This window comes from Helianthus annuus, chromosome 3, assembly GCF_002127325.2.
Source record: "Helianthus annuus cultivar XRQ/B chromosome 3, HanXRQr2.0-SUNRISE, whole genome shotgun sequence".
In the NCBI taxonomy this organism is placed as follows: domain Eukaryota; kingdom Viridiplantae; phylum Streptophyta; class Magnoliopsida; order Asterales; family Asteraceae; genus Helianthus; species Helianthus annuus.
The window spans coordinates 29,866,698-29,938,786 of record NC_035435.2 but is presented as its reverse complement, the minus strand read 5'-3'; positions in this window follow the sequence as shown (position 1 = coordinate 29,938,786).

The following is a 72,089-nucleotide window of genomic DNA, read 5'->3' as shown; positions in this document are numbered from 1 at the left end:
TTCATCCAAATCCAACCTATCTAACATGGACTCCCTAGTCCAGTTTTCGACTAACTCCCCATCTTCCTCTGTATGATTCAAATAAATAACTTTAGGAAGATTAAGGAATACCTAGTGAATATCAGCATGTTTGGTACCAGACGATGACTCCCCCTGATGTTGATCTTCTTCATGTTGCTCGTTCAGCTCACCATTCAAGAAATCTTCAATAGAACTCGGACCTGATGGCTTTGCGATCAATAAACCACTTGCACCGTTTTGATCATCATCATCCTTATCATTTTTATCATTTTTGTCGTCTTTGTTGTCTTTATCAACTTTGTCATCATCTTCATCTTCATCTCCAAACATTTCATTCAATTCTTTATCATCATCAACAACTTTATACTTATTTAACTTCTCCTTCAATTGACGACGTTCGACCTCGATTCGTCTAAGACTAGCAAATTCACTATGAATCACATCCTTCACTTCTCCAACAGGAATAATATCAAGGTTTACCTCAATATCTTCATTCACTTCAACCTCTACTTCTTTCATTTTAACATCATTAACATTAACTTCAATGTTAGAAACATTTACCTCATCAGCTTGTGAAGGTTCAGGTTGACTTGTCGATCCATGAATTTCTTCTTTATCAATAAAAAGACCCTTTCTTTTATTTTTCAGTGCTTCAGCAGCCTCTACAACAATTCTTTTCTCTCTTTCCATCCTCCGAGCCTCGACTCTTTGGATCTCTATCTCGTCATAAGCTGCTTGAACATTAATACCAAGTTTGTTTTCTATCACAGTATACAACATGTTGAGTTGTTCATCTTTGATTTCCTTATCTGCTCTTAACGCTTCTAATTCTTTCTTCAGAACTTCATTTTCACTTGTAGTAGATGTGTGCAGATCACCGACCAACTCTGTCAATGTCTTGTTAGAATCATCCATTGCTTTGTATTGCACATTAACCTCAATAATCTTTTCTACTAGCTCTTCAACTACATCTGTAAGCTCTTCAACTTCATTTTTCAAAGCAACATTCTCAGCTTCAACATCTTTAAGCTTTTCTTTAGTTGCTTTGAGCTCTGCTTCAGCTTCGGCTTTCCCTTTCTCCAACAAGCTTACTTTCCTCGTCAACGCATTGATCTTGCCATCATTAAACATGTCACCAAAATCAGAAGGAAGATCATAAGGAACCTTTGGAAAACTATGGCTTGAGCTTTGAGGTGTTGGAAGTTTCTTTGATGCCGAGCTTGGTTCTTTCACAGTCTTTGGTGGTTTTTCTGGAGTCTTTTCACGTTAAACTTCAGGGATAGGAATAGGAATAGATTGTTGAACCGGTGAAGGTGGAAGTGTTGCAATTTGTAACATCTGTGCTTGAAATCATTATGAACAGTTCAGTTATCAATAAAACAAAGTTATTTGATCCCAATGTTTGTTTGGTTATGTTTTACATTCTTCATGTTTTGACTTTTGTTCGATTTTTAACTCTACATCACTTTCTGGAGAATTATACGCAAACTGGTGCGTAAACGTACTCAGTTTAATGCGACAAATACTCCGGAACATCAACATATATGCAACATACCTTAAATAACCTTTACATAACTTAGAAATAAGTTTTGAAGGCTTTGGTATGGCAAAAACAAGTTAATTCGCTTACAGGGACTAAACTTGACAAACTGCGAAAGTATGACGATTCGTACTAAAACAGACATTCTGGAACATGTCCATAAGTTAAACATACCATAAATATCCTTTAAATAGCTTAGAAATAGGCTTTGAGGGGTTCGGTATGCTAAAATAAACTTTTGGATCATTCAGGGACTAAAAGTGTCAAAAAGTGCATAAGTTTGCACTTTCGCGCATAACTTACGTTCTGAATACATCCGAACATCCAAAAATTTATGTAAGCATCATAATATTATGCCTTAGTGTTTGGCATGAGAAAAATCCATTCGTCGCGCAATTTGGATCGTTTTTTCGCGCTTATGCGCATTCCGTCGTAATTATGCGAACATCGCGATCGTACGGCCAAACGAACCAACATCCGACAGATTTTTGAGCATGTTTCATGTTCTCAATGATTAAGCATCATTTTAGGGCCTCAAAGATGGCTTAACGGGCCTTAAACATGTCGGAAATGGCCTTAAACCACAACAGGGACCTAAACTGTCATTTCTAAAACTTGTTTTCTGATCTGGACCTCTAGGCGGCCCGCGTAAAGCCAAGGTGAACTCTTACATGGGCCGCGTCAACCCTGCAGATGCAGAAACTCGTTTTTCTTGCTGAAAATGGCCTTTCAAGCATCCAAGTGGCAATGCCTCTTCACAATCTCTGGGGTTGGGGTCACTTTTTGATACCACAACATTTTGACAAGTGTACGAATAAGATTGAGGCACGTTATTCAAGAAACGATCCTAACGGTCTTGCTTTTCCTATAAATACCCCTCCCCCCTTTTGGTTAAAAACCCACAAAATCTGACCTAAAGCTCTAAGTTGAGGCCTTTGCTTCATACCTGAGCTCCTGGATCGAGATTAGCTTTTGGGGACCCTTCGTAAGTGTTCTTTCGTTCTTTTATCGCTTTTTGAGTGCTAAAGTCAAACTTTGTTTGACTTTCTGCGTTGACCAGCTTATGGTCAACACGAAGTTCGTTGGAACTTCATAACGTGAGCGTGATCACGATGGTTGTAGTCCATAGTGACTATACCTACTGATTACCACGTTATCTAGGCTCAGTGACGAGTCGTAGTTTCGGCCAAAATGCGCATTCTTGCGTATTTTGTAACCAAACTACTCGTGGGTATCAAAACCGTTTGTTTTGATACCAAACCTGTTTTCTAAACTTAGTTAAGCATGTTCTAACATGCTTAGCTCGTCACTTTTAGTATAGTGCTTATATAGGGTCGTAAGGTAAGCGATCTAAACAATCGCGTATGCTTTCGAACCCGACCCATTTGGTCGATCATTAGGATCCGACCAAACACATTAGGTGACCATAGTGGTATAGGGAATAACCTTCCGAGGTTATACCTTATGGTCACGACGTTAGGCGTTCCAAACGCGTTTTACGCGAACGACACGTTAAAGTAGCATAAGCTACCTAAACGGGTCGTAATGGGTCGTAAGCGCTTAGGTTAGGTTTCATTTTAGTATGAAGGCTTTGTTAAACCATATTACACGAGTCTCCATACTCGTTTGGTTTACAAACCCTCATTCTATCCAAAATCCTCCGATTTAGGTTCGGTATATTAACATAGTTACCTATATTAGGTGTCGTTTGATATCCGTGATCTCTAGCATTATTTGGTTGTTATACAAGGATTTCAAAGCAATCTCAGGTGAGTACATAGACCCCTCTTTTACTGTTTTCCAAACTGTTTTGGGGTGAAACACATGTGCCTACTTGTTACTTTCATGCTTTCATGTTTTCACATCATATACTTGCTATGTTTATTAGTACATTTATAGTACATGATTTCAATACATTTTATGCTATGTGTGCCCATTGTGTGCATACTTAGTACATCACTTTAAAATACACTTTATGCTATGTATGGCCATTGTGTGCATACTTAGTACAATCATTTTACATAACATTTTATGCTATGTATGCCCATTGTGTGCATATTTAGTACATCATTTTACATTACATTTTATGCTATGTATGCCCATTGTGTGCATATTTAGTACATCATTTTACATTACATTTTATGCTATGTATGCCCATTGTGTGCATACTTAGTACATTTGTTCATCACATGCTCACATTTTGGTATGACATTTGGTTTGTTTAAATTATACAATGTACATTCATTAACACCGATCATGCCGCTCGTTAGTAGGTAATGGTACCATAGGACTTGACAACTCCCATTCCTGAATTCTCGGGTTTGTTTAGATTGGAAGGAATGACCGAATTCGATAAACAATAACACATATAGACCTTTAATTTGTTTAAAGGTCTATCACCACAAGTCACAAAGGCTTGAATGTATGCATTTTCACAATACCGCATAAATGTTTGTATCAGTATAGCATGCAATCGTTCCACAAAACATAACTTTGACTTAAACTATGTTTAATTCAATACCCTGTTTTTGTGCATTTTTACCTATGGCCTAGTTGATATATTTCACATGCCATACATGATATTTTGGATACACATTATATGATTTACATTAAACATAAACAATCTGACATTGACATACACGTTTGGTGGTTTACATTAGACATGAACATTTTGATATGGTTTACACAATAACACTTGACAATTGATTTATACATGAACAATTTACATGGTGGTTGGTTTGGGTAAATGGTTTGAGTAACGTGGCGTATGTAATATGATACAAACATGGTGGATACGCCGCTGGTACTTCCTATATATAAATGTTTGTATAATATTACCTATCGTAGCATTATTTAAATCATTTCAGCATAGACATATTACATTTTATACAAATAACATATTTTTCACAAGACATTGTTTTACAAACAACTTATCTTATACAAACTCATTTTTACTCTCATTTAACCTTACATTTCATTTATACATATCATCTGATCTTATCGTTTTTCATATGATTTATAAGACAAAGCAAATTACAAGGTTCATGACTAAACATTTTCACAAACATATGTCGTGAATTCTATTTTCACAAAACCTATGTATCTCACAGGCATTTTTATGCTGACGTACCTACTTTCACATGTGTTTTCAGGAGCTGTCGCTTAGGATGATGATTGTGATACTAGGGCGGACCTGTGCCTTAGAGACATAAAACGAAGATAGACTTAGTTTAATTATGTTATAAACTCTTTATTTCCTGTTTGAAGACAATGTAACACGTTTGTTTAATAAATAAAGTATAATTTTGTATGCCATGGTTGTGAAACAAAAAATTCTGTCTCAACACTCCCCGACGTTTCCGCCGCGGTTGCATGTTATACGCGGTCGGGGTGTGACACAATTCTAACTCTAGTTGTCTCCACGTCAACGCTTTCAACCTTTTCAGACTCTGGATCTTGTTCTGGAATTACAGTTGTATCTTTTCTACTTTTCTTTCTCTTTAGCAGCTCACCCGTTGGACGTGCCTTGCGCTTACGAATACCTTTCTTTTTCAGTTTCTCCTTTTCTGGAGGTGTTGGCTCGTAAGTAGCATCTTCCTCATCTGAAGCTTTCTTCTTCTTTGGAGATTTCTTCAGTTTGTACTTTCCACTAATGTAAGAAGTAGGTGCTATTTTCGTAGGATCAATGTCACTTTCTATTTCACTCGAATCCGTATGCCCCTCTCCTTCAACAAATGTTTCTTTCAACCCTTCTCCGCCAGCTTCAACATTTTCAGCAGTCTTTGCCGCATCTGTATCAACTTGAGCATTGGATAACTTTTCATAATCAGCAAAAGACATCTTGAGAAGATCAACTCCTTGATTAATCACTTCTGTTGGAGGAATCACAGGCTCATTAACCAAGTCAGGTGGTGATTTCTTCTTCTGTGTATCTGCAACATAAACATTAACATTATTAGTAAAAGATTCAAATGAGTTATCTACCAACCTTTCTGGTGATTCCTGATTCTTTGTTTTACCCTTTATAACAACTTTTGGAGTTGTCACTTTTGGTGTTCTTTTCCTCGATCTTTCTTCTTTCACGAACCACCATCTTGTCTTCTTATAAACCAACGGCTGCATTCTTTTCGTCTCGTCGTTTGAACCACTATTATCATGTCTCCATTTATCACCCTCTGGAGCTACATAATTAGGTTTCTTGATGGCAGCAAATTTTTGTCTATGCTTTGGTTCATTTTCTTTTTTGACTCCTCTATAAACAACCAAATGTTTCAGTGTTTCATTCTCCATGTGATCCAACGGTAATTCATCACTATCATCTTTCGATAGATTCTGCACTTGATCATCTATAAGCATCTGCATGAACCTTGGATATTGGACATATTTTTCACCTTTAATATTGTCCAGCATGTGATTGAATATAACTTGAGAAATGTTGTAAGGTCTGTTGAGAACTATGCTTGAAATGATGTTCATGATATAATCCGAAGCTTCGTCATACGCACCCTTTCTATGCCCTAAGGCATGTATCACACAGTGCACCAAGAACTTATAAGGTCTACAGAACTTCGACTTCGTGTAACCTTGATCATTTACAAACCCAATATATCCCATTCTTAGCCAGAAACCCTTACACAGTCGTTCCGAACCAATAATCAGATCTTCATCCTTATCCTTCAGATCTAACACTCTCCTTATATCACCCACTGTGATCTTCACAGGAATATCAACGTCTTTGTCATTCTTGTCCTTGATTCTCATTGCTGAGTGTATTTCCTTCTCGTCCTCGACGTAATGAGCAGCATTCCAGAAGAATCTTACATGTGAACCGTAACACTTATGCCTATCTGTCAATGCCTTAAAATCCTATTATCTTTCAAGAATGGCACGACATCTTTAAGCGGTTCAATATTTGGATAGTTCTCGTCCAAAACACAACATATATTGTGTTTCTTATGAAAATCATAAGCCTTTGCCTGCAAAATTTTCATTATTAGAATATGCATGTTTATCGAGACACGTAGTACACAGTGAAAATTTTCAACACTTGAAAAATTCTCTAACACTTTTTACACTGTGCACTCCATTCGGATGACAAGTTGTCGAATGTCCATCCGACCGGATGGTTATCCGCTCGGATGGATATGGTCTGAATGGCAAAGGTTTGAATGACAAATGGTCCGAATGACCATTCGACCAGATGGCAATATATACAAGAAAGTAACATGGTCCGGATGGTCATTCGACCGAATGGCTATATAAACAAGATAGTATGATGGTCCGATGGTCATCCGCCCAGATGATCATCTGCTCGGATGGTCATCCGCTCGGATAGTCATCCGAGTGAAAACAATTAAGCATTCAAGAACATTCAAAACACAGCAATTCAAAATTTTCAAGTTTTTGCAAAATTGAACTCAATTTCTCTTAAAGATATCACCGATTAAGATTTCCCTATGTTCAATTTCTCCAAAAACTACGTAATGAACCTTTGATCTAAAGAAAACCATGTCGGCCATTCGGTCAATCAAATGAGCCTAGGTTCTAATCTACACATGTTTTGATGAAATTGGAACGGTAAACACTTAAATCTAAGGCCGATTCACCTAGATCTATGATCAATTTCAACAAAAATCCACAAACAAAGCCTAGATCTAAGTCTATATGATGTCGGTAGTGTCGGCATGTTCAAACGTCAATAACAACCATTAAAAGTTGAAATCAAAAGAACTTACCTTCACCGTAGTGAATGTTGTGCAAACCAACAAGCCTAGGAAAGAAATCCGGCAAAGTAACGACTCAGAAACACAAAATTGCTCGAGAGAAAAAAAATATTAAGTTTGTCAAATGGCTATACGATCGAATGAGATGAATTCTGATTAAATGGCTATATATTGTCTTGCATCCATTCAGATGGCCATCCGCTCGAATGATCATCCGCTTGGGTGACTTTCCAATCCAACTTTTCAAATTTTCTAACTTTTTCAATTTTATCAGATTTTAATCATCCACTCAAGTATCCAGGTCCAAGTTAATGACCCTGGATATCGAACATTATGTCAAAACACACTGAAAATCTTTTTGGGTTAAAGCAGAATTGAAATGACAGGAAACTATTTACAGACATATTTTTGTGAGCTGTGTTACAGGATCATATCAACTACCGACGTGTCACTAGCACCGTTGAGCTTACATTTCACATTAAGTTTTAAACGATTCACCTAGATTGTCGATATACTGATCCACTTAAATTCTCACATAAGTTCAACTGATTCAGGATACGTATTTAGTGTTTTAAGAAACTTAACTTATTCGCGTGTCCCACCTCAGAATAAACTCTCGTATCCAGATTCCCCATATTCAGTCTTATAGGTGAATATACTATAATGATATCTGTTTTCTGGGTAGTGCGAGACCATAAGAGCTCATGTTAGAACTTCCGTTCAGACAGAGAGATGATGGCTCGACTTTAGGTGTGTCCCACTTAGGGATCTTGTTTACAAGAACACTTGATTTATATCTTTCGATATTTATCAATTTTTATGCTGAGGGAAAGCTTTATGTTTAAAGCGCATAAAGTATTATACGAGGACTAGGCTATTGTTTTCGCAAAATTAGAAGTCCTGGTATAATACCCCAGATATCACTAAGTATATAGACCTCGTATCTCAGAAACAGGCAATCTTTCAAACAAGATTTCAGGGGTTACCTATATATCCGAGAGATGTTCCCCACGAAATAAGAAAGTTATTGATATTTAAGTTTATATCCCGAAAACAGCTTACTAAACGTGTAAAAACCTAATGACACATCATCAGTGAGATCGTTTAACGCTTTTAAACTTTACAAATCTTTAGCGTACCGTAACAGTCTAGCTGATGTACTATCATTTTCTCTTTTTACACTAACTCTTTTTAGGTTTTCTATTGTTTTTTACATTTTGAAATTTCTACTGTTTTTTGTCTTTTTACATGTTTTAATGTTTTTGGATTTTATGTATAAAACTATCTCCCCCTGAATACCAAAACATTTAAAAAAGTGACAAACCAGGGCAGATTGCTTCCCAACATCCTCTACTTTGGATTGTTCATCAACGCCAACAATTGCTCCCCTTGACGACAAAAGCTTCATACCGTTTAGTTTTAACAAATAATGAAAATGTGATTTATCAAATGGTTTTGTGTGTAAGTCAGCTTTTTGTTCGTCTGCGTGGATTTTTTCAATTCTGATCAACTTCTTCTCGTAACAATCACAGATGAAGTGATGTCGAATTTCAATGTGTTTTGTTTTTACGTGATGAACTGGGTTTTTAGTTATGTTGATTGCTGCCTCATTATTTACAAAAATAGGAGTAGTAAGAAATTGCAAACCGTAATCCTTCATCTGCTGTTGGATCCACAGAATCTAAGAGCAGCAACTGCTTGCTGAAACATACTCTGCTTCACACGTTGAGAGTGGGACAGTGGTCTGCTTCTTACATTGCCAAGTCACCAGACGTGGTCCGAAAAACTGGCATCCTGCTGATGTAGACTTTGTTGGTGCATATATGTCTGTTAACTTTGTCTTGTATCGAGTCTTGTAACTAGATAGGATAAACCAGTGCTCAGAAGGCTAGAAATTAGGGTTTTAGTGGTGATTGACCAGTTCACACGAAATGGACAAAGCCATTTCGCATGAAATGGGACAAAGCCATTTCGCATGAAATGGGACAAAGCCATTTCGTACGAAATGGGTCAGGTCCATTTCATGCGAATTGGGATCTCCTATAAAAACCTGAGCATGGTTTCTCATTTGTAACGTTGCAGATTTCAGAGCCGATGTGCTGCCAAATTGTCAAGTGATCTGTATAGCTTTGAAATCAATAAACAAAAGAATATAAGCGTGAATCAAGCTGTAATCAAGTCCGTATCATCGAATTCCGCCTTTGATTTGGATTAAAACTCTTCTGATCGACTCGTTTAGGTCGTACAACGATCCTACAAGTGGTATCAGAGCTCAGGAGGAAGAGTTCTTACCGATTCAGCTTATTTCACCGAAATTTCTGACTTCTACTCATTCTTCTTCACGTTTTTCAAAATTAACTGAGATTTTACGGTTCAAATGGCTTGATTTTTACATATAATAAGCGAAACATTGTATTAATCAATCCTTGAAAGAATCAGACCGTAATTCGACCTAAAACGTGATCAATTTTGACAAAAACATTCCCGATCGTATGACGTCAGCATCAGTTCGGTTGAAAAAAACTAGCCCATTTCGCATGGATTGAGTAGATTGAACCCCATTTCGCACGGATTGAGTAGATTGAACCCCATTTCGCTCGAATTGATTAGTTTGAATCCTATTTCGCACGAATTGGACCCAGTTCGCTTGAGAGTTGCCATTTCGCTTGAAATAATCCTCCATTTCGCACGGATTGGACCCATTTCGCTTGAAACCTGTTCATTTCGCTTGAAAGGTGTCATTTCGGTTGAGGTATTCATCCAATTCGCACGAATTGGACATTGTTGGACCTAGTTCGCACGAATTGAACATCAAGTGGCCAATTTGCACCAGTTCAATTCGCATCAAGTCAGGTTGTTTGAGGATCAATCAGTTCGCAGGAGTTGATTCGCTTCAGTTCGCACGAAGTGAACTAGTATCAGTGTGAAGTTTTTTTTTTAATCACAAAAATTGTCTAAGTGTTTGTTAATTGTTTCAGGTACTTAAAAATGGGTGATGATTTTCTGAATCCGTTTAGTGATGTTTATGCGTACACTAGCAGCACAGGAGAGAACACATCAGACAACACGAACACTTCAGCACCAAACCCAATCCATAGGAAAACCATTGCTGATTCTTTGAGTGTTGATAACGCCTATGGAACCTACAACAAACCGCCTAAGCTAATGGCGAAAGAGGAATACAATAGATGGGCAAGTAGGTTTGAGGAATGGCTGAAAGCATTCGCATATCTAAGTTGGAAGAGTATGAGAAATGGTTTTGACATCTGAAGAACTGACTTTGAAAATTTAAATGATACTGAACAAGAAAGGTTCGTGGCAGAACAAAAATGCATCGCCTTACTACATCAATCAGTGAGGGATGACATTATATCATTAATCGACTACAAAGAATCCAGAGATTTATGGGAAAAATTAAAGATGAAGTGTGTGGGTGGTGCCGAAATTGTTAAAAATAAGAAAAAAAGTTTAAAAACGAATTCGATCTGTTTGGGTGTATGAAAAATGAGTCTGTGTCAAAAATGATAGAAAGATTCGGTCACTTAAAGATGGAACTTGCAAGATATGGAATTGTGTATTCACAGGAATAATTGGTTGATAAGTTGTTTGATTCACTACCTGATGAGAAAGATTGGCAGTATTTTGCTTTAATGTTGAAGAACACAGTGAAGTCGACTGATCTGACAGTCGATTTACTAATCGAAAGGTTAGAGAGTCATGAATTGGAAATCAGGAAGACGAACAAAGTCAACAATTCCTCGTATCAACAGAATGTTGATTTATATTATCGGGGAAGTATGATCCCAAAAACTGTGTCACCGAAGACTGCATTCTCAGCAGAAAACTCAAACATGCCAAATCAAGAAAGTCCAAGCAGTGGTTATCATGGAGGATCATCTTCAACTGCTCCAAGTCAACAACAACAATCGGTTCCGAAAAACATGTTCCAGTGCAATATTGTTGTAGACCTCAACAATGCACAAAACTTTAGTGAAGAAGTAGCCAAGCAACAAATGGTGTTTTTGGCATCCGTCTTGGAATCATATGAGAGCCTTGTTGCTGGAAAGATCGGAAACACCAACCTCACCAAAGAAGATTATGATCAAATCGACCCCGAAGAAATGGAGTTGATTGACATTAGGTGGTGTATGGCGAGTGCGGTCAGAAGGGCTCAAAGATTTATGGAGATAACAGGCAGACACTCCATCGGTGGACCTTCAACAAAGCTAGGTTTTGATAAATCGAAGGTTACATGCTTTAAATGTAAGCAAAAGGGGCATTTTAAACGAGAATGTCGAAATGCAGATGCTGATGAAACGACCAACCCATTCTGTGAGGACTATTATAAAAGAGCCATCTATCATCAAAACAAATCCGAACCTCCACGAATGAAACAGATAGAAGAAAATCCTAAAGAAAAGTCAAGAGCATTAGCTGTTATCCATGATGATGAGGGATTTGATTGGAGTGATTTGTTACCGGAAGAAGATGCAGTGGGTTATGCCTTTATGACAAAAATTATTCCTTTCAATGATACCCGAACAAAAGAAATAAAATATGTCAACAGGAAGATGTTAGCCCAAACCATGAAAGACATACATTATCGTGCATGGAAAGAGGCAAAAAGTGCAAAGAGATAGGACGCTGATAGAGAATGCTATTTGGATCCTAAGGGAAATATACGTGTGGAACCATCAACATTTCTTGTTGAGACTCTTATCGAGCAAATAACAGAAGAGGAAGAAGCAAGAGAAAGAATGTGGTGGGGAAGTGAAGAAGAAGAGAAAGAAAAGGAGCTACAGTCGAGAAAGGTCGATGATGGAATAATCGACACGACGAAAGAGTTCACTGCTGAAAATCTGAAGAAAATGGCTTATAAAGTTCTTGCAGCGAAAGAGTTAGAGGTAGATTCTAAGTCTGAAACAGAGTCAAAGAGCAAGATCAGTTCTAATGATTCAACAAATGAGTCAGGTAAGACTGATAAAGCCAAAATTGAGAGTGACTGCAAAAATTGCATGAAAGACTGCAAGGTTTGTAGCACACATGCTTACCTCAGTGGTAAAAAGACTGAAGAACTGACAGAAAGAGTCAAAGAAGTTGAAAATCAGATTTTAAGTTGTGACAAATTGGTAAAAGCTTCAAATGATCAAATAAAGGAATTAACTGAGAAAATTGTAAATGATAAAATTAATGTAGAACGAATCAGAAAAGAAAACGAAAAGTTAATTCATGAAAACCGTCAACTTTCAGAAAATCACGAGAAGCTAAAAAGCACGATAAAAGATTCTGATGAAAGAAATGATAAAACAACCAAAGAAAACTTTCAACTGTTAGGAGTACTTCAGTCGAAAGAAAAGCAAATCAACCAACAGTTGGATGAGATTGCTAATCTGAAGCTTCAGTTTCAGGAAGCTAAGATTGAAAATGAAAGCATCAATTTGAAACTCAACAGTTACAACTCCGCAAGTTTTGTTCTTCAACATATCGTTCCTAAACCAATTGGGAAGAACAAAGCTGGCGAAGATGTTTATTCGGACGAAACTGGGGTTGGGTATCATCAGGTTCCACCGACAGTATTAAATAATTTTTCAAAGAAAAAGTCCGGGTTGGTTAATGATGAAGAAATAAATGAAGTTAAACTTCCAGACACGATTGATGTCACATTCACTTCATCATCCGATGATGACAGTGTTCAGTCCGAAGTTGTTAAAAATATGGTCGAAAATGTTTTGAAATCTGACAGTGACTCAACTGAGGATGAAGAATGTTTTTTGGATAAATACATTCCGAAATCAAAATCCAAAAACAACTTAAGTGAAGAACCTACTCTTGTAATGTACAAAATGTCAGGCTCAGATAAGTTGTATTCGGATCTTGAATTTCCTTTGGAGAATGTGAATGTTGACACCTTGAAAGTTAGTTGAGATTGATGTGTCTGAGATCAAAGGTTTGAAATGTTCCAAAAGGCAATTAAACTTTGAAAAAGATAAAGCTTACTACAAAAAACCTGCTGTTCTACCACTATTTTCTAATAACAATCAAAACAAATGGTCGGGTGGATATTAGGGTGGTAAGAATTATCAAAGAAGAAATTTTCAAAACAAAAAGTTTGTTGAGAAAAAGGTGTTTGTGAAAAGTTGAAGTTCAAGCTCACTTTCTGATTCAAGAATCTGAATTTTTTTCAAAATCAAATGAAGAGTTCTTTGAAAAGAAGGCCTCACAACCTCAGACCGAAAGTACAAGTCGGGAAGTTGATACCCGTACATGCTTCAAGTGCAACAAAGTTGGACACATTGCACGAAAGTGCACCAACTCAAAGCCTAAGTCTGAAGTTGTTGAGAGTCCGAAAAAGAAAGTTGATGCGAAAGGCAAAGCTCCAATGATTGTTGAGAAGAAAGTTTTGAAAAATGAAAACACCAAATTCAAAACTGAACCCGTAAAGAATGTGGTAACTAAAACTGATAAATTTTACAAACGGGTTGCTTCGTCTCAACAAACTTGGAAGCCAAAATCTGTAGTAAAGAAAGCAAGTTCTCCAAAACCAAAGGTGTCTGAGACTGCAAAATCATCATCTTCAACTGAGAATATGTATGTACCTTTGAATTACTATGAGAAACTTGAAAAAAAAATGTTCACTTCTGAAAAGAAGGATGTACCAAAGAAAGATCAATCATCTAGTCAACCTCCTACAAATGATTTCTTTTTATACAAAGAGGTTGAGATTGGGTCTAAAGAGAGCTTAAAGATGAATGACAAGAATTTTCCGCCACTTTACACTGCAAAAACTTACCTCAATGTCAAGCTACCTGAGTCAAAAGAGGCTTGGGTGGCATCAAAATCTAACTAAGTGTTTGTGATATGTGCAGGAGCTTCTAAGATCCGTTTCACGTTGGATTATGGATAGTGGAGCTTCTCGACACATGACAGGGAAGAAAACCCTATTGTACGATGTTCGAGGGTTTAATGGAGGATATGTGGGATTTGTAGGCAATCAAGGTGGTCGAATAGTTGGTGAAGGAACTCTATCTAATGATTTTGTAATGTTTGAAAGAGTAAACTACATCGCTGAACTTGAAAACAATCTTCTGAGCATCTCTCAGATCTGTGATCACATGTATTCAACGCACTTTACAGATAAGGAATGTTTGATTATGAAACCAGGATTTGTTGTTCCCGAAGAATGGATTATCATGAGAGCACCAAGAGTCGATGATCTGTACATGTTGGATATGAACGTAGCCACTACTACCAGGGGTCAGACTCACTGCTTCATGTCACGAGCCACCGAAAAGGAGTCACAATTATGGCATCAAAAGATGGGCCATATTCACCTACGAAAAATGAACTACTTGGTACACAATGACTTAGTAAATGGTGTTCATTTAAAAGGTTTCCATCTGGAAGGGGAGTGCATTAGCTGCATCAAAGGCAAGCAAAGAAAGAAATCACACCCTCAAAAGAAAGTTAACTCAGTCTCGAGACCGTTAGAGAGACTTCATATGGATCTTTTTGGTCCGGTGAACGTCAAAAGCATAACTGGTGATCTCTACTGTCTAGTAGTAACAGACGACTACTCGAGATTTTCGTGGGTAACATTTCTGCAGACAAAAGATCAAACATTTGGGAGTTTAATAACGTTGTTCAGAAAAATTGAAAACTTGTACCAAGCTCGTATTCGAAGAATAAGAAGTGATAACGGTACAGAGTTTAAGAGTAGCAAAATGGAAGTATATTGTGATGAAAGAGGTATACTGCATGAATTCAGCGCGCCTTACACTCCGCAACAAAATGGAGTAGCAGAAAGAAAGAATAGGACGCTGATTGAAACGGCCAGGACAATGCTTGCTGATTTAAAGCTACCTGTCAACTTTTGGGCAGAAGCAGTGTCAGCCGCTTGCTATACACTCAATCGGGTTCTTATAGTGAAGAAATTCAACAAGATGTGTTTTGAGCTAATAAACAACCGCAAACCGAATCTCAAGTATTTGGAACCATTTGGGTCTCCCTGCACTGTTCTGGAACCCTGTGGTAAATTTGGTCCAAAGAGCGTCGAAGGAATTTTCGTGGGATATGCAAGTCCAATGAAACGAGTCTTTGTTCCAAGTTTTAAGCGGATTATCGAAGCACATGATGTTGAATGTCAAGGTTACACAATGCCACCGCAGAATCCCGACGACTCATGGCGATTTAACTATGACACTCTGTGGGATTCATTTCACATGGAGGAAGAACCAGAGTTCTTTGACAAGATGGATATTCTAAGAGAATATGAGTCATCACAAGAAAGGTTCCCAGCTGAGTCTTCTAGGCGTCAATGGCAAACTTCAAATGACGATGAAGCCAGTCCAATTAATGCTGGAGAACATGATGATATTCAGAAAACTCCATCATCTTCAGAACGTGAACATGCTCCTGACAATCAGACGACAGTCAACGATAATCTAGAATCTGATGATAGGCCAATATTCGATCGTGGTGATTCAGATTCTGAGGGGGACAAAATCCAAATTTCAAGTCAAACAATTCCAGTCAGTGAACAAGGTGCAAATCAGAATGTCACAAATTTGGAAGGCGAGGTAGATGTTCCAGGCGAGGTGATGCCGAGAACTCTTTCGTACCATCCAGAGGAGCTGATTATTGGAGAGTTGCAATCAGGCGTTCGCACCAGACGACAAATTGACCAAGGCCTTACTTGTTTTTATTCTACAGTTGCTCCGTTACAAACTGAGTTTTCACTTAGTTGTTTTATTTCGCAGATTAAACCGAGAACATATAAGGAAGCACTAACCGAAGATTCTCGGGTCAACGCGATGCAGGAGGAGCTGAGTCAGTTTGAGAAGTTGGGAGTGTGGAAATTGGTAGACTTGCCTGATAGTCACAGGAAGATAAACACCAAGTGGGTGTTTACGTGCAAAAGAGAAGACCGAGGGGTTATTATTCGCAACAAAGCTTGACTCGTAGTCCAGGGCTTTAGTCAGCAGGAGGGTATAGATTTCACCGAAGTATATGCTCCCATTGCTAGACTTGAAGCGATTAGAATCTTCCTAGCATTTGCATCTTGGAAAGGATTTAAAGTTTATCAGCTAGATTTTAAATCGGCTTTTCTCTACGGGAAGGTAAAAGAGGAGGTATATGCCGGACAGCCACCGAGCTTCACCGACCCAATCCACAAAGACAAGGTCTATTTACTGGATAAAGCGTTGTATGGTTTACACCAGGCCCTGAGAGCCTGGTACGAGACATTGTCTCAACATCTGCTTGCCAACAGCTTCATCCGAGGAAAAGTGGACGCCACTCTCTTCACGAAAGAAGTCGATGGACATCTTCTAATAATTCAGATATACGTGGATGATATCATATTTGGGTCAACAAATGAAGATCTGTGCTAAGATTTTGAAAGAGTTATGAAGCAAAAATTTGAAATGTCATCGATGGATGAGATGAAATTCTTCTTGGGACTTCAGGTTGATCAACTGCCCGAGGGAATATTCATACATCAGACGAAGTATGTTCATGATATCCTAGAGAAATTTGGGATGTCCGGAACTACTCCAACTTCCACCCCGTTAGCGACGAACCATAGGATAAACCCTGATCTCACCAGAGAGAAGGTGGATGAAACGATGTATCGTTCCATGATCAGATCGCTGATGTATTTGACAGCTTCAAGACCCGATATCATGTATCCAACCTGCCTTGCAACACGGTTTCAGTCAAGCCCTAGAGCTTCGCATATTTGTGAAACGGATATTGCGCTACCTAAAAGGAACTCCATCATTGGGGTTGTGGTATCCAAAAGAAGGCGACTTTACGCTCGAAGGGTATTCTGATTCCGACTTCGGATGCTGCAAAGTTAACGCTAAGTCAACAACTGCGGGATGCCAGTTTTTCGGACCACGATTGGTCACCTGGCAATGTAAGAAGTAGACCTCTATAGCTTTATCCACATGTGAAGCCGAATATGTATCTGCTAGCAGCTGCTGCTCTCAGATCTTGTGGATCCAGCAACAGATGCGAGACTACGGTTTGCAATTTCTTAACACCCCTATCTTTGTTGATAATGAGGCAGCTATAAACATAACAAAAAATCCTGTTCATCACGCTAAAACGAAACATATTGAAATTCGTCATCACTTCATCCGAGATTGTTTCGAGAAGAAGTTGACACGAATTGAGAAAATCCACACTGACGAACAAAAAGCTGATTTACATACCGAAGCGTTTGATAAAACTCGTTTTCAATATCTATTAAAACTGAATGGTATGAAGCTTTTATCGGTGTTGGAGGGGATTATTAGCGTAGATGAAGGTACCACCTTAGATGATGTTGAAAAGCAATCTGCAATGGTTTGTCGAATTTTTAGATGTTTTGGTATTTAGGGGGAGATAGCTTATTTTTTCAGAAAAAACAAAAACAATAAAAAATTCAAAAACCAAAAAACATGAAATATTTTAAAAATCCAAAAACAATATAAAACTGAAAAAGAGCTAGTGTAAAAAGGGAAAATGATAGTACATCAGCTAGATAATTACGGTACGCTAAAGAAATGTAAAGTTTAAAAGCATTAAGCAGTCTCGCTGATGATATGCCAGTAGGTTTTTACACACTTAGTAAGTTTGTTCGGGATATAAACCTAAATCATTACTTGCTTATTACATGGGGAACATCTCTCGGATATATAGGTAACCCCTGAAATTCTGTTTGAAAGACTCTATTTCTGACATACTAGGACTTCTGATTTTGCGGAAGCAATAGCCTAGTCCTCGTATAATGCTCTGCGCTGCTTTATTCTTAAAGCTCACCCTCAGCATAAAAAATGATGAAACATTGAAAAATGCTAATCATGTGTTGTTGTAAAGAAGATCCCCAAAGGGGACCCACCTAAAGTCAAGCCATCATCTCTCTGTACGAACGGAAGTTCTAACCTGAGCTTTCATGGCCTCGCATTTACCCCTTACAGATATCATTAGTGTGCATTCACCTGTAAGACTGAATATAGTAGTCTGGATACGGGAGTATATTCTGAGGTGGTACACGCGTATAAGTTAAGATCATAAAACACTAATTCGTATCCTGAACAGATTGAAATTTGTGTAAAAACTTAAGAGGATCAGTATATCGGCAATCTGAGCGAATTGTTTAATTCTGAATATGAAATCAAAGCTTAACGATACTTGTAACTTGTCGATAGCTGATATGATTCCCTAACACGCTCACCAAAAATATGTTTGTAAATAGTTTACATTCATTGCATTTTATTTCCGTTTAGCATTCTAGTCTAGAAACTTTATTCAAAATCGAAAAAGATTTTTCATTTCTGCTTTGTTTTATCTACAAATCAAAGTGGAAAGCTGATCATCAGATTCGCGGTTCGTGGCAAATGCAGGAAGTTTCTAAACTGGAAGATGGGTTGGGAGCTCATTATGTTAAAACCTGAAAATGAAAATTTAAAACAAGTTCACTAATTTGAAACTTGTAATTTTCAAAATAATGTTTTGAAAAATGTTGAACAAAAGTCAGTTTTGCTTTGTCTTGTGTCAACCAAGGTCATTAAGTTGGACTTGGTAGGCAAATTAAGTACCCATGATCATTAACTTGGATCTGGATTTAAGTGGATTATTAAAAACTGATAAAAACAACCAAAGAAGTCAAAAAGTCAATAGGTTATAATGTCAAATTTCCGAGAAGCAGGAAAAAGTTTTGAATCTGTGAAAGCAGCAAAGCGAGATCCCCGTGGCTAAGTCTGAACAAAGTTTAAGCCAGAATACGACTCTAGAATGAGAGCTATTTAGGACTGTAATCCCAGCGTATTGAAAGGGGGAGTCTAAAGACGTAAGAGTCAGATACAGATTCTGGATCAACATTCAAGGGGGAGTGTTGGACCCAGTATGGCCTTAACAACTTCTTTTTACGTAATATGGCAAGTGATTTCAGTATATGTGAAAAAGATGTGCGGAAATGGAAATCAGACTTTCAAGAAACAAGACCTACAGAATTATCAAGTTTATATCACTTTGAAACAATTTAGTTTAACAAGGTGATTGTAAGATTATTATCTAATACAAATGAATCTTGATTTCTGTGGGTGAGAAGAGCAGTGGAGTTTGGGTGTTTGTATGTGAATGCTAAGCTTCAAACTCAAGTATCTTCTGCCTCTCGAGCCTTCTATTTATAGACGGCCGTGGACATGAATAAACAATTGTTTATTCATGCAATAAGTCCTGCGTAAAGTAGCAATTTGACATATTCATTGAATCCATCGTTCAAGTTGCATTTGTAATCATGAAAACCAATAATGTCATGCTTCGGTCATGGGTGGCAGGATAGAGTTGTGATTTTTAGACAAGTGGGTCTTTTATCAGAATTTCTGATAAACCACTTTATCAGAAATTCTGGTGAACAAATCATCAGAAAGTCTGATGATCAGAATTTGTCAGAAACTGATGATATTTCATCAGAAATATCATCAGATCCATCAGAAATGACCTTCTCTGGTAATCTAAATCAACTCTTGATCATCTTGTGATTCTTTGTAGTAGATACTTTGCTTTTCAGTTATCCCAACTGATTTTCTTCATCTTGCTGTGTTCTTCAGGACTGTTATCTTCTTCAGAGATCCAGTTGATTGAGATTTTCTTCAATACTTACAAATAATGTTTCCTAATAGTTTCGCCCTAAGTATTGTAAGAAAATGAACTATCTCTATGTCCAAATGTAAACAACTTTTAACTAATTCTTGAAAAAAAGATCAAGTGACTATGTCCCACAGACATAAAGCATAAAACATAAAACTTAAACCATAGACCATCCAACCATTGTAAAAGAAAGAGAAAAACAAATTCTAAACATTGTTCAAAAAAGTACTATCTCATCAATGCATTCAATTGATCTTCACTCCACTTCTGTGTTTGTCTCCTGATTTCAGCTTTTTCTTGTGATCAATTATCTTTTGAGTTGCCTTGTACATTGATTTGTACCATTCTCTTGCTTCCATCCAATCTTCAATGCAATCTTCAATTTTCTTTCTCAGCTGTTCATTGTTCTTTCCTTTCATCTTGAGTTGCTCTTGTTTTTCATTTATGCAGTTTCTTATATACTTTAAAGTTTGGTTTGAATACCTGCAAATTTCACTGATTCTGAATAGAGCTTTCTCATCATGGGCATCTTTGAAGACTGCACAAATTTCTAGTGTGTCAAAGATTGCACCAGTTCTTGCTAATTTTGAAGGGATTTCAGCTGGAATCATTGTGTTGGGTGGGGGTATTAACACTTTAGTGCTATACTCGAAATTGATACACAGATCAAAGTCTGCTAATGCTGCTCTTTTGTATAATTTTGCTCCTGCACTTTTAACACTGTCAAGAGCTCTCCTGATCACTGCTGAACCACCTTTCCATTCATCAATGATGTTCTTCATCTTGACTATGTCCATTGGATGAATTTTATCAGCCAGGTCTGCATCAGTAACCTTTTGAACATCTTTGTCTTTTCTGACTAGGGTGTACTTGTTTTGACTTTTATTCCCTAGTAAGCCTCCTCCAGTAGTCAAAGTATCAACTCTTTCAATTGATACTATTGGATTGGTCAATTTGTTGTGCAATATTACCCAGCTGCCATTATTTCTTTCTTCATAAATACCTTTACTCATTGGTGAGAGTGGTCTTGTTGGGTTGTCTTCTGGACCTTTCCAATAGTAGTGCTTCAGATGTTCTTCTGGATACATGATTGTGTGTAGATCACCTTCCAGCACTTCTGATTCTTCGATGTTGCCTTCTGAATGTACTCTCATTATTTTTCTTGGCCTTTTTGAAGAGGTCACTTCATGTTCCATTCTTCGCTTCTCTTTTATGTCCATCCTTATGCTAAATTTTGTTTCTCCAGTGATGGTTGTAGTTGATGGTTGAGCTGAAGTATATTCTTTATGTTGGATCCTTGAAGTGTCTGGCTTAGATATGCTTGGTGGAGGACCCATGGGTAACTTCTGTTTATCTGGTGGTGGACCTATGGTCTGCTTTTGTTTTTGAGCTGTTACGGTTTCTGTTTGCTTCATTTGTTCTTGTTGGATGGTTTCTGGTTGATGTTGGGGAATTTCTGACTCTGTTGCTTGTCTTTCTTGTGGAATTGGAGTCTTTAGTTTATGAAGATCAACTTTTGCCAGTGTGGCAACATTGTATTGCAGTCTTTTTACTAGCAAGTGAATGTTAGTAAGAGCTTGACTGCTTGTTTCTTCTTGCTTTTTTATCTTCTGAAACTCCTGATTTTCTTTATTTCTTTGTTCATTTAATTCCAGTATCAACTTTTCAAAAGCCTCAGTCAGACTGCTGTTGTTAGCTCTGAGAAGTTGTATTTCTTCAAGAAGCCTCCATGAACTTGAACTTTCTCCTGCAGTTGCAATCTCAGTCATCTTTTTCTTGATATCATGTAGTTCTTTAAGAGCCTTCTCCATTTCTGAAGAACTTCCTTTGTTTTCTGATGACTTTTGTATTTCTTTGAGAGCTGCATTATTTTCTTCAGTTTGTTTCTGCATAGCTTTGACATTCTCTGATAGAGCTTTGACTTCTGATTTTTGATTTCTGATTTCTTCCAATATCAGATCAAGTTTTTCATCCATGACTGTTTTCTCAGTAGCAGCTTTATCTTCAAGTTCTTTATGAAGTTGTTTTGGAGACATAGATGGTTGTTCTTGGAAAGTAGGAGAAACAACAGATGTTTCTCTTCTAACACCACCAGAAAACACATTTTCTGATGTTCTGAGGTTAAGAGGATTGGAAGTATCCAAATTCTCTGTTCCCTCACCAGAAACTTGAAACAAATTCAAGTCCTGGTTTTCCTCACATCCTTGAACCCTTTCAGGTTCTCCATGAGTTGTTGAGAAACTTTTATTTTTCTCATCCAAGTTTCCTTGATCAGTGAACTGATCTCCACCTGTTGTTACCACATTTTCCTCCTCAGAGTCTGACTCAGAAAATGGGTCTTTTGTTTCACTCACATTTTGTTTTGTAAAAACAGTGCTTCTTTGTAATATATCATATTTTGGTTGAATTGATTCATCAGAATCACTTTCAGAAGTATAAAATATATTGAGTTTAGATTTTGTTGCACCTGTTTCTCCTATATGTGAGCCTTTAGCATGATGTTCTTCTGTTGTATGAGTCATATGCACATCTTTATCAGTTTGATGAGGATCAGATTCATCCTGCTGCTCTATTCTTGGTGTGCTTGATTCTTCTGCATCATGCTCCATGGGTGACACCTTTTCAAATCCTTCTTTTGTTTCTGCTTGCTTACTTAACATTCTTAGATATTATGCTCTGTATGATGAGTTTTCTGGTATCAGATCCATCATATTTTCTGGCAGAACAGGTACATCAAAATCTGAGTTCCATGACCCTGAGCACTCCAAGGTCTCATAATTTCCGATTTCCACATATATTTTGATTTTGGAGTTTGTAGATTCCCTTCAGAAAAAGCATCAGAAATTATGATGGATAGAAATCTGGGGAATGGTAGATGTGAAACTATTTTTCCAGTTTTGGCCAGAATTGATCTTTTGATCAGATTAAATATTTATGTTCCAAAATCAATATTCAACCCAGTTATGAGGCTGAACATGATTGTTAGAATATTCATATTTATCTGATCTGTACCTCCAATCTTCGATGATAAACACTTATTCAGTATTTCCATCAACACTTGCCAGAAGGCAGGCAGCTTGTTCCTCTTGAACTCATTGATTTTTGAAATCTTTGCCTTGCATCCCATTACAGCATCAAGTTGTTCAAACATGTCTTCTTTTGGTGGTGCTTCTTCATACACTTGATTTAAGGGTAGTTCCAAACATTCCCTTATTTTCTCCGGTGTGATTATGATGAAGATATCTTCCCATACATGTGCTGTTAGCTCCATACTTGTACTATGAGCTTCGAGAGTTTTTACAACTTGTTGTAGCAGTCTTTCTAGTACCTCTCTGGTCTTTGTAAGAGCATGAGCTATTGGGCTTCTGATCAGAAATTCAATGAGAATTTGACACTTCACATCATATTGTTCGATATTGGTGTTCATTGCTTCATTGTGGTTCTTCAAAGGAAGATATTCAGCTTCAGTGATTAAGGGAACAGAGTGTTCAGCTGGAGGTGGACTGTTGTTGGTGGCAGCCATTAAGGATTTGGGTTTTTGCTTTTGAGAAGGGTTTTTAGGGTTTGAGAATGAAGATTGAAGATGGACGTCTCTGTTTTGGAGGGGATATTTATACTGAGTTGAGACAGAGATTTTTGAGTGTTTTTCATGGGTTGTTTGTATTCAAGGTGTTTTTTGACACCTTAATGATGTTTTAATCTTTTAAAGAAGCAACCGTTTTTGAAAAACCTTTGGTTTATCTCTAATTTAAGGTGTATCTCATTAAAGATAATTAGAGATTCCAACGATTTTCAAAAGGATAAACACTAGTATCCAACTTGCACCTTTTTCTGCGGGACCCTTTTTTATTTCAGACATGGTCCAATCAAAAACCTTTTCTTCAATTAAGTGCTTTCCCATGTTGTCCTTTTAATGATATATATTGAAAAAAAAATCTCTAAATATTTCTTGGAGAGTTGAATTTTTCAAATATATCATCAGAAAACATTTGATTCATTTATAGAAGTCTGAATATATTTTTTTTTAAGATGAGAGGGAATGAGTGGAGTTTGAGAAAATTTCTTACCTTGATCTTGTGAACTCCACACCTTTGTTCTGGTGTATCAGGAAATCTTTTTCATATAGCTTGTTCTAGTCCTCAGAAAAAAACTGAAAGAAAGTTATCTAAAAATAATCTAGATTTTTTTTTGAGTTTCTTTGTATCTGATCAACCTTGGTTAACACTTTCCCTTTTTTATAAGCAATCGATCCTTCCTGTTTGTCAAGAAAAATTACTTTTGATGTTTTGTATCAAATTTTTCAGTTTTAACTGGTGAATTTGAATCAAATTCTGATGATTTGATGATGTTTCTGATAAATTTTGTCAGATTCTGATGATTCATTATATCCTATCAGATTTTATTTGATTCTTACCAGATATTCCTTGTTACCGTCAGACAAGATTTCTTAGTTCCCCTGGACCTATTGACATATATAATTAACATTTAATTAAGAAAAACTTAATATATTACTAAACGAAAGTTGGTTAGAACACACAAAAAAAAATTAAACAAGCAAAAACAAACACCGATAGACCTAACTACACATCCTCTTCATCCAACACGTTATACATGCACTTCACATATAACCAGATACTGGTTATTCTTCCTGTATGAAAGGTTGATGGAGCCAGGGAAGCAACTCTTAAGTTTTCTTGATGTGACAACCCTCACAATTGCAGGTACTGTACAAATTAATTAACTCTAAATATATGCTTAATGACTGTGCTTGATTACATCTGACGCTTTAAACTGCTTACTGATTTATGTTATATACATACATGTGCATTCTTTACATACAGTCACTTCAATTATTTCATACAGACTCTTAGTGACAAACCTGATGCACAAAGCACAGTTAGTACAGTGAGCGAATAACTCAGACACATGCTGACAATGCCAGCACTTAGACTGTGACAACTCGTACCTTAGACTCATTCTTGTGTAAGGTTACGTGTTTATGTGAACTATACTAAGTGAATGAATGCATGTTTATTTGATACGTACTTGGTATGAGTGTATGTATGTATGTTATGTGAGTGATACAAGTACTAACCGCACAACACACATAGACTCAAGTCGCACAAGGCCTTTGGGCCGTACCATTGTATTTGGATTAGTGGCAGCCGAGTTGGGCTCGGCCCACTCCCCTTTCACGCAAACAAACACCCTTAGGGTGTTGTTCTCTCAATTGTTACAAACATAACACACACACAAGTTCACAAAACCCTAGTTTCCTCTCTCTCTCCCTCACAAACTCGTGGCAGCCGGATCCTTTATCCCGAAGGCTTTCTCGTTCGTTGGTTGGATCACCTAAATTCCAATCGGTTAGTGTTGCTTGATTGATGATATTATGTTATGTTGTTATCATTTTGTTATGTGATCGATTAGGGTTTTATGCTAGTAAGTATGTTGCTACGATTGTAATCATGATTGAATCTATGTGCTTGAAATATAACCGGATTAATGGTCTAGGTTGCTTGATGTTGTTTATAATCCATCGGCTATTACGGATTATAGTTGGATGATCGTTTATGATGTTGTTCTTGATAATTGGATCACATGTATGTTTGATAATGCTCATACGATTGGATTGCATGAGCTAGAGTAGAACCGAATGCATAGAAATCGGCTGTGACATGATATAAGTCGGGTGTATGCTGTTGATTGTGTTGATGTTCATGATGCATGCTATATGTTGAATGTTTTGAATATTGTTCACGTTATAATCACATAGGGTTCACATGAATTAAAGATTAGATGCTTTGTTTTGATCGAATAGTTGCCATGATTGAGACCGATTAACTGTTGATTGATTTATCTAAAATAGGAAACTGATAAACTGTTTGTAACTGATTGCTTAATTCACGAAAGTTTGTTAAACAAATCACACAAGGTCCCTTAGTCGCACAAGGGGTCTCTTCGCACAAGAGGACCCGAGCGTACAAGCAGTCCTCAGTCGCACAAGGCTTTCTATTTGGGCCGGACGTGCATGCTGGACTGGGCTGGTACGGATCGCACAAGGCGGCTGGGCCGTACAAGCCCACACTGATCGCACAAGAATCGTCCAGTCGCACAAGACGAACTGGACCGCACCGGATTGCTGTTTATGTGAGATTTGGGCTATACATTTGTCTGTTGGGCTTCTAAGCTGTGGGCCGGGTATTTGATACATCGCACAACCCAAGCAGATCGCACAAGTCTGCTTGGATCGCACAATGTCACTTATTTGTTTAATGTATTGGGCCGATATGTTATTGGATTGTTATATTAATTGGGCCGGGAACTGTTTGGGCCTAGATTTATATCGCACAAGATGGTTGCGCTCGCACAAGCTCAACGGCCCAACCATCCGAGACGCACAAGTATGTTTATGATATGCTTTTAGCTGTTTAACGTGCTATACGTGTTTGCTTTGATTTATACGTGCATTATTTGAAGTCAGAACCTGACTTGCGTGGTAACCCTGTTAGGACGTGGTTGACCACCCTTAGTTCAAGAACCTTTTGTGTATCTGCCGAGCAACCCAAGGTGAGTTCACACAGCCAAGGCATGGGGTTCCCAGGGTGGGAATGGGATTGAATGAATTATACGTACATACTTAGTTAATGGAACTTAATGATATGAGTCCTCAGGGTGAGGATGGTAAATGATGAGATTACGGCTAGACTAGTATACCTACTTGAACTGATCTTCGCACACACGCCAAGGGTTGGCTGCGATAATTATGACCGATCTTCGCACACATGCCTCGGGAAGGCTGCGAACTATACATATTAGAACTTCGCACACATGCCAGGGTGGCCAGTGATACAAATATACATAGTCTAGGATATTTGGGAGTAATAACCCAAATCTTCGCATACATGCCGAAAGGGCCCGCGATGGAAGCCAATACTATACATGAACAATGAACGAACTAATACGATACATGATAGATGAACGAACGCAATGCTTGCTATACCATTTCTATTACTGAACTTACTTTCTGTGAACTCGCTCAACTAGTTGTTGACTCTCTGCTGCATGCCTTGCAGGACCTTAGGTATCATATGGAGCTTGCACAAGGAGGAGCAGGTCGTTGTGGGCAAAGGATCGTGAATGCTATTTGAACACTTATGATATTTAATACTTATGTTTGGGTTTACTTAAATGCTTCCGCTATACTTAACTATGTTGGTTTTGATAAACACCTTTCATATTGATGGATAACTTTCACTATATACTTACATGTTCAATATGATTGGTGGCTTGGTCCTGGTCAGTCACGCTCCCAAGCGGTGATACTCCGCGTGTGGATTTTGGGGGTGTGACAGATTGGTATCAGAGCCATTGGTTATAGAGAACTTGGTTTTAATATGGGAAAACGTTTTTATTAAAACCAGACTATAACCAGAATAGTGCTCTCAACGATCCACAACGACGCTTCGCTCCACGTGCAAGATTCGACATCCTAGGTAATAAGGTTTATGTTTATTACCTGCATGCTAGAACTATATAGAACTTTGCTCGCATTACGTTTAGATACACATGATACTATTACATGAGAATACCTACGTGCTTACACGTTTCTGTCATCGCCCTACTCGCGAACCACTCTCACTTATGTTACTTTTACTATGAAGATCATGTCTGGACGAATTAACATGACTCAAGCCCAGCTAGAGGCTCTCGTTCAAGCTCAAGTTGCTGCGGCACTTGCAGCTGCTCAAGCAGGTAGTATATCCTGTAGTCATAACTTACACTAGGACCTTTAGATCCTACACTCCTAAACTAGCCCTTGTATTCAAACTTTGCCCTATTCGTACACAATAGGTTAACCAGCGCAGCAGCAAGTTTGCACCTTTAAGAACTTCATGGACTGTCGTCCAAGTACTTTCAGCGGCACAGAGGGGGCAGTGGGACTCCTCCACTGGTTTGAAAAGCTCGAGTCTGTGTTCGAGATGTGTGAATGCCCTGAGGCTCGCAGGGTGAAATACGCCACTGGCACGCTAGAAGGAATAGCACTAACTTGGTGGAACGCCCAAGTTCAGATCTTAGGGTTGGCAGCTGCTAACGCCACACCCTGGAACGACTTCAAGGAACTCATTAAGAGGGAATACTGCACTCGTGATGACATCCACAAGTTGGAGAACGAGCTCTATCACTTGAAAATGACGGGGTCAGAGATTGAAGCCTATACGAAACGGTCAAACGAACTGGCCATTCTGTGTCCAACTATGGTGGACCCTCCAGTGAAGCGCATTGAGTTGTATCTCAAGGGACTTGCGCCAGAGATCCAGAGCCATGTTACATCGGCAAACCTCGACAACATCCAAGACATCCAACGTCTTGCCCATCGACTCACAGATCAGGCAGTAGAACAGAACAAGCTGCCCAAACGCGTCAGTGCAACTACTACTCCAGTTGCTACTTCTGCTACACCCAACGACAACAAACGGAAATGGGATGGGGATTCCAGCAGGGGATCAGTGTCCGTTCAGTCTCAAGCACAGCAGCGCAGGACGAATGACTACCAGAATTCGAGTCAGCAATCATCTGGCAGTCAGGGGCAGGGTGGATACCGGGGAGTTCACCCACTATGTAACAAGTGTAACAGGCACCACAGTGGAAGGTGTCGCAAAGAACGTTGTCAGAGATGTCTCAAGCTAGGACACGAAGCCAAAGATTGTAGAAGCTCACGGCCAGCTAATCAGGACCAGCAACTTCTACCACCAGCTCCTCAGAACCCACAGCAGCAGCATCCACAGCGTGGAAACCGGGGATGTTTCCAGTGTGGGGCTGAAGGTCATTACAAACGCGATTGCCCTCAGTTGAACCAGAATCAGAACCACAACAATAACCAGGGCAACGGGAACAACAACAACAACGGGGGAAACAACGACAACAATGGCAACGAGGCAAGAGGTCGAGCTTTCGTGTTAGGACGAGGAGACGCAATGAACGATATTTGAACTTATGACTTATTTTGAGTTTTCATTATTATGTTTCCGCTACTCAAACAAAGTTTGGTTTGAACATCAATCGTATTGGGTTTTATGAATTATTTTAACTACTATACTTTATGTTTGATATGATGAATGGTTTGATATTAACGAACGCACCTGCCGTATTATGGACCTTATGAACAGGGTGTGCAAACCCTATCTTGACAAGTTCGTCATTGTCTTCATCGATGACATCCTGATCTACTCCAAGAGTCAGGAGGAACACGAGCAGCACCTACGCTTTATTCTGGAACTCCTTCGGAAGGGACAGCTGTATGCTAAGTTTTCGAAAAGCGACTTCTGGCTTCGTGAAGTCCACTTTCTAGGCCACGTAGTGAACAAGGATGGGATCCATGTCGATCCATCCAAGGTAGACTCGATCAGAAACTAGCCTGCACCACGTACGCCAACGGAAATACGCCAATTCTTGGGTTTGGCGGGTTACTACAGACGATTCATTAAAGACTTTCCAAAGATTGCTCAGCCACTTACGCTACTGACACAGAAGGGTGTCACCTACCGTTGGGGAGATCCCCAGGAGACTGCTTTTCAGCACCTAAAGGATAGGCTTTGCAGCGCACCTATTCTCTCATTGCCAGAGGGCACGGACGATTTCGTAGTATATTGTGACGCATCCATCCAGGGTCTTGGATGTGTGTTAATGCAGCGCGACAAGGTTATTGCTTACGCCTCGCGCCAACTTAAGATTCACGAACGGAACTACACGACGCACGACTTAGAGCTGGGAGCTGTTGTTTTCGCGCTTAAGATATGGCGACACTACCTGTACGGTACCAGGTGCACGATTTACACCGATCACAGGAGTCTCGAGCATATCCTTAAGCAGAAGGATTTGAACATGCGTCAACGAAGATGGGTTGAACTACTTAACGACTACGAATGCGCCATCAAGTACCATCCAGGCAAGGCCAATGTGGTGGCTGACGCCCTCAGTCGGAAAGACACTTTACCTCGGCGCGTGCGAGCGCTACAGCTTACGATTCAGTCTAGCCTTCCTGCACAGATACGAGATGCTCAGGTGGAAGCATTGAAACCCGAAAATGTCAAAGCTGAAGCCTTACGCGGCTCACGACAGCGGTTGGAACAGAAGGCAGACGGCGCCTACTATGTAACGGGGCGTATTTGGGTCCCACTTTATGGTGGTTTACGAGAGCTGGTAATGGACGAAGCTCACAAGTCTCGCTACTCGGTACATCCAGGATCGGACAAAATGTACCACGACATCAGAACTACTTATTGGTGGGCCAGCATGGAGGCCCACATCGCTACGTACGTTGGAAAATGCTTGACCTGTGCGAGAGTCAAGGTTGAATATCAGAAACCAGCTGGCCTACTTCAACAACCTAAGATACCGCAATGGAAATGGGAAGAAATTTCCATGGATTTCGTTACAGGCCTACCTAGATCCCAGCGGGGGAATGATACCATATGGGTGATCGTGGATCGACTCACCAAGTCTGCACACTTCCTGGCTATAAAGGAAACGGATAAGTTCTCCACTTTCGCAGACGTCTATCTTAAAGAAGTTGTTTCGAGGCACGGGGTGCCCACCTCCATCATTTCGGATCGGGATGCACGATTCACGTCAGAGCTTTGGCAAGCGATGCACAAATCTTTCGGCTCACGTTTAGACATGAGCACAGCATATCATCCTCAGACGGATGGACAATCTGAGCGAACGATTCAAACTCTTGAAGACATGCTTCGGGCATGCGTGATTGAGTTCGGCAACGGCTGGGAAAAGCATCTCCCTTTGGTGGAATTCTCATACAATAATAGTTATCACACCAGCATACAAGCCGCTCCATTCGAGGCATTGTACGGACAAAGATGCCGGTCACCTCTCTGTTGGGCAGAGGTGGGGGATAGTCAGATTACGAGTCCAGAGATTGTAGTGGACGCCACAGAAAAGATTGCACAGATAAGACAACGCATGGCGGCAGCACGCGACCGTCAGAAAGCCTACGCGGACAAGCGTAGAAAGCCTTTGGAATTTCAGGTCGGGGACCGGGTTTTACTTAAAGTTTCACCCTGGAAGGATGTGGTACGTTTTGGCAAACGGGGCAAACTGAATCCGCGGTACGTCGGACCATTCGAAATCATTGAGAAGATAGGCAAGGTAGCCTACAAGCTAAACCTACCAGCTGAACTCGGGGCAGTTCACAATGTATCTCACGTGTCGAATCTGAAGAAGTGCCTATCAGATGAGACCCTTATCATTCCTTTCAAAGAACTCACTATCGACGAGCGGTTGCAGTTCGTCGAGGAACCAGTTGAAATCACGGACCGGGATGTGAAGGTCCTCAAAAACAAGAGAATCCCTCTTGTTCGAGTTCGTTGGAACTCCAAACGTGGCCCAGAGTACACCTGGGAACGCGAAGACAGGATGACAGAAAAGTACCCCCAGTTATTCGGAACCAATGCAACCACTACTGAGGCTGAAGCTACTACTTCGGAATTTCGGGACGAAATTCCAGATCAACGGGGGGAGGATGTGACACCCCAGGAAAACCAGTGAACGATATAACTTACCTAGCTTCCTCAGTGAGTGCATACCAAATTTCGGGACGAAATTTCTTTTTAGTTGGGGATAATGTGACAACTCGTACCTTAGACTCATTCTTGTGTAACGTTACGTGTTTATGTGAACTATACTAAGTGAATGAATGCATGTTTATTTGATACGTACTTGGTATGAGTGTATGTATGTATGTTATGTGAATGATACAAGTACTAACCGCACAACACACATAGACTCAAGTCGCACAAGGCCTTTGGGCCGTACCATTGTATTTGGATTAGTGGCAGCCGAGTTGGGCTCGGCCCACTCCCCTTTCACGCAAACAAACACCCTTAGGGTGTTGTTCTCTCAATTGTTACAAACATAACACACACACACAAGTTCACAAAACCCTAGTTTCCTCTCTCTCTCCCTCACAAACTCGTGGCAGCCGGATCCTTTATCCCGAAGGCTTTCTCGTTCGTTGGTTGGATCACCTAATATCCAATCGGTTAGTGTTGCTTGATTGATGATATTATGTTATGTTGTTATCATTCTGTTATGTGATCGATTAGGGTTTTATGCTAGTAAGTTTGTTGCTACGATTGTAATCATGATTGAATCTATGTGCTTGAAATATAACCGGATTAATGGTCTAGGTTGCTTGATGTTGTTTATAATCCATCGGCTATTACGGATTATAGTTGGATGATCGTTTATGATGTTGTTCTTGATAATTGGATCACGAGTATGTTTGATAATGCTCACACGATTGGATTGCATGATCTAGAGTAGAACCGAATGCATAGAAATCGGCTGTGACATGATATAAGTCGGGTGTATGCTGTTGATTGTGTTGATGTTCATGATGCATGCTATATGTTGAATGTTTTGAATATTGTTCACGTTATAATCACATAGGGTTCACATGAATTAAAGATTAGATGCTTTGTTTTGATCGAATAGTTGCCATGATTGAGACCGATTAACTGTTGATTGATTTATCTAAAATAGGAAACGGATAAACTGTTTGTAACTGATTGCTTAATTCACGAAAGTTTGTTAAACAAATCACACAAGGTCCCTTAGTCGCACAAGGGGTCTCTTCGCACAAGAGGACCCGAGCGTACAAGCAGTCCTCAGTCGCACAAGGCTTTCTATTTGGGCCGGACGTGCATGCTGGACTGGGCTGGTACGGATCGCACAAGGCGGCTGGGCCGTACAAGCCCACACTGATCGCACAAGAATCGTCCAGTCGCACAAGACGAACTGGACCGCACCGGATTGCTGTTTATGTGAGATTTGGGCTATACATTTGTCTGTTGGGCTTCTAAGCTGTGGGCCGGGTATTTGATACATCGCACAACCCAAGCAGATCGCACAAGTCTGCTTGGATCGCACAATGTCACTTATTTGTTTAATGTATTGGGCCGATATGTTATTGGATTGTTATATTAATTGGGCCGGGAACTGTTTGGGCCTAGATTTATATCGCACAAGATGGTTGGGCTCGCACAAGCTCAACGGCCCAACCATCCGAGACGCACAAGTATGTTTATGATATGCTTTTAGCTGTTAAACGTGCTATACGTGTTTGCTTTGATTTATACGTGCATTATTTGAAGTCAGAACCTGACTTGTGTGGTAACCCTGTTAGGACGTGGTTGACCACCCTTAGTTCAAGAACCTTTTGTGTATCTGCCGAGCAACCCAAGGTGAGTTCACACAGCCAAGGCATGGGGTTCCCAGGGTGGGAATGGGATTGAATGAATTATACGTACATACTTAGTTAATGGAACTTAATGATATGAGTCCTCAGGGTGAGGATGGTAAATGATGAGATTACGGCTAGACTAGTATACCTACTTGAACTGATCTTCGCACACACGCCAAGGGTTGGCTGCGATAATTATGACTAATCTTCGCACACATGCCTCGGGAAGGCTGCGAACTATACATATTAGAACTTCGCACACATGCCAGGGTGGCCAGCGATACAAATATACATAGTCTAGGATATTTGGGAGTAATAACCCAAATCTTCGCATACATGCCGAAAGGGCCCGCGATGGAAGCCAATACTATACAGGAACAATGAACGAACTAATACGATACATGATAGATGAACGAACGCAATGCTTGCTATACCATTTCTATTACTGAACTTACTTTCTGTGAACTCGCTCAACTAGTTGTTGACTCTCTGCTGCATGCCTTGCAGGACCTTAGGTATCATATGGAGCTTGCATAAGGAGGAGCAGGTCGTTGTGGGCAAAGGATCGTGAATGCTATTTGAACACTTATGATATTTAATACTTATGTTTGGGTTTACTTAAATGCTTCCGCTATACTTAACTATGTTGGTTTTGATAAACACCTTTCGTATTGATGGATAACTTTCACTATATACTTACATGTTCAATATGATTGGTGGCTTGGTCCTGGTCAGTCACGCTCCCAAGCGGTGATACTCCGCGGGTGGATTTTGGGGGTGTGACAGATTGGTATCAGAGCCATTGGTTATAGAGAACTTGGTTTTAATATGGGAAAACGTTTTTATTAAAACCAGACTATAACCAGAACAGTGCTCTCAACGATCCACAACGACGCTTCGCTCCACGTGCAAGACTCGACATCCTAGGTAATAAGGTTTATGTTTATTACCTGCATGCTAGAACTATATAGAACTTTGCTCGCATTACGTTTAGATACACATGATACTATTACATGAGAATACCTACGTGCTTACACTTTTCTGTCAACGCCCTACTCGCGAACCACTCTCACTTACGTTACTTTTACTATGAAGATCATGTCTGGACGAATTAACATGACTCAAGCCCAGCTAGAGGCTCTCGTTCAAGCTCAAGTTGCTGCGGCACTTGCAGCTGCTCAAGCAGGTAGTATATCCTGTAGTCATAACTTACACTAGGACCTTTAGATCCTACACTCCTAAACTAGCCCTTGTATTCAAACTTTGCCCTATTCGTACACAATAGGTTAACCAGCGCAGCAGCAAGTATGCACAAAAGACGCTATACGGGACAATTAAACGCTTTAACGAAACGATACGAAACCGAACAACCAGACATTACCCGAGACACGAAAATATTTTCAGAAATATTATTTTATCATTTTAAATTAATTATGGTCACAAAAATCCCCATACACCATGTAAACATGACATACACCCACTATTCTAGAAAATACCCTTAACCTCCTAATTATTTACCTCCCAGCTATCAAATTTTACACTTAACCCCCCACCCCCTCATAAATTTCGGCCCACATATGGGACCCACCATCATCATCACTAAATCTCCACTAAATATTCCCTTTAAACATGATTGGCCCTCCTTTACTTGTTGTAATTGCCAAGATATAATCATGATCACAAAAGGGCCAATGGAGTGCAAGGGAATCATTTCAATCACACTCAACCTCACCCTCCTCCTCTTATTTTCGGCTCACCCCCCCCCCCCTCTCCATAACCGATTTCACCACCACCATACTTCACCACCTCCATTTTCTTCCCTAAAAGCTCTCATTCAAGTTTGAGGATTCATCCATAGAAGTGCAAGATTGAAGGGCTCTCAAGGAAGCTTGATTCAAGCTTTTGTCACCAACATTTCACCATCATCTTTGTCCTAAGATTACTACCCTAGCCTTGTGCTAGTAGTAAGTCTCTTCACACTCTTGTTCCATCTTATTCTTGTTATGTTTTATTTGAATGTTCAAGTCACACAAAAGCTAAAACACTAAAATGTGAACTTAAAATTCTGCATAAAAACCATATATAAAAAGGTTGTGTGAAGTTGAAATCTGGATGGTTTAGGGTTGGTTAAATCATGATTGAAGTTTTAACATTTGTTCATCAATAAACCATGGTTAGGATCTTCGTTTATGCACTTTTAGTCACTTCTACAATGTAAACAGCTTGCTGAGTTGAATTTCCAGCCAACTTCAACAGGCTGTAACGGGATCATTTTAAATCGAAAAACGGATTTTCTGAAGCCTAAAATGTGTATTTTGGAATAACTAAACAAATGGCACTGGAATCGTAATTTTTCGAAACCGTTTACTATTTTTAAGGGACTGTTTTTGGACAGCAGCTCAAGCTGCATTTTTACTGCAGAAAAAGTGTGTCATATTTGGAGTCATAACATGAAACCTGAGCAAAATCGACTCATGGAATTTTTACAGTAGTTGGTCACCGTTGTCAGGACGACCCTCCACCTGGAATTTTGTCAAACGGACTTACGGTTAGTTTTTAGTGAATATTCCCGTAAACTGCAATCAGAAAGTAACAAATCTGATTGCAGTCGAGAAAATGTATTTCTATAAAATATGGGTAACGAACTGGGCTCTGATATTTTTACATAATAAATTTTGGAATATATAGCACCTTCTGTAAAAATTTGAGAATTTTTGGAAAAGGTTAACTATTTTATAAAAATCCTCGAAAACATTCCAGTTTTGAGTAATGAAGCTGAAATAAAGTAAGTAATGCTTTGTACGTTTATATGTCGGTTTGATTATTGAAAATGAATTACGGGATATGTGTAGTAGAAAATGATATGCTAATTAAGCATGGACACCTCCATTTACAAAGGAGACTATGACGAAATTTTCCGAAAATCCTAACACTTAATAAATATTTTCGAGACGGGTGTTTACTAGTATACTTTAGATTTTGTTTTCAAAAATAAAACTCGTCATAATATTTATCACAAAATACAAAGTATCGGAGGTTGGTTTCATACATGAATATGGTTAAATATATATTTCCGGCATCCCATCCTTGGGAAGGAAACGCGTATATAAGATACTTTAGAAGTATTGATACTAGAATATGGAACGAACAAATATTCCAACACGACATATGATTAAGTTGAAATACAAATTATTTTGACAAATAATTATCACTCGAAATAATATAAGAAACGTAACTCAAAGACATAAATACTAAGACAAGGCACGACCCGTTCGTCTAATAGACGTTAGACCATTGTAGGTAGTCGTGTTTGCTGAAGAGATTTGGGTTACGAGTACCGAAGACGCAATACAGTGAGTTCATGTCCCCCTTTTCTCTTTAACTGTTTTCAGTTTTATACCTCGGGGGTGAAATACATGTTACAGACATTTACAGACATTTACAGACATTACAGACATTTACAGACATTACAGACATTTATTTACATGGTATGGTTAGCTTAAAGAGGGTTTTTATTACGCGAACATGTGAGTGGTGGGCATGACACTTAAGGCCATTAATCCTCGTTGTAGGACCGAGGGACATTAGTGATAGATCTATTTGGATGTAGCGAGCCCCACTCCTGAGTCCGCTGAGTGGACCATGAGATGACTAAGTGCCCGACGCACAAATCCGCTAGGGTTGAGTCTTCCTGCATCACTTCACACTTATCATTGGCTTTGTAACCCAATGATGGTTTTTCCTTATTGCTACATACCAGGGATTTTCATACATACAGACATTTTTACAAAGGTTTATACATACTTACTTACACATGAACTCGCTCAACTTTTGTTGATTTTTCAAACTACATGTATTTCAGGGAATTAGTAAATGAATCTGGCGGGCGTTGGAGTTTTTAAGCTGCGTTGTGAATAAAGATGTCATCCAAGTCATTAGGGCTTAGGAGGCGTATCTTAATCCTGGACGAGATACGTGGTCCTAAACTCGGGGTTGTTTTAAAAATCTTTTGTTGAGTCTTTTTGAACTCCTTAAAACATGTTATGGTTGGTAACTAGAAATTGGTCTCGTCATTTCAGACAATTATGTTGTACTACTTTTAAACTTAAATTAATGGATGTACATCTACTGGTTTTATCATATAGTGTTGTTATGATCATATGCAATGGTATTAAGAAGTCACACCAATAATCAGGCTTCCGCAAAAGTCAGGGTGTGATAGCTTGGTATCAGAGCTTCGATCGTAGCGAACTAGGATTCATTCTCGAGTCTAGACTACGATCAATAGGGCTCTCACGAAAACGCTTTTACAAACATGTTTTTCATTGCATACACAAAACGCCCAGATCCAGGGAACAAACATTTTTACAAACAAAAGGCACAAATACACATTCCAAAATATATGTTTATAATTCAGCCTTAGAGGCTGAGGGAGGTTCAGTCTTAGAGACTGAGGGGTTCAATCTGAGAGACTGGGGAGGTTCAGTCTTAGAGACTGAGGGGTTCAATCTGAGAGATTGGGGAGGTTCAGTCTTAGAGACTGAGGGGTTCAATCTGAGAGATTGGGGAGGTTCAGTCTTAGAGACTGAGGGGTTTAATCTGAGAGATTGGGGAGGTTCAGTCTTAGAGGCTGGGGAAAAATTTAGTCTTAGAGACTGGGAGGTTTGGTCTTAGAGACCAGGGATTTAGTCTTAGAGACTGGGAGGTTTGGTCTTAGAGACCAGGGATTTAATCCTAGAGACTGGGGAAGTTGGTCTTAGAGACCAGGGAGTTGGTCTTAGAGACAAGGGAGTTAGTCTGAGAGACTAGGGAGTTCAGTCTAAGAGACTGGGTGGGATAGTCTAGGGAAGACTAGGATGATTACTTGCTTACATTGTTATCACATACATGCTTAATTGCTGATTATTGATAAACGTGCATATGTGGAAACTGTTTGCATACGCTAACTGATAGTAATTACTATGGAAATACATACTATGACTACCATGTACCGATACACATGTCGCCTTGATCAAAAAGCGGGTTGTCAAGCATTGATGACCCTATGGCCACCACCACAAATGATGAGACTGCACTTGCACCAGAGATATTTACGTCAGACACTGAGAGTGATCCTGATATGTTGACCAAGGGCAAGGACGACTTACAACAGTCCGTGCTACCAGATTTTGGGATGATTTATCCTTACCGAAGGCTTCTCCGACAAAAATCCTCCTACTACTCTTGTTTCAGTCCATGACCACTTCATCACTGGTCACCCCGATGGTGAACACACCATGGTTTCGAACCACGACAATACGCCCCCTGTGGACATTCCTTCCGAAGGTAGGCTACTCGACGAATAGCCGATGACGTCGACATGACTATTGATGGTCCTCCTGACGACATCCATGGTGATGGAAAGTTAGACGAGAACGTTATTACAAATTTCACATTTGAGACCTTTGTTATCAGGCTATCCTCTGCGCCTAGAATACACACGATTTCAGACTCCTCTGAGTCTGTGACATTTACAGCCTTATAGATGGCCGGATTGCAACCTTCTACTACTGACACAGACGACGACGCCATTATGACTGCTGCACTATCACTTGCTCGAGGCGCCACACCATTACATGACCCGGAGACTGCCCCTGAGCTAGCTTCTGCACCTTTGTGGGACAACTTGATGTTCAACCGGCTGATCCTGCACTCTGGATTGATCATAACCCTGTTTCCTTTTGGTTTACCAGACATTGCACCTCTTATATCTGACCCAGTACCTGCACCTGACGATCCCCTTATTGGTTGAGACGTTTGTTTTTGCACCCACAACCGATGATGATTGCTCCTTCTCTCCTATGGAGACCGACGTCCATTGCATCAGCATGCCTATCGCTTCCTCTTAGGACTTACCCACACCACAGAAAGGTACTCCAGGACGGCACCCGCCTAACGATCCCTATTGCTGCTACAACATTTTCTATGACCTCACAGGCCGCGTTGTTGCTACTTTCAACCCTACAGCGCTGGACGAGCCATTTCGATGGTCCCTATAATACACTATGCTAATTTTAGACCCTCACACTATGGAGACTACACAGCTACAGTTTGAGGATATGAGTCGCAGAACGTTGGAGCTTGAGCTGACACCACGTCCTCCACCCTGTCTATTGCCAGTATACTTTGATCCTCCACATTCATCACTGTCTCCTTTGGCACACTCACCTGCTGCTATTACACCTTCTTGGTTATCAAGGCTCGTTTCTTTACTGTCGAGCGGCAGATCGGTTAATTACTTCGACGTATATACAAGCTCGAGGAGGAGTTCACGCATGTTAACGATTTACTTTTCTTTCCCACTCCACCTCAGTCACCAATATAATTGATTTCTGGATTTTGCGGATTGCATTACATTTGGGTAAAGACACTAATGATAAGCCGGGATTGTGGAGACTTTTAAAGACTACTTCAGACTACGTGATTTTGATACACTGATATACTTGTTCGGCAAGGGTAGGGTGACCCTGTTTCCCCCTTTGATGTGATACATTTTGAAAGACGAAACAATTGTGGTCGGAGAATAATGAGAGCCCAATTATCATAAAACATGCGACAATACGCTGTGGCCAATGACCAGCGAAAGCTCAGACGCTATGTCTTCGTTAAGCACGTTATTGATCTATATGTGTGTGCTATAATTTTAACGCTACGTACTTACTTGCTATGCTCTCGTTAAACATAATTACCAAATTGCTTGGTTATGCTATTGCTTGATTGGTTGGTATGATAACCTATTGTGTGTATGTATATATGACCACTAAACAACTAAACGCGTCCCCTGAACAAATATAACCTGACTTAACTAATCTTCTTCTGAGAAGATGTCGGCACAATGGAACGTCAATGCCAACAACCTTTCGCCAGCGGCAGAACTACAAGAGCGCATCTCACAGGCCATTGCACAGCTCGAGGCCCTCTGCTCCGAAAACAGCGAAGGCTGCACCTACAAGCAGTTCTTAGACCACAAACCTCGGGAATTTGACGGCACTGGGGGTGCCTTAGCCTTCGTACGCTGGGTTGAGAAAACGGATTCTGTCTTAAGATTGAGCAAATGTGCCCCAGGGCACCAGGTCACGTACATAGCTGGGCTATTTGTAGATGGGGTTCTGTCATGGTGGAACCTTCATGTTCAGACAATGGGCGAGACCGCCGCGTATGCTTTGACGTGGGACGAACTGAAAGAACTGATGCGTAAGAGATATTGCTCAAGGGCAGAAGTGCAGAAGTTGGAGACTGAACTGTGGAACTTGAAAATGGAAGGTCCAAAGATAGCCGAATATGTGCAGAGATTTGGCGAATTATCACAAGTTGCTTCGCGTTTGGTGGAACCAGAACCTAGGAAGATTGAACGTTTCATAGGGGGATTGGCACCTCAGATTCTAAGCCTGGTAACAACATCTAAACCTTCAACGATCACCGAGGCTATCAACACAAGCGTGGCGCTCACTGAAGAAGCGATTAGACTAGGAAAATTTTCCACTACGGACGGGAAAAAGGAGACTCCTATAGAGTCATCTGGGGATAATAAGAGAAAGATCGCAAATTTCAAGAAGATTACTCAGGCAAGTAACAAGAAAAAGGCCAAAAAGGGAAAGGACTACATGGGTATTCTCCCTAAGTGCGAGAATTGTCTACGCTATCATGTCGGGCGATGTAAATATGGGAAATGTGATAACTGTGGCAAGAGAGGGCATCCTAAGGAAACTTGTAGGCAAGTTACTGAAAGTAGGAATGGATGCCAAGATGGAAGCAAGAATCACGGAGGGAGCAACGAAAGTGACGATTATCCAGGCATGACAAGTGACAGACAAAAACGTGCTCAAGGTTGTCTTAACTGTGGGAGCAAGAAGCATTGCAGAAGATACTGCCCTAAGAAGAATCAGGCACGAGGATAAAAGCTCAGTAGCAGAGCTAGGGGAGCACACCAGGAATCCAAGCATGGATATCGGTACGTCCAATATCACTCAACGTTATGCATCTGTGTTGCCAAATACTGTTGCAAATTTTCGGTTTCGCATCTCTAGAGATCGAGAGTGTACTGATATAGTAGCACGTAAGTTAGATAACTTGCACTCGATGGGACTAGCTAGGTGAAGCTAGTGGAAGTCAACGCAGTGACTAGAAACGGCAAGATAGAACCCGGAGAGCGTGAATTTACGCTTGATCTACTGCCAGTTGAGTTGGAAAGCTTCGACAAGGTAATTGGAATGGATCAACTGCCGAGTGTTTGAGCGGAGATTGATAACCGCATCACAATGGCAAACGAAGAAACGACCGTGGCTCATGAAGCAGGATACGCCCCTACAAATTACTAATTGCGGGGAGGCCCAAAAGTTATTGCGTAAAGGATGTGTTGTTTTCTTGGCTCATGTCGGGGACAAGGTTGCCAAAGAACCAAAACTCGAAGATATTCCTGTGATAAGGAAATATCTTGAAGTCTACGCTGAAGACTTGCCAGAATTATCCCCTCAACGACAAGACGAATCTTTGCATCGATTTGATTCCAGGCGTCGCGCCTGTAGTCGATGCACTTTAGCGACTTACAGCTTCGGAGAGGCAAGAATTGGCAGTGCAACCACAGAATGTAACAATTCTCATTAAAATCCATAATTAGGATGATAATTAGATAATAAGAAAACCCTATTGAGACACCCAAGTAATTCTGCACTAACCCTAAAATTTCCAGAACAATCAGAATTAGGATCAGGGCCCCTAAAACTCAGGGGGGATTAAACCCTATTGATAATTATCTTAAAAATGTGTTGTACAGATTGAATTTCGATTTTTAGATGATTCATGCAAGCTAGTCCCGTTTCCAGCTAGTCTACGTAATTAGACTGCACCCTTTACGGACCGTAAAGGGAAAAGCCATACGGTCCGTAAGCCTGTCCAAAAATCACTATAAATAGCAGACATTGGCGCTTGCCTTCTGTTGTTAATTCGACACATAAATTCTGTGTAGACGTCAAGTTATAAGCAGAAACAGTTCAAAAACACACTTAGTATCGAATTGCTTCCGCAAAACAGGGTAATCACTCGATCGCTATTACGATTCATTTTCCGACTGATCAATATATCCAATGAATGTTTAAGTGCCGCCCACATCAGGGTGATACTTTGTCGTTCGTCGTTAAATCGATGGATGTTTAAGTATCGCACTTTGTCGTTCGTTGTGAGAATTTGATCTCGTGAGTTATCGTAACTGCTGTATTGATTACTAACCCGGTTTTGTGTGCATTATTATTAAATTAGGTTAACAAGGCTAAATCCATATTCTGCCCGTGTTAAATCTGCAATGTGAGTCATTCTCTATTTATCAAATGTTTTACAATACTCCAAATTATTTTCAGAATTATAATTACAGTGATTAAATTTATGTAATCACCAAATTACAGCCAGTATGTGGGGTATTGTGCACATTACTACTGTTTTAATCACATTAGGTGGGCGAACCTAAAATTAAGTGATATACGTCATTCATTGGGGCAGCCAATGGTGATATGACCACAGTCACAGATACGGTCGAGTGACAAATACTGTGGGTAGTTGGTTGATATCTGAAACATATGTAAAAACTCTTAATACTGTAAATTATAATAAATGTGTCATTTTCAGTAAACTGAATGATTCACTCAGTATTTCCCCGCTGACAAAACCTTTTTCAAACATGTTTCAGGTGATCTATTGTAATTCAGGAAAAGTGCTGGGAAGCAGTGCAGGCTTAAAGTAGTGGCTCATTATAAAATAAAGAAATATGTTTTGTAAAAATAAAGATTTCTCATTGAAACCATGTTATTGTAAATTACCGGGGTTTTATCCCGAGTTGTGAAATAAAATAATCAGGAAAAATTTTTAGCTTTAAAACGATCCTGACAATAATAAACTTCCGCTGCTAAATAAAATCACATAATTAAATATCACGGGATTTCTGTCCCGCGGCTCCTGAAACGGGTCAAACCGGGTCGGGGGCCGTGACAGAAATGAGGTGGTATCAGAGCCACTGAGTTAAGCTAATTAAGTATTTAGAGATACTTAATTTTTTCCTTATTACTATTATGTGATTATGTGTTTTATTAAACTGATTATTTGTTAGTTACAGTATGGGTAAGAAAAAGCTGCAAGATATCTATCTTAAATTAGATAGGTCAGTCTATGAAGAGGGAAGTTCATCTTCAAAACTCCCTTACAATTCCTGAAGAAGGAATATTTGTGCGAAAAGCACAATATGAGAAACCGCTTTCTCCTAGAAAAAGGAGTATGATTATTAAGAAAAGTAAAGAGCAAATCCGAGAAAAGAGGATTAAAAAGGAAACCCAGGAATTACTTAATAAATCACCCTGGGAAGACAAGCTAGATGAGAAATGGGCAAATTTGTATATGCTAGCTACAGTAGCAGAACATGCAAATCTTTAAAAACCCTAAGTCTAGTAATAGCACTTCCCAGTAAATAAATAAATAAATCCGAGTGTGTTCTTTCCTGTATTTTGTACAAATAGTGTGCAATAAAACTTTGATGTTTATTTGTTAAACTTTGTTCCAAAGTTTTAACTTAGTATTTTGTGCATTTTGCATATATGCTACACAGCATGAATGAGATATCTGAAGCCTTTCAGAACCTCGATCTTTACCCGGTGAATGTAGGAGTTTCTCAAGATTTCACTGGATACTTTGCTGATGTGGAACAACCTGTAGAATTCAAGGCTCCACCCTTGACAAAGCCAAAACGAAAGAAAAGAAAGAATTATGTATGGGGTAGTCGTATCCGTAGGAAAAAGCCAGCTCCGAAACTTCCTAAAATAAACAACCCTTTAGGAAAAGGAAAAGGAATTGTAATCAAAGAAAATTCCAAACAGCAAGAGATAGAAACTGAAGTCAAGAAAGATTCTAGGCAAATGGAAAAACAGTTTGAGGAATATTCTAAAGATATAGAAATGGAAGTAGGACAAGGTTCTAGACCAACACAGATAGAAATTGGAGAGAGCTCCAATCAAAACCAAAACCAGGGAATAACTTTTCAGGATGAAATAGATTTTCTATTGGCAAACTGTGAAACTATTCAGCATGTCAATACGAATGTTTTTACCTATCCTGCTGAAAATCCACTTCCTATGAACTTTGAACCAGCAATTCCAGAACCAATAGTCCACTCCCAACCTGTAGAAATGGATGAATGGTGGACAAATGATTGGCAATTTCAAAATATTGTCAACGACCCTTATTCCTTTTTTCCACAATTTGATCTAGAACCCCTACCTAATCCACCAATGAGTAATGAAAATATGGCGGAACTCCGTCATTTTGGTGAAGAATTGATGGATGCAGGAAATAGAATCAGGGAGATAGGGGGACAAATTGCCTGGAAATATGATGAAAGGGAAATGCGTTTTTAGAACGACAAGTGGTGAGAGATAGGAGGGTAGTAAAACTATAGTTGTGTAAATAGTGAAATCAGTCTGTAACATAACTCCGAATAAAACTTTGTAAAATATCTGTGTGTAGTGATGCATACTATAACGGATATAAAATGGAATCGAGAAATCGATAGTTTTGACTATATGTGTATTGTAAATTGTCTGATTGTTTATGTATGATTGCTATTTATCAAATACTAATAAAAATTATATATATATTATCAGATGGCAAATATTGGTAATGAACCGGTAAATGAGGTTAATCAGTCGGAGCAACATCCAGGGGATCAATATATGACTAGACAAGATATTGAAAATATTGTTGCTCAAGGGATAGCCAATGCTATTCCAGCATTCGTTGCTGCTGTAAAAAGTCCAATCGAACCGCAACATATCGTTCCTAGTAAACGTACTTCTGAAGATAACTTCAGTAATAGTATAAATGGAGGCAATAATCATGATAATGAATCTCAGCACACGCCGCTCCCTAAGAAACAGAAAGCTGCAACACCTGGTTGCACTTTCAAAGAATTCCTTGCTTGTAAACCCACTGAATTTGCAGGCAATGAAGGGGAAACTGCATCACTGCGTTGGTTAGAGAAAACCGAAGCAGTAATTGCAATAAGTAAGTGTGCCAAAGATGATCAAGTCACGTACACATCAAATTTGTTTAAAGAAGGAGCACTCGAATGGTGGAACACAGTGCTACAAGCTAAAGGAAGAAATAGGGCTTATGCTATGACTTGGGAGGAATTTAAGAGTCTTGTCGAAAGAAAATTCTGTCCCGAATATGAAAAGGAACAAATGGAAAATAAGTTCCTAACTCATCGGATGTTAGGTGTGGATTGTCGTGGTTATACTTCGACATTCTTCGAATATGCAAGAGTAGTACCTAACCTGGCTTCGCCAGAACCGGTACTCATTTCTCGCTATATTTGGGGATTAATTAGCGAAATTCGAAATATCGTTAGCTGCGAGACCTCGCACTATTGAGGATACAGTAGAATTAGCTAACACCCTAACCGATGAACTGATACGCACAAGAGATGAAGACAGAAAGAAGGAATTAGCTCAGAAAATTACCCAAGGATTTAGGGTGGGTAATAATAGTAGCTTCAAGAAAAGAGGTGCAGGGCAATCTTCAGCACAGCCATTCTGCAAAATTTGCAAAAAGAAACATTTTGGAAAATGTAATAAACTTTGCAATTTTTGCAAAATGATAGGACATCGTGAAGAAAACTGCAGAAAGAAATCCATAATTTGTTACAATTGTGGAGAAATCGGACATTTCAAAACAGAATGTCCTAAGTTAGTCAAACCAGTAGACAACAAAACCAAGGCGACTGAAGGAGCTACTAAGAAGAATGCCAGAGCATTCCAGCTAACCACTCAGGAAGCAGAACTCATCCCGGATGTGATAGCCGGTACGTTTTTTGTTCACAACATTTATGCAAAAGTATTGTTTGACTCTGGTGCAAACCAAAGTTTTATAAATACTTCATTCTGCCAAGCTCTTAAGTTACCCTTAACTACCATTAGGCAGAATTTTACAGTCGAAACTGCAGATGGGAATTCAGTAAAAATCAATCTTGTTTTGCAAAAAGTAGGAATAGAACTTGCAGGTCATAAATTTGCTGCAAACCTATTACCTATGAAATTAGCTGAATTTGATGTTGTGTTAGGAATGGATTGGTTAATAGCCAACCATGCTCAAATCATTTGTGATAAGAACTCTATAGAAATTCAATCACCTACTGGAGAAGTAATCATGATTACAGGAGATAAACCTCAAAAACCACTGAAGTTCATATCAGTAATGAAAGTTGCTAATTATGAACGAAAACAAGGAATAGTATATATGATTTCAGTAATCATTAGTACTAAAGGTAAGGAACTTAAGGAAATTCCTGTAGTCTCAGAATACCCAGATATATTCCCGGAAGATTTACCTGGGTTACCACCAGATAGGAAGGTAGAATTCAGAATTCATCTAATTCCAGGAACTACACCGATAGCCAAGGCACCCTATCGATTAGCTCCTACCGAAATGCTAGAATTGAAGAAGCAATTAGATGAATTACTAAGCAAAGGATTTATACAACCTAGTTCATCCCCTTGGGGTGCACCAGTGTTGTTTGTGAAAAAGAAAGATGGATCGATGAGAATGTGTATCGATTATAGAGAGTTAAATAAGGTTACAATTAAGAATCGATACCCATTACCTAGGATTGATGATCTTTCCGATCAATTGCAAGGCGCTAAGTACTTTTCTAAGATAGATTTGCGCTCCGGATATCATCAACTAAAGGTTCAAGAAGAAGACATACCTAAAACTGCTTTTAGAACTAGGTATGGACACTATGAGTTTACAGTCATGCCCTTTGGGTTAACTAATGCACCTGCAGCATTCATAGACATGATGAACAGGATCTGTAAACCATATTTGGATAAATTTGTAATTGTTTTCATAGACGATATACTTATTTATTCAAAAAGTCAGGACGAACATTGTCAGCACTTGCATGCACTCTTAACTTTATTAAGAAAAGAAAAGTTGTACGCTAAATTCTCGAAGTGTGAATTTTGGCTACAAGAAGTGCAATTCTTAGGACACATGGTGAATCATGAAGGTATTCACGTAGATCCTGCTAAGATAGAAGCAATTACCAATTGGAAGGTTCCGCAAACTGCAATGGAAATTAGAAGTTTTATAGGTTTAGCCGGATATTATAGATGGTTTATTAAGGATTTTTCCAAGATAGCTGTACCATTAACTAAGCTAACCTGTAAAGCCATTAAGTTTGAATGGGGACCTAAACAAGAAGAAGCCTTCAGAATTTTAAAGCAGAAATTAACCAATGCACCAATCTTAGCCTTACCAGAAGGAACAGAAGATTTTGAAGTATATTGTGATGCTTCAAAATTAGGATACGGATGTGTGTTAATGCAACGCAAGAAGGTAATTGCGTATGCTTCCAGACAATTGAAAAAGCACGAGGAAAACTATACGACTCATGATTTAGAATTAGGGTCTATAGTTTTTGCCCTTAAGATATGGAGACATTATCTGTATGGAGGTAAGTTTACTATTTATACAGATCATAAAAGTTTAAGGTATATATTTGGGCAAAAAGAGTTAAATATGAGGCAAAGAAGATGGATGGAAATCCTGAGTGATTACGACTGTGATATTCAATATCACGAAGGAAAGGCAAACGTAGTTGCAGATGCCTTAAGTCGTAAGTACCATGAAAAGCAAAGGCGAGTCCGTGCTCTTAGAATAAATCTACAAGTAGATTTAATGGAACAATTGAAGGAAATTCAGGAAACGGCGATCAAGGACGATACCGAAGGAATGAAAGGTTACCTAAAAGAATTGGAACAAGGAAATGATGGAATTTGGAAATTCCACAAAAGCTGAATTTGGGTACCTAAACAGGGCAATTTAAGATTAAAGATTTTAGAGGAAGCTCATAAATCTAGGTATACTGTACATGCAGGAAACAATAAGATGTACCAAGATTTAAGAAAGAATTTCTAGTGGATAGGAATGAAAAAGGATATAGCCGAATACGTATCTAAGTGTCTAACTTGTTCACAAGTTAAAGCCGAACATCAGAAACCTTCAGGTCTACTACAACAGTTAGAAATGCCTGTATGGAAATGGGAACTTATAACAATGGACTTTGTTACTAGGTTACCCAAAACCAGAAAAGGTAACGATGCGATTTGGGTAATTGTGGATCGATTAACCAAATCTGCTCATTTTCTACCTATGAAAGAAACCTTTAGCATGGAAAGGTTAGCCAAGTTGTATGTGGATGAAATAGTATCCTTACATGGAGTCCACTCTCCATTGTATCGGATAGAGATAGTCGTTTCACTTCCCGTTTCTGGACAAGCTTCCAAGAAGCAATGGGAACCCGACTCAATCTAAGTACTGCATATCATCCATAAACAGACGGACAAAGTGAAAGGACGATCCAAACTCTAGAAGACATGCTCCGCGCATGTGTAATTGACTTTGGTGGTAATTGGGATAACCATTTACCATTAATCGAATTCTCCTATAACAATAGTTATCATTCAAGCATCGAAGCCGCTCCATTCGAAGCACTGTATGGACGCAAGTGAAGAACTCCCGTATGTTGGGCAGAAATAGGAGAAAGTCAATTATCAGGTCCAGAAATCGTACAAGAAACCACTGACAAGATAACTCAAATCAAGGAAAGATTGAAAACAACCAGAGATCGCCAGAAAAGCTATGCAGACAATCGCCGCAAGCCACTAGAATTCAAGATAGGAGATAAAGTACTTTTAAAAGTTTCTCCTTGGAAAAGAGTAGTACGATTCGGTAAGAAAGGAAAACTGAGTCCCAGATATGTTGGACCATTCCCAGTGATCCAACGAATAGGACCAGTAGCTTATCGCTTACAACTACCAGAAGAACTAGCTGGAGTACATGATGTATTTCATGTATCCAATCTCAAGAAATGTCTATCAGATGAATCCCTGGTAGTACCTCTTCAAGATGTGGAGGTAAATGAAAAGCTGAAATTTATAGAGAAACCCTTACAAATAGAAGGCCGGAAGGTCAAGTTTCTCAAACACAAGCGACTAGTGCTGGTGAAAGTCAAATGGAATTCAAAGAGAGGACCAGAATATACTTGGGAACTGGAGTCAGAAATGAAGCGGAAATACCCTCATCTATTTCAGTAAATCTCGAGGACGAGATTTTTCTTAAGGTGGGGAGGATGTAATAATTCTCATTAAAATCCATAATTAGGATGATAATTAGATAATAAGAAAACCCTAATTGAGACACCCAAGTAATTCTGCACTAACCCTAAAATTTCCAGAACAATCGGAATTAGGATCAGGGCCCCTAAAACTCAGGGGGGATTAAACCGTATTGATAATTATCTTAAAAATGTGTTGTACAGATTGAATTTCGATTTTTAGATGATTCATGCAAGCTAGTCCCGTTTCCAGCTAGTCTACGTAATTAGACTGCACCCTTTACGGACCGTAAAGGGAAAAGCCATACGGTCCGTAAGCCTGTCCAAAAATCACTATAAATAGCAGACATTGGCACTTGCCTTCTGTTGTTAATTCGACGCATAAATTCTGTGTAGACGTCAAGTTATAAGCAGAAACAGTTCAAAAACACACTTAGTATCGAATTGCTGCCGCAAAACTGGGTAATCACTCGATCGCTATTACGATTCATTTTCCGACTGATCAATATATCCAATGAATGTTTAAGTGCCGCCCACATCAGGGTGATACTTTGTCGTTCGTCGTTAAATCGATGGATGTTTAAGTATCACACTTTGTCGTTCGTTGTGAGAATTTGATCTCGTGAGTTATCGTAACTGCTGTATTGATTACTAACCCGGTTATGTGTGCATTATTATTAAATTAGGTTAACAAGGCTAAATCCATATTCTGCCCGTGTTAAATCTGCAATGTGAGTCATTCTCTTTTTATCAAATGTTTTACAATACTCCAAATTATTTTCAGAATTATAATTACAGTGATTAAGTTTATGTAATCACCAAATTACAGCCAGTATGTGGGGTATTGTGCACATTACTACTGTTTTAATCACATTAGGTGGGCGAACCTAAAATTAAGTGATATACGTCATTCATTGGGGCAGCCAATGGTGATATGACCACAGTCACAGATACGGTCGAGTGACAAATACTGTGGGTAGTTGGTTGATATCTGAAACATATGTAAAAACTCTTAATACTGTAAATTATAATAAATGTGTCATTTTCAGTAAACTGAATGATTCACTCAGTATTTCCCCGCTGACAAAACCTTTTTCAAACATGTTTCAGGTGATCTATTGTAATTCAGGAAAAGTGCTGGGAAGCAGTGCAGGCTTAAAGTAGTGGCTCATTATAAAAAAAGAAATATGTTTTGTAAAAATAAAGATTTCTCATTGAAACCATGTTATTGTAAATTACCGGGGTTTTATCCCGAGTTGTGAAATAAAATAATCAGGAAAAATTTTTAGCTTTAAAACGATCCTGACAATAATAAACTTCCGCTGCTAAATAAAATCACATAATTAAATATCACGGGATTTCTGTCCCGCGGCTCCTGAAACGGGTCAAACCGGGTCGGGGGCCGTGACACAGAAGTTGATAGAGAAGGAAGATAACAGACTCAAAATGTAACAACCCGCACTTTCGTGCGTTGTTACTACTGGATACACTCGTTACGCCTAGCACCAGAGATTCGGATCATAATGTAACTATATCAGATCTATCGCTAAATCGAAGTATAATCGAATAATTACGCATATTCTATCGCTATTACAAACCTACTTTCAATAAATTATAACACTCACGATGATGTTGAGTGAGGGCTTAATCTATCCTCCTCGATAACCATGAGGTGTCAAAACGTAAACAAGAAATGCTAACAAAGACTATCGGGTGAGTACCATGTCTCCAGCCATCATGACGGTGACGGCAACACGAGCAAGTAGTGCCCCGATAATCCTTGTGGCACATCACATCGAAGAACGCACTCGAAGGCACGCGTAAATCGATCATCGCACCAAATATTGGATATATACGTATATACGGCCCTTTTGTGATTAATTATAATAAATAATTAAATAATTATATAAATATATGAAAATACGGCCAAAACAGTCGAAATCGCGCCAAAAACGAGGACCCAGGGCTTCCGTACGGATGGGCCAGCCAAATGGCTGGGCCAGTCCATCGGACGGGCCAGCCGGTCGGCTGGGCCGCCCGATCGAACGGGCCAGCCGATCGGCTGGGCCGGCCGATCGGACAGACAGCGAATCGGCTGGGCCCATCTGATCGAACGGACCGGCCGATCGGCTGGGCCGTCCGATCGGACAGGCCAGCCGATCGGCTGGGCCGGCCGACCGAACGGGCCAGCCGATCGGCTGGGCCGGCCGACCGAACGGGCCAGCCGATCCGGCCCACCTTTCCTCCTTTTTCCTCCTCCCTTGCCTATAAATACCTCTCTTTCACCCTCAAACACTTGTTGTTGCTGCTGTTACCCGACCAAGACTTTCCAGCCCCTTAATCTTCCGATTTCTCGCGATTCTTGTAAGTTTTCAACTCAAATCTTGTACTACTTCGATCTATATGCAATCCTTCATCTTTCTATCTTTGAAAATTCGACTTTTAACCATGAAATCAACGGATTTGGAGTGTTCTAGGGTGATGTCACCATGAAGTTCTTCAAGGGTGATGTCATCCTAAGAAGAACAACTCAGATCCGAATGGATTCCATACGATTCCTCATGAATCTCGTCCAAATCCATGATTTCTAACTAAGAAGTTACAGATTTGAGATGTTCTAGAGTGATGTCATCATGAAGTTCTTATGAACTTCAAGTGTTGGCCTCATTCCACCAAGAACAACTCAGATCTAAGAACTTCCGCAAGAATAATCAAGGTTTTCATATCTGATCTATACACAAAAATGGTAGAAGCAGAGGTTAGACCAACCTTCTACTCATTCTTAGTGTCGTGTTGGTCAGGGATCTGATTCCTACCGGAGAGACGACCAAATTCGGGTTAAACACGGAATAACCGCCAAGAACGGCCAGTTCTGATGGAACGGGGTGATTCCCGGCCGATAGAACAGGTCGGAATTGATGGAATTTCAGTTGTTCAACGCGTCACAACAACGTCTCGACCAAAAACACCGAAAACGCTCAAAAATCATCAAGAACAGCTGGACAGGCTGGCTGATCGAGCGGCCCAGTCGATCGAGCGGCCCAGCCGATCGGCTGGACCAGCCGATTGATCGGCCCACTCGATCGAGCGGCCCACTCGATCGAGCGGTCCATCCGAATGGGCCAGCTCAGTTCAATTTTCCGTCCAATTTCACGTAGATCGATACCGTTTAACGCGTAATCCAATACTCATGCAATTAATCTAAAATCAGGACATTCTCAGGCACCATCCCGTCAATCCAACCGAATATGCACTGTGAGTATACTTGACCCTTTTTATCGAATTTTGGGTGTAACATACGTTCCTTATAAATCGAACTTATCAAACGAATGATTCAAATTATCAATCTATCACTTGCGAATAACTGTTTGCATAGATATACGTGATGCTAGTTGCATGTATGCTAGGACTTATACTCGTGACGTCCCACCCAGACTAGTATAGTACTATTGCGCCCGACGGGGTCTAGTTATGCCATCGAAGAGTCGAACATCGAGGACTTAGCTGGTAGTATCAGTTTTGTGAGTATATATGTCGTGTATTACGTTTATGCATATGGAAATTCGCAGCACTTTTAATCTATTATACTATTACATATCAAACCTGTATACTCGCCAATACTTTAGTCGAAGTCTACATCAAATCCAGCTAGGAAGTCTAGAAACACACCTAAATTCTAAGTTGACGAATTTGAATTGTTCGAGAGGACAAGAAATCTGTGATAACTTCTGTGATTATATTGTTTGTTAGTATGGGATGACAAATGTAATGGATATTATCGCAATATAGTTGTTATGGATTCTCTTGAGCAATCTGATTCGCCTAGTGCCGCGCCCCGATGATTTCGCCATCGGTTGGGGTGTGACAGATTGGTATAAGAGCCATAACTATAGGGAATTAGGCGAGACTCGACCTAGTCCGGGTCGACGTCTTAGAGAATGACCTAGTCTATAGTCTAAGCACCCACAGGCTGCCTCGTACAGACCCAGTAGGGTTTGTATTGCGCCTACCTGATGCTTCTGATCGAAATTGCAAAAACTATGACTTTGTGTGAATCCCGCATACTACAACTGCACACGAAGAAGCCTTTCCTAAGGCTGAAATACTACTAGCCTTTCCTAAGGTAGACATAATACACATATTTTCGAAAATACTCACATCTCACAACCGAGCGATCCAGTCGAGACCAGGTGTGAAAACCAGTAACTCTCGATAGGATTGCTCACTCAGCGCATTTTCCTAGCACGAGAACCTTTCGTTGAGTCAGGAGTGACATCCATACCTCAACGAAAGCCTCCCTTTCGAAATTCTAGTGAAGCTCTCGGATTCATTCGATGAGCGTAACCACAAATTTGGGGATGAAACTGTTAAGTCATGGGTGAAACCCGTACCTTAATGAACCGTTCCACTCCCTAAAATAATTTTTTTTCAAAAAGCTCTCACCAGGGACTCGACCATCACAATGACTCGAGCCACGCGGCGACTTGGAGGATGAATGCCATGAGCTGCATCCCAGTGGAAGCATAAACCTCCAGAGTTAACGCGCGTGCACGAACTTGTTGAGTGTGATTGAGTTACCTTGGGTAGTCAACGCCTAAACACCCGAGGCACTCCGAGTATCTTACTAAGCCTACAACTCGCCGGATTTTACGATTTGATGACCTCAGTTACGTTTTATGTGTTTGATTGTGATTATCAGTTTTCGCCCTCTGTTTTACAAAGCACAACTCGCACAGCCATCGCAATCCAAAACAAGGACCGAATGATCGCAACAAAACTAATATCCAATTGTCTGATTCCTCTCGCAATCCCTCCCTTAACGCGTCCTCGCGCACTCTAAACCGTGATATGTGTGTGTGTAAGTATGAACTACAACTATCTATATCTAAGTACGATCAAGACATTGTGTGAAATCTAGGAAGTTCGTGTCTCCTATGTGGCTCCTATGTGAAGTCTATTTATATTGCACATTACAAGTTTCGACCGCGCTCAATCGCATCGTAAACTCGAAATCATTATGATCGAATCTCATTCCAAATCTCTCTCTGTCTAGATGCCTTCCAACAACTCTATCTCGAGACGAATAGCTAAGAGAAGAGCCAAACGAAGCGCCGATAAGAGGATTACCTCGATTGTGACCAAGGAAGTGGTCAAGCTCATTCCTCAAATTGTTGCTCAAGTGCACTCTCTCAGTAACTCTCGAGCCACGAAGGACTCTAAGACGGAATCGCCGCAATCTACCTTCCTCTACAAACACTTCAAAGCCTGTGACCCGATGGAATTCACAGGTGAAGGAGATGCGACCCAACTGCTCCAGTTGTTCGATTCTATCGAAGTCACCCTTCGACAAAGTGGGTGTCCCGATGGTTTCCGTACTACTTGTGCTACCGGGGTATTTCAATCACGAGCACTCGACTGGTGGACCGCCGAACGCAACAAACGTGGGATCTCCGCAGCTTACGCCCTCTCTTGGGACGAGCTGAAGGAACTCATGAAGGAAGAATATTGTTCCCCTCACGAAGTCCAAAAGCTAGAAAACGAATTTTGGGAAATCGAGCAAACCGGAGGTGACAATGCTGACTACACAGCAAGGTTCAAGAAGCTTAGTGCAATCTGCCCAAGTCAAGTTGACACTCCAAGGAAAGCCATCGCGAAGTACCTCCGCGGCTTACCTGAGAGTGTGGGCGATTTTGTAGAAGCTGCAAGACCTGCTACCATCGAAGAAGCCTACCGTTTAGCCACAGAGATCAACAGCAAATGAGTCTTGGACGGGTTTTTCTCCAAGAAGCCTGTCAAACAAGCTCGTCAAGCAATCATCATCAACTCATCTGACGATTCCTCTGGCGAACCGATCAAGGAATCATCTGACAGCTCCTCTAAAAGCTTTTCTAAGGATTGCTCCGACAACGTCTCCATCAAATCAGCAGGCGAATCCGACAACGACACTGCATCATCTCAGGAAGCACAACCAAGCCGCAAACGAGAGACCGTGAGCCCAGACTCATCAACAACTGGACTGCCGCAACCCGAACCTCTCCAATCAGTCCCAGTTCAACCAAAACGTGCTTACAATGGGCCCCATCCCCTGTGTTTCACGTGCACGTATCATCACCCGCCAGAAGCAAATTGTCGCTATTGCACAAATTGCAACTGGTATGGTCATCATACACAGCACTGCCGCGCAGGACAGCAACTCTGAAGGAAGTCAACAACAGCCGCAGTCTCCGCTAGTGTTCTCCACAGCAACGTTATTTTGCTTCTAATGTTGTTTTAATAATATGACTTATCGCTAATCATTTCCTTTTTATGTGCGGAGTTTATTTCATCTATCGTCGCATGTGGACTCTATTTCTCCTTTTACTCTAGCACCACCTAAACGCTAGCACTATGTACTATATAATGTATTTTACCCTTACAACACTCTTAGAATGAGGTACGATATACGTGCAAGGAGCAACTAATCGCGGGTGCACACGGGATTATTTTTGGTCAGTGCACGGAGATCGTAGTGAAGTTCTAATGGTGCCATAACTTTTAAAAGCATGATCAAGGGTCTTGGCCATGTCAACGAAGCGTGACACCAAAGCACGGGGCATAAGTAGTAGGGGTAACGCAAGGTGTCTTTACCATACTACCGAAGCTTCGTGAAGAAAGTGCCATGTGGAGTTGGACGTTATTAGACCTATCATATTATAATGGTTACTTTCGACACGATACAAATCGATCACAAGGCGTAACAAACTAAAATCGCATCACTGCGAGACTTCTCGTAAGTCTGCGTACGCAACACAATTGCCACATCGATGGACTTAGGTAAGTTCACCCCGAAGAGCAATTGGAGCAACGCAAGACTGGTCGTAAGTTTAGAACGCAACTCAATCGCAGTTCTGCTAGATCAATCTCGCAATCTAAATCACTCGATATGTGGCTCGAAATCGCAATCGCATCATGTGTTCATCTCGAAATCTCTAACGCTGGTTATTGACTATTGTATAAACTTCTACCGCCTAGTGTGGATCGCTTATTGTGGATCGCTAGACGAGTATCGAGAATCACTCGTCGCTTTTCGACTTAACGCATTTCGCGCCTATTTCACCGACTCGATACCCTCATCGCGTGTCATCATCACTCATCGATACTCGTGTCAACTGTGTTATCTTGGCAGGCACGACCTTGCTTCACGAGACAAAACTAAGAGGGTCGAAACATGGTGGTGTTTTGACCATATTAGCAGACTTTCATGGAAAGAGGCCATGCGGGCTAGCAATGGTTACTGTTGTGGTGTAATCAACTCAAAGTCGTCCGCAACGCAACGATCGTCACTTATCATCTATCAGGGTCTATTGCCTATCGATATTCGGTTATCACTTGGAAGTCATCGCAGTTGTGTAGAATTAGGGTACATGACATCTTTCACGGGACAAAACTAACATGGGAAACGTGGTGTTTTCTATATTAGCAACTCTCGTGGAAACATGCCATGTAGGTTTTATGTGGAACAAATCGAAATCACATCTAGTCGAATCAAAAATCGCGTCTTTCGCCATTACTTATCAACCGTCGTCTAACCCAGTGTGCCATATCAATATCTCGCATGATCGAACTACTCGCATTCGCTATCAACGCTTTGTCTACATCCAAGTCGCTCCAGTACTCGGTCTAGCGCCCTATCGCTTGGACCGAGGGGTCAAAATTCTATCTGTGTCGTATCGGCATGCGTGACACCGCCTCACGAAACGGAGGTAATATGGGTAAAACATGGTGGATACGCCGCTGGTACTTCCTATATATAAGTGTTTTAATCATATTAACAAACTTTAGTGGGAAAGTGCCACGTGGGGCTCGTTGTAAATTATTTTTCCGTACTGTTAAAGAAAACCGATTTTTATAAAATTTTGTTAAAACCGTTGGACAAGTGAAATCTCCTTACAACATGAAGAGAACATCGGATCAGTTTGGCTCCGTGCCTAAAGGAAGTTTCATAAGTTCAGTTTTTCCTTAAAAACTTTTGCAATGACAAAAAGAAATCTTCCTGAAGACGATGGTTCGACAATCGAGTTTCAGCTCGAACTCACGTTGTAGGAAAGTTTTCTTAAAACTTATTTTGCCGCCGAATTCTTTTAAAATGTATAACTCGAAAATATGTTCTCAAAATAACAAAAGAACCCTCCCCATAGTGTCGGTGTGCACATCGATGCAGTTAGCGCCGCGCCATGAGGGGATTTTCCTGAAATATCTTCGAAAATTTGTCGATTATCAGTAAGTTTAAAACGTTATGGAATCGCTTTTGTGTGTGTCATCGCTTTTGGTTATTCGAATCGTATCTTCGCACCGCTCTCACTCGTCGAATCTTTAATCGATCGCTCGCTTATCTAGACGCTTTTAATCGTTACTCTCATTCGCATCAACCCTTACGACCCTACTAATGGATTAATTTCGGGACGAAATTTCCTAAAGCAGGGGAGACTGTAACAACCCGCACTTTCGTGCGTTGTTACTACTCGATACACTCGTTACGCCTAGCACCAGAGATTCGGATCATAATGTAACTATATCAGATCTATCGCTAAATCGAAGTATAATCGAATAATTACGCATATTCTATCGCTATTACAAACCTATTTTCAATAAATAATAACACTCACGATGATGTTGAGTGAGGGCTTAATCTATCCTCCTCGATAACTGTAAGGTGTCAAAACGTAAACAAGCAATGCTAACAAAGACTATCGGGTGAGTACCATGTCTCCAGCCATCATGACGGTGACGGCAACATGAGCAAGTAGTGCCCCGATAATCCTTGTGACACACCACATCGAAGAACGCACTCGAAGGCACGCGTAAATCGATCATCGCACCAAATATTGGATATATACGTATATACGGCCCTTTTGTGATTAATTATAATAAATAATTAAATAATTATATAAATATATGAAAATACGGCCAAAACAGTCGAAATCGCGCCAAAAACGAGGACCCAGGGCTTCCGTACGGACGGGCCAGCCAAATGGCTGGGCCAGTCGATCGGACGGGCCAGCCGATCGGCTGGGCCGCCCGATCGAACGGGCCAGCCGATCGGCTGGGCCGCCCGATCGGATAGACAGCCAATCGGCTGGGCCCATCTGATCGAACGGACCGGCCGATCGGCTGGGCCGTCCGATCGGACAGGCCAGCCGATCGGCTGGGCCGGCCGACCGAACGGGCCAACCGATCCGGCCCACCTTTCCTCCTTTTTCCTCCTCCCTTGCCTATAAATACCCCTCTTTCACCCTCAAACACTTGTTGTTGCTGCTGTTACCCGACCAAGACGTTCCAGCCCCTTAATCTTCCAATTTCTCGCGATTCTTGTAAGTTTTCAACTCAAATCTTGTACTACTTCGATCTATATGCAATCCTTCATGTTTCTATCTTTGAAAATTCTGTCACACCCTGGCTTTGCGGAAGCGTGGTTAATTTGGTGTGACTTCTTAATACCATAGCTTAACCATAACAAGCTATATGAATTAAAAATATGCAAGATCATCCATTGATAATAAAAATATTAAACATTGTCTTAATGGGTTAACACCCAACAACCATAACTTTGTCTAAACATTACAAATGCAAACTTAAAGTAAACATGGTTCAGGGACTGTGACTTGTCAAGGAAAGAGTCACAAGTCTCGAACCCTGGATGACCTCGGGCCTAATGCAGCGGAAAACAAGCCATACCGCGCCAGATCGTTAATTTCCTGAAATACATGTAGGTTGAAAAATCAACAATAATGTTGAGCGAGTTCATGCGAAAGTGAGTAAACAAACCTTTGTATTTATCAAAAACCCTGGTATGTAGCAAATAAGGAAAAAGAGATCACCAATGGTTTGCAAGGCCATTGATATGTGTGAAGTGCAAGTAGGGATGACTCAAACCTAGCGGATTTATGCGTCGGGCACTAAGTCACCCCGAGGTCCGTTCAGCTGGACCTGGGGCTGGGCTCGCTACACCCAGATAGATCTACCGCTCCTGTCCCTCGGTCCTACCATGAGGATTAATGGCCTCAAGTTTCCGCCTACCCACTCACATGATCTAAGTAACAAACCTCCTTACGCTAACCACACCATGTATAAACATATTCATAATCATTGTAACATGTATTTCACCCCCGCAGTTTATAAAACTGAAAACAGTTAAGAGAAAAGGGGGACATGAACTCACAGTCAGTGCGTAGCTAAATCAAGCACTCCAAATGTCCGAAAGCTGTGCAACGACCTACATGTGCTAATTCTATTAGACGGATGGCCGTGCTTTAGCTTTATAGTTTAATTTTCGGGAAACAGTTAGACAACCGTTCCTTGTATATATTTGGTAGTAAATCTCCTTCCCAAGGATGGGGGAATTAATACATGCGTGTTTATAATATTAAGTCTCACTTAATATATTTTATTTCTCATCCCAAAATATAATTATTTTTCTCAAAAATAATATATTTTCTTTTTACATAATACTTTCCAAAATAATACGTTGACAATATCCGCATTTATGAATATTTCCGTATAAAGCGTAAGTTACGTTTTGGCGATTTAGTGGTAATAGTAATTACCGTTGTAACTTATATGTTTGTCGTGTAGGCGTCGGTATTATTTTGGGTTCGTCACAGTTTGTAAATATTATTTTTACTCTAAAAATAATATTTATATATTTTCACAAAATAATCATAAACAGTGCGGTGAAAAATATATTTATTGAATAAATATTTATCACGTTTAGTTTTTGTGAAAATCCCACCTCCGATTATTTAGTAAATAAAGTCATGGCGAAATATATTTTGAAAACATTTCAAAATAGTTTAACACTTGTAAATAATCCTAAGTGTTAGATTTTTAGAAAAATTTCGCCAGAGTTTCCCCTGTAACTGGAGGTGGCCACGCTTTCAAGCGTATCATTTTCTTTTACAAAATCATTCCAACACTTCTTTAAATCAACCAATCAATTTCCGATGCTTCAAACTAGTTTCAATACATCAAATTTGTAGACTAGTATGTAAAATCTCATTATTACATGAACTTGTAGTTTTTCCGAAAATCATAGTGTAGATCACCTTATATTTAGTGGATCTATATATAAAATAGTTTAGTCTTGCAAAAACCCCGTTTTTGGAACAAATCATTCTTTACAACTTCCCGACAACTTTTGTAAAAATTGTTATTTTGTCGGATCTTTCGTTTCACAAGTGTTTATACCCTTGTAGTTTGTAAAAATCATATTTGTTAACATGTCATCCAACTTTTATAAAACATGATTTTCTCGACACTTGGTCCTACGAACATACCACTTGTACATACGTAGATCGGCTCGTTTTAAATACTATTTTACAAGTCAAAATACTTTTACACAAGTTCATGTTTCTCGTGTGGTGGAGTTTCACCTTTTAACCCTTGTACCAATAGAAACAAGCGTATGTCAAGATTCGTGATCTTAACAAAGTCGGGTTAAACGATGATAAGAGCCACCACATCGTAGATCGGGCCTCAATAATCAACATATTCGGATACTACGACTTTTACACGCGTTATAAGCTTTTAACCAACAATATTCGAGTTTTAGTAGTCTTTAAAGATTCAAAACACATGATTCCGACTTTTAACCGTTAAAAATCATATTAACCACTTTAGATACGCTCGAGAGTAAGTATTAAACATTATACCTCTAGCTCGGGGCTAGGGAAGAATCTAGTCGGAAAAGGCGTGGATAAAAGCAAATGAACAAGGTCCTTCAACTTCCGCTTGCTTCAAGCTTCCTCGTACGTGACCCGAATGCCTTGTATGTGCTTGGAATGGCAAGACAAGAACCGAAAGATGGATGGTTGTGGGTGGGGGGTTACGGCCGAGAAGAGAGGGAGAGCAAGAGAGAGTGAGTTGGTGATTTATGGTGGATGACAAGTCTCATGGGTCTTGGGTGGATTTTATAGACAAAAACTTGATCATCGTCCAACGGTTTATGTCGTCTAGATATCCACGAAATCTAATAAAATATCAAAAAGGTGTACTCCCCTTGTCCCATCATGTTGGCCGATTCCATTAGGGGGGGGGGGTATCCGGTTGGATCTCGATTGTTCAGTTAGAGTTCAGTTATGTTAAGTAGGTTACTTTTAGTGATTAACCCCGTTAGTTGTTTGACGCGTTATAAAGCGGGTGTTAGGGTAATCAGGGACCCTAACTGGCTCAGAAAAAGACCAATAATATTTTTGGCAATATTTTTATGTTCCGGGTATAGTCCGGTTGTTCGGTTGGATAGTAATCCGTTAAAGTGCTTAAGTAATCCTTTAAGCGTCGTAATTAATATTTTTAGCAACACAATTTATTCTGCAAAGTGTCAGGAATATTTCCCCATGTTTTGGCACTTTATTAATTAGCTAGAAGCTAGTATGTTGATAAAAGTGCTGTGTTTTGTGCTTAGAATACGTTTTTGGCACATCCAATCTCTATATCTTATTCCTAGAGACGTAGTTATACAACCCTTGTATCCCTACACACACTATGGGTGTAGTAAAATATTTCTGGCTCATTCAGGCCTTTAGAGGCAGTGTTTGCCTGATGCTGGCTATATCAGCATGTCAATAGGTTATCCGTTCAAATGCTACTGTGCTTTTGTGCATCATGTTTGTCACTAGAGTTCAGTAAGTAAATAATGTAGTGACGAAAAATCAAAGTATGATGCAGATATGTACAAGTATCAACAATCAAGTAGTAGTTTATCAGAAATCTCAGTTAAGCACAGTAATTAGGCAACAATTAATAGTTAATTAAGTCGTACGGATACCTGGTTTTGTGAGGGTTGTCACATTCTCCCCCCGTTAAATAAATTTCGTCCCGAAATTTTAAATTCTGCTTGTAGAAGCAGGGTTCTTAGGAAATAAGTGGGGGTATTTCTCTTTCATTCGGTCTTCACGCTCCCAGGTGAACTCAGGACCATGTCTAGCATTCCAGCGAACTTTGACGAGCTTGACACTGCTCCGGCGGGTCTTGTTCACTTTCCAATCCGTGACCTCGACAGGTTCTTCAACGAAGTGGAGTGTGTCATCAATATGAATTTCGTCGGTAGGAATGGCAACGTTAACTTGAGTTGGACTTCTCTTCAGATTGGATACATGAAATGTATCGTGAACATTATTCAATTCAGCAGGTAGGTCCAACTTGTACGCTACGGTCCCAATTCTTTCCAAAACCTTGAAAGGACCAATGTAGCGCGGATTCAACTTCCCACGCTTCTCAAAGCGTGCCACACCCTTCCAGGGTGATACCTTCAACAAAACCATATCCCTAACCTCAAACTCCTGAGGTTTCCTTTTCAGATCTGTGTAGGTCTTCTGACGGTCACGAGCCGCGCTAATGCGATCTCGGATTTGCGCAATCTTATCTGTAGTTTCCTGAACTACATCGGGACCTACCAATTGTCTATCACCTGCGTCAGACCAACAGAGCGGCGATCTGCACTTGCGTCCATATAACGCTTCGAATGGCGCGGCACCAATACTTGTGTGGTAGCTGTTGTTGTAGGAAAATTCAACCAGGGGTAAATGCTTATCCCAGCTACCGCCTAAATCCATCACACATGCTCTCAGCATGTCCTCCAACGTCTGAATCGTCCGCTCACTTTGACCGTCGGTCTGCGGGTGAAAAGCTGTGCTCATATTCAGCTTTGAGCCAAAAGCTTCCTGGAAGGATTGCCATATCCTCGATACGAACCTTCCGTCTCTATCAGAAATAATCGAGAGAGGTACTCCATGGCGTGTAACAATCTCTCTCATGTAGATTTCAGCCAATTTGCTTGTATGATCCTTCTCGCGGATAGGCAAGAAGTGTGCTGACTTCGTTAAGCGATCCACTATCACCCAGATAGTGTCATGGCCTTTTGGCGTTCTTGGCAACTTCGTAATAAAATCCATGGAGATTTCTTCCCACTTCCACTGGGGAATTTTTGGTTGCTGCAGAAGTCCCGAAGGCTTCTGGTATTCCGCCTTAACATTTGCTCACGTAAATAGCAACATCGCCCTTCATCCTAGGCCACCAGTAATAATCTTTAAGATCCTGGTACATCTTATCCGCTCCAGGGTGGATAGAGTACCGCGACTTGTGAGCTTCTTCAAAGATAACCTCTCTTAAACCACCAAACAAAGGAACCCAAATCCTTTTCTCAAAACACAACGTTCCTTCCCTATTTGGCACCAAAATCTTCTCCATCCCACGGAGATATTCTTCCTCAAGGTTTCCCTCCTTGAGAGCTTCCTTCTGTGCAGCACGAACGCGTGAGGAAAGGTCGGTTTGAATTATCATCTCCATAGCCCTAACCCTTATGGGCTTGATTCTCTCTTTACGACTTAGGGCATCAGCGACCACATTCGCCTTCCCTGGATGATACTTGATCTCGCAGTCGTAATCGTTCAACAACTCGACCCATCGCCTTTGCCTCATATTCAACTCCTTCTGATTGAATATATGCTGGAGGCTCTTGTGATCTGTGAAGATTGTGCACTTTGTACCGTAAAGGTAGTGTCTCCAGATCTTCAAAGCAAAGACCACTGCGCCTAGCTCCAAATCATGAGTGGTATAGTTCTTTTCATGCACCTTCAGTTGGCGTGATGCGTAGGCGATAACCTTTTGGCGTTGCATCAACACACAACCCAATCCTTGACGCGATGCGTCGTAGTATACCACAAAATCGTCGGTACCTTCCGGTAGAGCTAAGATTGGCGCGTTACAAAGCTTATCTTTCAATATCTGAAATGCTTCATCCTGTTTGATTCCCCAATCAAACTTCTTATCCTTCTGCGTGAGGAGTGTCAACGGTTGAGCGATCTTTGAAAAGTTCTCGATGAACCTTCGATAATAGCCAGCCAAACCCAAGAATTGCCGAATCTCGGTTGGCGTCTTTGGCGTTTCCCAATCTTTGATCGCCTCGATCTTGGTTGCGTCCACATGGATTCCATCTCCATTCACCACGTGCCCAAGGAATTGCACTTCTCTTAGCCAAAATTCACACTTAGAGAATTTGGCGTACAACTGTTCTTTCTTCAGCAGCTCTAGAATAGCTCTAAGATGCTGCTCGTGCTCAGCCTTCGTCTTTGAATAAATCAGGATGTCGTCGATGAATACAATCACGAACTTATCCAAGTGTGGCTTACAAACTCGGTTCATCAAATCCATGAACACTGCAGGTGCGTTTGTCAATCCAAATGGCATAACGAGAAACTCGTAGTGTCCATATCGAGTTCTGAAGGCTGTCTTCAGGATACTCTCCTCCTGTATCCGTAGCTGATGGTATCCAGATCGAAGATCGATCTTTGAATAGAAGCTTGAACCTTGAAGCTGGTCGAACAGATCGTCGATTCTTGGCAGGGGATACCTATTCTTGATCGTCAGCTTGTTCAACCCTCTGTAGTCAATGGACATACGGAAACTACCGTCCTTCTTCTTCACAAACAAAACTGGAGCTCCCCAAGGCGAGAAGCTTGGTCGGATAAAGCCCTTGTCTAACAACTCTTGAAGTTGTGTCGACAGTTCTTGCATCTCAGACGGAGCAAGTCTGTAGGGTGCCTTAGCCACAGGCGCGGCGCCTGGAACTAAGTCGATGCGAAACTCCACTTGCCTTTGAGGTGGCAAGCCAGGCAAGTCTTCTGGAAAGACTTCTGGGTATTCCTTCACGACAGGGATGTCTTCGATCTTTGGCTCAGCAGCCTTTTTATCCACAATGTGTGCCAGAAAAGCAACACATCCTTTCTGCAAACACTTCCTTGCTTTCAGGCAGCTAATCATCCTTAACGGCGTCTCACGCTTCTCCCCATGAACAACAATGGTCTCACCATCATCGGTCGGGATACGAATAATCTTCTCGTGACAAACTATCTCTGCCTTGTTACTCGATAACCAATCCATCCCTACTACCACGTCGAAGCTTCCCAACTGGACTGGTAGTAGGTCGAGAGCAAAGTCACGCTCTCCCAGTTCGATTACGCAACCTCGAATCACCTCGTTAGCTTCTACTAACTTCCCATTCGCTAATTCGATCGAGTATGGAATATCTAACTTACTAGCGGCTAAACCAAGCATGTTCTTAAATTCTAACGATACGAAGCTATAATCGGCACCAGTATCAAACAAAACGGATGCATAGCGTTGGTTTACAGGGAACGTACCAGTGACAACGTTGGGATCCTGGCGCGCTTCCCTGGCTTCCATGTTAAACACTCTTCCGCGTGCCTGGTTTAATTCTGGGCAATTCCTCTTGAAATGCCCCTGATCTCCACAATTGAAACATCCGGGCCTCTGCCCGTTCCCACCATTGTTTCCAGCTTGGTGGTTTCCCTGGTTCCGATTCATGGCGCCCGCTTGGTTAGCATTATTGGCACGGTTTCCATCACCTCCCTGGTTTCCTTGTGGGCGGTTCCCAGCACCACCACGGTTGTTCCTATTCCCATATCCTCCCTGGCCTCCCCGGCCAGCACTAGCCCAACAAAAATCCTTCGTATGACCAGTCTTCCCACATGATTCACAAACTCTTAGGCTGCAACGACCAGAGTGATGTCGTTGGCATGAGTTGCACTTGGGTTGTGCACCCATGTATCCCTTCCCTTTCTTTTTACTACCAGCTGTATCTTGAGCTGGCGCATTCTGCTCTCCTTTCTTAACCACCATCCCGGTGCCCTGCTTGAAATTCGAAAATTTTCGCTTGTTTCCACCAGACGACTCCACGTGAGTCTCTTTGTTCTTCGGCTCGACTTCATCAAACTTGTTCAACCGAATTGCCTCTTCGGTGAGAGCCACACTCAAATCAATGGCTTCAGTGATTGTTGCTGGTTTGGAAGAAGTCACCATGCTGATTATTTGAGGAGCCAATCCCCAAATGAAGCGTTCAATTCTCTTGAACTCCGGTGTAACCATGTAGGGTACCACATGCGACAAATCGTGGAACCTCTGAACATATTCAGCTATCTTGGGACCTTCCATCTTCAGGTGCCAGAATTCGGTCTCTAACCTCTGGATTTCAGCGCGAGAACAGTACTTCTTGCGCATAAGTTCTTTCAACTCAGTCCAGGTCAGTGCGTAAGCTGCGGCTTCACCAAGGGTCTGGACCTGTAGATTCCACCAGGATAGGGCTCCATCCACAAATAGCCCTGAGATGTAAGTGACTTGTTGATCTAGTGCGCATTTGCTCATGCGAAGTACGGACTCGGTTTTCTCAGCCCAGCGGACGAAAGCAACAGCACCACCTGTGCCATCGAAGTTTATGGGCTTGCAGTCCAAGAACTGTTTGTAAGTACACCCATGCGGTGGATTGTTGTTGTTGCCCGTGTTGCCGGAGTTGCTTCCGCTCGTTCCTCCCTGAGAGGCAGCATATTGAGCAATAGCAGCAGCAATGACTTGCTGTAGTTCGTCCTGAGTAGTAGGAATTGGCTGAGGTTGTCGTCTTGGCGCCATCTTCTAAAGATGTGTACGTTGGTCAGGCCATAATAAAGCGTACGTATATAGTAATAATAATAGCACATAATATATCACACACAACATCCCATGTCCCTACATCCCATGTCGCAAATATCATACATACAACATCCCATGTCCCAACATCCCATGTTGCAAATATTATACATACAACATCCCATGTCCCAACATCCCATGTTGCAAATATCATACATACAACATCCCATGTCCCAACATCCCATGTTGCAAAAATATAAATAAGAAATCAAGTGCATCAGATATGGTGAGAATACCGCGATTGCTACATATATCGAGACCATAAAGTGTAGTAAGTGTGTCATACAACCATCAATCAAATAGGGGCTACATCACCCCTGTACAAAACTATACCATATCAGTATCACATACATCAGGTACATCAAATAAGTATCAACAAAAGTCAGAAATCATCAGGTGGTCTCCAAAAGGCTGTGCAGTCACAATCGCTGTCGTCTCACCATCGTCTACCACTATGGCACCGATGAGCTCTATGCGGATGGGGGTGGAGGAGGGGGAAAGTGAGTGTAGAGTAAGCGGCGTAAATGAAGCCAATCCTCCTCCATCGCCTGCTGAGTGCGAATAACAGAAGCGATCTGCTGCTCCAAAGTCGTAAGTCGGGCAGCAAAGTCCGGGGGTAGTGATCGAAAAGGCTGAAAAGATGAAGATGTCTGACCATGGTATGGACCTAGTGATAACTGAGCTCTCTCGAGCTCCTGGAGTCGCTGCGTATGGGACTCATGCTGATGGACAAAGGACATCAAGACGTCCTCTATGGTATGTCCCATATGGAATGGATGATATGGTTCAGTGGGTGGCATCGGAGAGGAAGATGACCAAAGCAGTGGCGTGCTGGTGGGATCGAATGGTGCTACATGAACAGAAGATGGAACAGGTGTCATCTGAGGTACGAAAGGCATAGGCATCGGTATGTGCCCAAAAGGGTGGGCTGAAGAGCCCTCTCCAGGCCCCGCTGGAGGTACAAACGGTGGGATCTGAAATGAAAAATCAGTATGATGTGCATCAGTGTGATGTGGGGGAAACGGTGGAACATCCTCGTCAGCCGGTATCCAACCGTGCTGAGCCTCCTCATCGGGTGGATCCATATGCTTTGCAAATAGAGCGTGCTCAGGCTCAATGGGTACAGGATCAAAAGGAGCAATGACAGGATCAACATGATCAACATGATGGTCAACAGGGACGTCAGCAATCAAAGGTGGGTCAACAAAAGGATCAATAGCATGATCAGCAACTAACAAAGGGGCATCATCAATAGGAAGATCGCCAACAGGCGGGTCAGCCAAAACGGGCTCAACAGGTACGTCAGCATGTACCAAGTCATGCTCATGCACAGGATCGAGAGCAGTTGCCTGCTCTGGGGCCAAGGCAGGCTCTGGGTCGTCAAAAGCCATGTCAAAATCAAACTCTGGATCAAAGGGATCGATAGGATCGACGGGATCAACAGGGTCCTCCATATGCTGGTCCATAGGAATATACTCAATATCGCGGTCAGGATCAAATCCTGGAGGAAAAACGGGATCCGAATCCTCAATGTCGTCGTGCTCGAACACAAAGCTCGGGATGGGTGCGGCAGAAGATGCCTGATCGGGGTCCGAGTCATGTACAAAATGTTGCGTGCTCACCTCGTGAGACGGTGCAGATGCCACAGACTCAAAGGAGTCTGGGACTGGCGAATGGGCGGGCGAGTCCTCAACTGGAGCACCAGCGATCATCAAAAGATCGCCAGCGGGTAAAGGGGCTGCATTAGGAACCTCGTCCTCAAAAGGCTCATCCTCGTAAGGCTCGTCCTCAAAGAGATCAATGTCGCCGTCAGCCTCGGCGTCGGGTAGCAAATCGTATGCTGGATAAGAAGCAAGGGGTATAGGAGCTGGAATCGCCACCAAGGGAAGATACTCAGCAGGATCGCCATCAATAGGCTCATAAGCACCCTCGGGTAGAGCGAAGGGCAAGGAGTCATCATCATCGGTGCTGGTGAAGTCGGAGGTATGCACCTCGTGCTCTGAAGACACAATGTCGTCCGATACTATGGGTAAAGGTCCGGTGGTATCTGAATCACCCGTGGCTGGTGAGTCCATGGGTCTGTAACATAAACACAAAATATGCACAAAAATCAGTAAATCAGGTAATCACACAAGTTACCAAGTAATAATCACATAATCCTCCTAGTCCCACTAGCCTCCCAGCCTCCCAGACTGTCCTTCCTAGTCCCACTAGCCAACTTTCCCAGCCTCCCAGACTGACTCCCTAGTCCCACTAGCAAACTTTCCCAGCCTCCCAGACTGACTCCCTAGTCCCACTAGCAAACTTTCCCAGCCTCCCAGACTGACTCCCTAGTCCCACTAGACAACTACCTCGATCCATTAGATCGAGCCTCGGCCTCCCAGACCGAGCCTCAGTCTCCCAGACCGAGCCTCAGCCTCCCAGACTGAGCCTAAAATAATAAATAAAATATGCTCAACATTTGTTTATAAAAACGTTTTGGATCTGGACTTAAGTGGTATGCAGTAAAAATGTTTTCGTGAGAGCCCTAGTGATCATAGTCTAGACTCGAGAAGGAATCCTAGTTCGCTATGATCAGAGCTCTGATACCAAGCTGTCACACCCTGGCTTTGCGGAAGCGTGGTTAATTTGGTGTGACTTCTTAATACCATAGCTTAACCATAACAAGCTATATGAATTAAAAATATGCAAGATCATCCATTGATAATAAAAATATTAAACATTGTCTTAATGGGTTAACACCCAACAACCATAACTTTGTCTAAACATTACAAATGCAAACTTAAAGTAAACATGGTTCAGGGACTGTGACTTGTCCAGGAAAGAGTCACAAGTCTCGAACCCTGGATGACCTCGGGCCTAATGCAGCGGAAAACAAGCCATACCGCGCCAGATCGTTAATTTCCTGAAATACATGTAAGTTGAAAAATCAACAATAATGTTGAGCGAGTTCATGCGAAAGTGAGTAAACAAACCTTTGTATTTATCAAAAACCCTGGTATGTAGCAAATAAGGAAAAAGAGATCACCAATGGTTTGCAAGGCCATTGATATGTGTGAAGTGCAAGTAGGGATGACTCAAACCTAGCGGATTTATGCGTCGGGCACTAAGTCACCCCGAGGTCCGTTCAGCTGGACCTGGGGCTGGGCTCGCTACACCCAGATAGATCTACCGCTCCTGTCCCTCGGTCCTACCATGAGGATTAATGGCCTCAAGTTTCCGCCTACCCACTCACATGATCTAAGTAACAAACCTCCTTACGCTAACCATACCATATATAAACATATTCATAATCATTGTAACATGTATTTCACCCCCGCAGTTTATAAAACTGAAAACAGTTAAGAGAAAAGGGGGACATGAACTCACAGTCAGTGCGTAGCTAAATCAAGCACTCCAAATGTCCGAAAGCTGTGCAACGACCTACATGTGCTAATTCTATTAGACGGATGGCCGTGCTTTAGCTTTATAGTTTAATTTTCGGGAAACAGTTAGACAACCGTTCCTTGTATATATTTGGTAGTAAATCTCCTTCCCAAGGATGGGGGAATTAATACATGCGTGTTTATAATATTAAGTCTCACTTAATATATTTTATTTCTCATCCCAAAATATAATTATTTTTCTCAAAAATAATATATTTTCTTTTTACATAATACTTTCCAAAATAATACGTTGACAATATCCGCATTTATGAATATTTCCGTATAAAGCGTAAGTTACGTTTTGGCGATTTAGTGGTAATAGTAATTACCGTTGTAACTTATATGTTTGTCGTGTAGGCGTCGGTATTATTTTGGGTTCGTCACAGTTTGTAAATATTATTTTTACTCTAAAAATAATATTTATATATTTTCACAAAATAATCATAAACAGTGCGGTGAAAAATATATTTATTGAATAAATATTTATCACGTTTAGTTTTTGTGAAAATCCCACCTCCGATTATTTAGTAAATAAAGTCATGGCGAAATATATTTTGAAAACATTTCAAAATAGTTTAACACTTGTAAATAATCCTAAGTGTTAGATTTTTAGAAAAATTTCGCCAGAGTTTCCCCTGTAACTGGAGGTGGCCACGCTTTCAAGCGTATCATTTTCTTTTACAAAATCATTCTAACACTTCTTTAAATCAACCAATCAATTTCCGATACTTCAAACTAGTTTCAATACATCAAATTTGTAGACTAGTATGTAAAATCTCATTATTACATGAACTTGTAGTTTTTCCGAAAATCATAGTGTAGATCACCTTATATTTAGTGGATCTATATATAAAATAGTTTAGTCTTGCAAAAACCCCGTTTTTGGAACAAATCATTCTTTACAACTTCCCGACAACTTTTGTAAAAATTGTTATTTTGTCGGATCTTTCGTTTCACAAGTGTTTATACCCTTGTAGTTTGTAAAAATCATATTTGTTAACATGTCATCCAACTTTTATAAAACATGATTTTCTCGACACTTGGTCCTACGAACATACCACTTGTACATACGTAGATCGGCTCGTTTTAAATACTATTTTACAAGTCAAAATACTTTTACACAAGTTCATGTTTCTCGTGTGGTGGAGTTTCACATTTTAACCCTTGTACCAATAGAAACAAGCGTATGTCAAGATTCGTGATCTTAACAAAGTCGGGTTAAACGATGATAAGAGCCACCACATCGTAGATCGGGCCTCAATAATCAACATATTCGGATACTACGACTTTTACACGCGTTATAAGCTTTTAACCAACAATATTCGAGTTTTAGTAGTCTTTAAAGATTCAAAACACATGATTCCGACTTTTAACCGTTAAAAATCATATTAACCACTTTAGATACGCTCGAGAGTAAGTTTTAAACATTATACCTCTAGCTCGGGGCTAGGGAAGAATCTAGTCGGAAAAGGCGTGGATAAAAGCAAATGAACGAGGTCCTTCAACTTCCGCTTGCTTCAAGCTTCCTCGTACGTGACCCGAATGCCTTGTATGTGCTTGGAATGGCAAGACAAGAACCGAAAGATGGATGGTTGTGGGTGGGGGGTTACGGCCGAGAAGAGAGGGAGAGCAAGAGAGAGTGAGTTGGTGATTTGTGGTGGATAACAAGTCTCATGGGTCTTGGGTGGATTTTATAGACAAAAACTTGATCATCGTCCAACGGTTTATGTCGTCTAGATATCCACGAAATCTAATAAAATATCAAAAAGGTGTACTC